General features: G+C 46.1%; 2 protein-coding genes across 2 annotated transcripts; both read left to right on the top strand.

The window, feature by feature from the left end:
- Nucleotides 1-3318: 3318 nt before the first annotated feature.
- On the top strand, nt 3319-47601 carry TMEM201 (transmembrane protein 201). Its single transcript, XM_035118993.3, has 11 exons — nt 3319-4043; nt 14433-14553; nt 18310-18504; nt 21517-21693; nt 22365-22765; nt 24517-24720; nt 37737-37960; nt 39927-39998; nt 41661-41939; nt 43663-43794; nt 44513-47601. Exons 1-11 carry the CDS (start codon nt 3928-3930, stop codon nt 44608-44610), a joined length of 2019 nt encoding a protein of 672 aa, XP_034974884.2. The 5' UTR covers nt 3319-3927; the 3' UTR covers nt 44611-47601.
- Nucleotides 47602-49723: 2122 nt separating this feature from the next.
- LOC132592368 (uncharacterized) lies at nt 49724-54913 on the top strand. The gene has a single exon (XM_088671560.1). It carries the CDS (start codon nt 51952-51954, stop codon nt 52717-52719), a length of 768 nt encoding a protein of 255 aa, XP_088527686.1. The 5' UTR covers nt 49724-51951; the 3' UTR covers nt 52720-54913.
- The last annotated feature ends 8423 nt before the right edge of the window (nt 54914-63336 follow it).

Genomic DNA, 63336 nt, shown 5'->3' with positions numbered 1-63336 from the left:
CGTCCCCTTCTCCTAGTGCCCTCAATCTTTCCCAACATCAGGGTCTTTTCCAAGGATTCTTTTCTTCTCATGAGGTGGCCAAAGTATTGGAGCCTCAGCTTCACGATCTGTCCTTCCAGGGAGCACTCAGGGCTGATTTTCTTAAGAATGGATAGGTTTGATCTTCTAGCAGTCCATGGGACTCTCAAGAGTCTCCTCCAGCACCATAATTCAAAAGCATCAATTCTTCGGCGATCAGCCTTCTTTATGGTCCAGCTCTCACTTCCATACATCACTACTGGGAAAACCATAGCTTTAACTATACGGACCTTTGTCGGCAAGGTGATGTCTCTGCTTTTTAAGATGCTGTCTAGGTTTGTCATTGCTTTTCTCCCAAGAAGCAGGCGTCTTTTAATTTCGTGACTGCTGTCACCATCTGCAGTGATCAAGGAGCCCAAGAAAGTAAAATCTCTCACTGCCTCCATTTCTTCTCCTTCTATTTGCCAGGAGGTGATGGGACCAGTGGCCATGATCTTGGTTTTTTTGATGTTGAGCTTCAGACCATATTTTGCGCTCTCCTCTTTCACCCTCATTAAAAGGTTCTTTAATTCCTCCTCGCTTTCTGCCATCAAGGTTGTGTCATCTGCATATCTGAGGTTGTTGATATTTCTTCCGGCAATCTTAATTCCTGCTTGGAATTCATCTAGTCCAGCCTTTCGCATGATGAATTCTGCATATAAGTTAAATAAGCAGGGAGACAATATACAACCTTGTCGAACCTTGGAAGAATAGTATTTTGTAATCTCAGAAGAGGCTTCACAAACATAGAAATTGGTGCCTAGTATGATTTCACACAGAGAGAGTCTTGGGTTTGCTTTTTTAAAAAACAAAAATCAAGTCTCTAGACCTGATGTTTACGGTAATAATATTAGCTTTAAGCCGATATGGGGACCCTGTGGCCCTCCAGATATTGCTGGCCTAGATTAGGAACTCCAGGTCATCTCTGGCCATTGTAGTCCAACATATTGAGCAGGGATGGGGAAGCTGTGGGTGTTGCTGGAATACAATTCCCATCGTCCCTGACCATTGGCCTTGCTGGCTGAGATGGGATCTGGAATCCTAGAACATCTGGAGGGAACGTTTTATGACACCATAGTGTTTGTAATGGCTAAATGGAACCCTCCCATGTTCAGGGTTATTTTCATCATCGCTCCCATCTAATAGCAAAGTCAGCTGGACTGGTTTATAGTCAAAACAGGGCTGGCTGGGAAACAAGGAGACATTAGTTTGCAAAAGTCCAAAAAATATTGGGGGTAGAAGACTCAAAAGCGTACAGAAATGGCTTGGCGAGGACTGAGCGAGCTCAGCAGCCCACCAATCACTTAACAGATATAATATATACCTCTCTGGCATAGCTGCCAAGTTATCCCTTTTTTAAAGGGATTTTCCCTTATGCTGAATAGGCTTCCTCGCGAGAAAAGGGAAAACTTGGCAGCTATGCTCTCTGGGTGTCGTGGAACTGAAAATCCCATCATCCTTGCTGGCCAGGGCTGATGGGAGTTGTAGCTCAGCAAGAGCCAAAAGTTCCCCACACCCAACTTTTCATTCATTTATTCCGAACTGCACGGAATATATATTCTGTTTGGGGTTGGGGAGAATGGATAAAATCCTCTTGCCTAAGAGCTTACAGCAGACTGTTGCCTCCATCCCTTTCTTGTGGGTTTTCTAGGTGCCCCACTTGGACGGCTTTGAAAGAAGATTGAATGAATTCATGGAGGATATCAATGGCTACTCACCCTGGTGGCTACGGTCCACCTCCACTGCCAGAGGCAGCAAATGCTTCTGAATACCAGTGGCTGAGAACCACAGGTGGGAAGAGTTGCTGGTTGGGGTGAGGTCCTGCTTGCGGGGCTTCTCCCAGTGGCACCCATATGTGCTAGTGGGAACAAGGTGCTAGACAAGATGGGTCTCTGGGTGAGTGAACAGGTGTACATCCACAGAATCATTCTAGTCTAACCCCCTGCAATGCAGGAATCTCAACACGAGCATACATGACAGATGACCACCCAACCTCTGCTTAAAAACGTCCAAGGAAGGAGAGTCCACCACATCTTGTGGGAGTCTGCTCCACTGTCAAACAGCTCTTACTGTCAGAAAATTCTTTCTGATGTCCAGTCAGAATCTCTTTTTCTTGTTACTTGAATCCATTAGTCAGGGTTCTAGTCACACATTCTGAATGAATTAGTCAATTGGGTGGGGGTCAGGTTGCGACAGGGGCATCTAATTTTTCTTGACCTACTCACCCTCCTCTGTGCAGTTGCTCTACCTCATGCCTGGTGTGCCGGCCCTTGAAAGCTTCCCCATGTGGAAATGCATCCCCCTTTCAGTTCATTATAAGGCAGGAAAAATAAAGTAAATATATACTGTATACAAAACGGCCCAAGTAATTTTTTCTCAGAGTAGACCCACTAAAGTTAATGTGCATGACTAACTGGGTCCATTCATTTCAATGGGTCTCATCTGAGTAGGACTTAAATGGATGCAGCCCACATCATTTCCTTCCTCCTGAGTGTGCGGGGAGCCAACAACCTCTATGAGTCATTCCCACGATCTCCTTTTTTCTCTCCTTCCCGGTTGCCTCGACTCCGCGTTACCACCGAGAGGGAGTCGTGGACTGAAAAGGTGGGCGACGGGGGGGGGGGTTCGTGCTCGCCTCTGCTGCCGCCGCGTGAAAGGCCAGCATCGTGCCAGTCTGCGCGCGTGAATCAGCTTTTGAGAGGAGGGGAGTTTGTCCAAGCACGAAAAGCCAGCTTTAAAAACGGTCTTGCTTCCTCCAAGGTCCTGCCACAAGCACGGATCACGCATTTCAAAGGTGTGAGTCGTGACGGATATTTTCGATTTGCCAGCCGGGGGCGTGGAAGTCTCTTGCTTCCTTTTAAAATTTATTAGACTGAGCTGCTCAAGGTTTTTTTTTTAAGATAAATAAAGGGCGATCCGCTTGATTTTTGACGCCACTCTGGGTGAACACACATAAAAGGTTTGCTTATTTTCGTCATTATTCCACCATGGGGTGAGCAGTGCTCCGTACCCTGAATCGTTTGGGTGTGCGCGTGTGTGCAAATCTCCCACTTCCACAGCCACGTGCTGCGTAAAAGAATCGCCACCTCGGATTCCCTTTTCTTTCCCCGCGCCGCCTCCAGCCATGCTTAGCCGCGCCTCGTGCCGGTGATTGGAGGCGAGGCAGCCAGCGGCGGGTATATGCGAGAAGGGGGCGGATCGGTGCCTCCTGGAAGAGGAGGAGCGGCGGCGGCGGCAGTGGAGGGAAGGTCATACCGCTTTATAGAAAGAGGGGAGGAGAAAAGGAGCCGCTCCAATTTCCCGCTGTTTCTACTGAACCGGGCGGGGGGTAACGCTCTTGATCAACGCGTTCCGCCTTTGGCGCTTTTTATGGATTTGCTGTGTTATACACGACGCGCGCGCGGGCGCGCTTTCTTCTAATTGTTCAAAGCGTTGGAACATTTGGAGCAGAGGGCGCCGCGCGCGGCGGGGGAGTGAGGCGTGGAGGTGAGAAGGGAGCCGGGCGCGCGATTGGACACTTCGCGTTCTAAAGCGGCTGCTCGTTACTCAGCGTTCCGAAAGGCTCGGCCGAGCATTCCAATCCGCATCCGGCGCTTCTCTCCTCCTCCTCCTCCTCGCGCTCTGAAAGCTGCAACTGAACGTTCTAAGAACGCCCCCCCTCGACGCGTTCTAAGAGGAGGCGCCGTTCTTTCTTTGCTGAGCGCGCGGTAGAAACAGCCTTTTATTTTTTTCCCCTTCTCCTTTCGCGACCGCCCCCTCGCACGAGGGATCCGAGCAGCGGTCGTTGCAATTCCGTCCCCCCCCCGCTCCCTTTTCAGTTCCCTTTCCCTCCTCCTCCCTAAGCCTTTTTTCCCGCAGAGCCCAGCGGCCATGGAAGGAGTCGGCGCGCTGCTGGCCGGCTGCCCCACCGCCGGCCTGGCCGGGGGCCTGGGGGTGACGGTGTGCGCCGCCGCCGGCGGAGTCCTCCTGTACAAAATCGCTCGGAGGTAAGCTTTGCATTATTTTAAACGTAAGCGTGTCCCACGAAATTGCGATCGAGGCAGTAATAGTAATTATAATATATATAAAAGATCCACCGCGGATTAAGCTGCCTCCAGGAGGCGAGCATGCTTTGGGAGGCCCAGCGAGGCAAGCTGGGCGGGGTTGCCGCCTTAAGCCTTCGGAAGGGGAGCGACCATGCTTGAGACTCTCCTCCCTTTGATTTGAAATGCCGGGATCTTCCTGCGGGAGGGCGAGTCTTTCCTCCCGCCTCTTTGCTTCTCTTGTTTCTTTTTGGGAGAGAGGAATATATTTTTAAATGTCCGGGGTTTTTTTCGGGAAGGGGGAGGTGAAGTCCCGCCCCCTTCCGGAGTCAGGAACCGCTTGTAGAAAAGGGTGCAATCCGAACGCGTTTCAATGAATGCTGAGTTAGCTTTATTAAAAAATGACCACAAAAGTTTTACAGTGATGAAAGACGGAAGCTGTCTTTTAATTGAGGCGGAACTGACAACCTACCTATCTCAGTGTTGTCAGCACGGCCTGACAGGTGTGTCTCCACGCTCTACCTGGAGAATCCGTTGGGGATTAAACATGGGATCTTCTGCGTGCAAAGCTGATGCTCTTACCACTGTGCTCTAGCCCCCCCCCCCAAATAGAGCCAAGATTCTAGTCTTCGTGGTGCTGCATAAAAGCTGCCTTGAGTCAGACCCTTTGTCTGTCTCGCTCAGTAATCTTCTACAGTGATTCCAAGCAGCTTTCTAGGGTTTCAGCCCTTCCTAGCCATACTGATTGTATATTGAAATTTACACGGTCCTGTGTTGCTCAGTGGATTTAAACCGGAGTTGTGAGCGGATAAGCATATAAGGGGTGGTTGTGCACAAGAAGTGCCCTTGCAGTATCCCTGTTCTCTCATCTTTGTTCCATGTCCAATACAGTGTTAGAAACTCAGATATATAAGCTTGGCTGTGCATCTTGAAAGCCTGCTTAAAAGTTGGGTCTAAACCAACCTTCTGTGGCCCTTGAGATGCATGGGACTACAAATCTCATCATCCCAGCCTGTGGGCGATGCTGGCTGCGGCTGGAGGCAGTCTTAGGAACTCAGATACATAAGGTAATCACCAAATAGCACCTTAAACCTGGGTTGCGGTCACCACAATGTAATGTCTGGGCACCTTTTTCCAGTGAATTGTTATTAAAATTTATTAATTTCATTTCTATGCCGCTTTGCATCTTAGAAAACAATCTCAAGGTGGTTTGCAACACATTAAAACATCAAACCAAACAATCCAGACTGAAACAAATTCAAGCTTTCGGGAAAATATTTCAGATCCTTCTCTAGGTGACATTTTGCTTTCCCCATACTGTATTTATTTACCTACGTAATTTATAGAGCTGTCCTGTCACATAGCAGCAGGACTCTAGGAAGCCAGTGTGGTGTAGTGGTTAGAGCAGGAGTCAGCAACCTTTTTCAGCCATGGGCCGGTCCACCGTCCCTCAGACCATGTGGTGGGCCGGACTATATTTTTTGGGCAGGCAGGAAATGAACAAATTCCTATACCCCACAAATAACCCAGAGATGGATTTTAAATAAAAGCAGACATTCTACTCATGTAAAAATACCAGGCAGGTGCCACAAATAACCCAGAGATGCATTTTATATAAAAGGACACATTCTACTCGTGTAAAAACACGCTGATTCCCAGACAGTCTGTGGGCTGGATTGAGAAGGCGATTGGACCGCATCCGTCCCACGGGCCTTAGGTTGCCTACCCCTGGGTTAGAATGTCAGACTAGGACCTGGGAGATCAGGTTCAAATCCCTCCTCGGCCGTAAAGCTCACTGGGTGACCTTGGGTCAGTCATGGCCTCTTAACCTACTTTACAGGGCCGTTGTAGGGATTAAGTGAAGAGAAGCGTGGACCATGTAATCCTTGGAGAAAAAGGTGGGATATAGTTGCAGTAAATAAGTGCTTCTGCTTACCTGCTTTAAAAAGTTGGAGAGGCCAGCTAGATGGTGTTAGTCGCCAACCTGGCATCCAGACATCTGTCTCCACATGGTCACAATTGGACCCAGCAGCAAAACACACCTGGTGCCTGGCTAATTTCTAACACTGGAGGGTGTCAGGTTGGCGAAAGCCCGGCCCAACCGTTGGATGCTTTGGGTAACATTTTGCTTCTGTGGGTCACTGTGGACATAAGAAACTGTCCAGGTGGACACAAGCTTGCTGATCCCATAAGGACTGTGATTCTCAAACTGTGCCTTGAGAAAGAAGTTGATGAGCCTGAAATGAGTAATATGCCCTTGAAAGTTTCCTAAAGAACTTCACATTATGGGGTGACATACAAATGTTGTAAATAAATACAGTGGTGCCTCGCTTAACGAATGCCCTGCTTAACGAAATTTACGCTTAACGAAAGGTTTTTTCTAGCGGAGGTTGCCTCGCTAGACGAATTCGTTTTACAAAAAATTCGTCTAGCGAATCGCTGTTTCCCATAGGAATGCATTGAAATTCAATTAATGCGTTCCTATGGGCAAAAAAAAAATTCAATGCATTCCTACGGGATTCGCTAGATGAATTTTTCGTTATAAGAAAAGACCCGTGAAACGAATTAAATTCGTCTAGCGAGGCACCACTGTAAAACAGTCTAGAGGGGCCTGCTTTGAACTCCAGTGAAAACTGACTTGGTAATTCTGCTGTTTCTGAACTAGATAGGCTTCAGTCAGTCAGTCACTCCCAGTTGCAGAGCCATGGCAAAGTGTCCTTGCTTATAGGGTTGTGCTTCTGTATGAGTTGCTGTTCTGGGCTTGCCTCCTTCCAGTCCTAGAATCCCAAGGTGAGCAGTGTATACAGAAGCATGGAGTGCTGGGAGGAAAATAGAACACTTTTTCCACACACACACCCCGATGTGTAAGATTGAAAGATTGAAATGTGCTTTCCAGTTATAATAGTTCCTTTGCTGCCAGAGGTTTAGGAAGAGTAAGACGTTCTCAATGGAACCAAGTCAGGTTTTGTTTTTTATAGATTGTAGAGTTGGAAGGTGTACCCCAAGGTTCATCCCTTACAATGCAGAAATCGCAGCTAAAGAATCTATCCGACCTCTGTTTAAAAGCCTCCATTGAGGGAGAGTCCACCACCTTCCGTGGGAGTCCGTTTCACTGGTTTGCATTCTCTCTGTGTGGAAACACGTTATTGAAAGCCACGTCCTCTGCTGTTGCATGTTTCTAATTGAATAAAGTGCCCCCTGAGAACAATTTGGGTCTGTGCATTTTTTAATTTTTATTGTTACAGACCTGCGTTGGTTCTGTGCTAATTCACCTGTCATTGCTTCCCATGGTGGAGGTGTCCGGACTCGAGGAAGCTAGTAAATATAAGATAATAATTATTTCCTCACGTTCCCAAGGGCCATATTCCCTTCTGAGGGCCGCATCCTGGTATGGGTGGAGCTAGAGGCAAAAGTGGGCAGGGCAAGTAATGTAATTTCCTCCCCTTTCATCCAGCAGGCTTGTTTCTATAAACACACCTCTCCCGATCCTCCATCCAGGCAGGCAAAATCAAGAATTCAAGGCCACATTCCAGCCAGGCAAGAACACTCGAGGGTGCAGAGCAAGGCTCATGAGGATTCTGACTTTGGGGAGGGGGTTTTCTAAGGACCAGATCATGCAACCTGGAGGGCCACCCTTTACATACATGATAGATTTCAAGCTTTACAACAGCCCTGTAAGGCGGGATGGTAGCATAGGTAGGTTGGAGGCTGAAAGGGAGAGCGGTGACTTTAGTCAAGCCAGGGAAGTGGCGAGGTTTGAATGAGGTTCTCCTTCTGTCTACTCAAAAGGAGGTCCGTTGATAGTCATGATGGCTCCACAGTCAGAGGTAGCAATGCTTCTGAATGCCAGTTGCTAGAAACTGGAGGGGAGAGGGCTCTTGTGCTAGGGTCCTGCTTTTGCTGGTTTCCCACAGGCACCTGGTTGGCCGCTGTGAGAACATGATGCTGGACTAGCCACCAACCTGGGCTCTCAGAGGCTTGAGTGGGAATTTCAAAAAATTCTAGCAAAGCAGAGCTTAATCTGTTTTCAGTCTAAGCAGATGCTGCAATTGAGCGTTAAAATTCCCTAGGGAGAATGATTAGAGGAGACAGGCAAAAAAAGAGTGAATGGTTTTTTTATTCATTACAGGCAAAGGATCAGCCTTGAGAATGTCTCTGTTGGAATGTGAGGAATGCATTTCGTTTGGGGGGGGGAGGTCTTTCTTGTAAGACCGCTTTTCTCAATCTTCCTCCAGGGGTCATGGTGACTGGACACTGCCTGAGCAGAACTTGGGAAGAACATTTTAAAATGTACACTGCCTTTTTTGTGACAAGTTAATGACTGCTTTCTTGCACTGCAACAGTGGCCTCCAAAGTTTTAATCCTTAAAATGCAACCCCCCCCCCCCCGATTTAAAAAAAAACCCAAACCACTTCTGGAATCATGTTACTCTTGCCTCTTAAATCTGGAAAAATATGTTTCCGTGTATTTCTCCATGAATTGTTATTTTGGTCACGCAGAGGTGCAGTGGATACTCTCATCTGGGTGTAGCTGATTCTGGCAAGGAAGGGTTACCCTCCCAACAGCCTTTTCAGGTAGGCTAAGTGACAGTCTGATTTGTCCAATGACCCCCCCCCCCAATTGAACTTCATGGCTCTGCAGTGTATTTGCCTTATCCAGGATATGTCTGACCTTGTACATCATCAGCGTACATCATCTACGCTGCCTGCAAGTTAGTAGGGTTTTCATTGAACTATGTTCTGGTCGTTAAATTTTGGCTCCCTGCTTCAGCTTTGTGGCTCAGGAATCAGGCCCAACCTTCGTAGTTTTGAGTAACTGGAATGTCGTTTGTAAGGCAAGCAGCTTTTTCCCAGATAAGAGTTTAATGTGTCTTTTATCAGCGCCTTTGCCTTTCTACAGTGTGTCCTTGAATTGTGATAAAACTCATTGCTTTTCTGGTTATAAAAATGGGTGTGTGTGTAGGTGTGTGTAGCTCTGGCTTTTGCATGACTGGAATATAAGCTTACTTTGCAAAGGGAAGAATCACATCCCTTAACTGCCCACCTCTGCCTCTGGCTGTGCTCATCACTGGCATGTGGCCCCCAGAAGGTTACTAACAAGGGATTGTGGCCCTCGGGCTGGAAAAAAGTTTCCCCTTCCTAGTTCTAAGATATGTGGTTCGCTGGGGGTTCATTGCATGTGGGGAGGGGGCGCTAACTTCAGCTTTAAAGAAAATAATAATGTGAGGCATCAGTCTATCAATGGCTATTGCTTATATTGATGAAATAGAACCTCCATATACAGAGGCAGCATACCTCAGAACCCCATGTGCTGATAACAGATGCAGGAGTGTAGTAAAGGAGTGTAGGAGAGTATGCAATGCTCCTGAATTTCACGCCCTCTCCTGGACACAATGCTTGAGCAGACAGATTTGCAGGGCCTGTGATTTGCCTGCTAATCTCCATCTTGTCCAGACCAGCCACCCTCTTCTGCATTCTAAAACATCATTGTTTTTGTTCTTAATGCGTCTGTGGCCCCCAGATAGAGTAGGATCATGGAAATGGTGCCACGAGATTATTGCTTCTTCGTCTGAGAAAGGCACAAGCTGAGGAAATCTCCACGCTGCTCCCAATTTGACTGAAATGAAAGGCTTGCCATACACCCTTAATTTGAGGAAGCAGAAGGCAGAAGAGAGCTGAGTACTGTAGAGGCATCTGGAGCCAGAATGGCTGATAAGGCTTGACCTCGGTGGAAACTCTTGATTGGACCTGTTTGTTGCTCTCTGCTATTTGTGAGGAAGAAAAGCCATCTCCTGGACAGCTTTCATGTAGAATCCAGTAAGATTGGCTACCGCTGTCCTGGATTTTGCTGTTGCGGTGCCTTCTGCATGTTGTCAGACTGCATGACTGCATCAGCCCTGAGCAGTGTAGAAACTCGGATATATAAGCTAGGCATCAAATGGCTACTTAAACCAGGGTTACAGTCAACCAAAATAGAACGCCTAGTTGCCCGTTTGGGGCCAGACGGCTCGAAAGTCATTTTCCCCCCATGCGCTTTGGGGTTCATGAAATTTATTCTGATTGTGCAGATAAAATATAATGGATAGAATTCCACAGGATGTGTCTGAAAATAGTCACGCTGCAAAGATCCCCAGGCATGCACCTCCAGGTGGGGGAGACGTCAGGTGCCATCCTGGCATCTGGTAGCCAGGTGCAAAGTGTGCTGGGCGAATTTAGAACACTGGCCCTGACCACTGTCCATGCTGGCTGGAGCTGATAAGCATTGGAGTCCAGCAGTGTATATATAATATTCATTAAGTGCCCTAAAGTCCCAATTTAAACACAATGTTAAAAACAACTTGCGATTGCAAAAATAAGGTGGGTCCTAAAAGTGGAAGTCACGTGTCAAAAGCTCAGGGTTAAGAGGTGTGAATATATACACACATAGGGACCCAGGTGGTGCTGTGGGTTAAACCACAGAGTCTAGGGCTTGCTGATCAGAAGGTCGGCGGTTCGAATCCCTGCAACGGGGTGAGCTCCCGTTGCTCAGTCCCAGCTCCTGCCCACCTAGCAGTTCGAAAGCACATCAAAGTGCAAGTAGATAAATAGGGACTGCTCCGGCGGGAAGGTAAATGGCGTTTCTGTGCGCTGCTCTGGTTCGCCAGAAACAGCTTTGTCATGCTGGCCACATGACCCGGAAGCTGTCTGCGGACAAACGCCGGCTCCCTCGGCCTATAGAGCGAGACGAGCACCGCAACCCCAGAGTCGGACACGACTGGACCTGATGGTCAGGGGCCCCTTTACCTTTATACACACACATACACTGTTTAGCCCTTCTTAAAATAAGTTTTAAAAATAGTTCAGGTAAATTAAGTTGATTGTTACTGATGCTAAAAGGTGCCCCCTTCTGATAGATTAGTTGCCAGATTTTAAAGAAAAGTTAAGAGTGTGTATGACAGACAGACAGACAGACAAACAGACAGACACACACACACACACACACACACACACACACACGGGTGTTCCCTCCTCTGAGTCTCAGGGAGAGGAAGAAGAATACCTCTTCTAAAACAATGCCTGCGGTGGCAAAAAGGGATTCCTTATTTGTGACTCCTGCATTGCTGGGAGTTGGACTAGATGACCCTTGGGATCCCTCCCTACTCTACAATTCTGTGCGCCCTAATGAAAATAGTTTGTTAATTCAAGACAGAAGGGTTTGTGAGGCCTAAGCCTGCTAGTTGAAGACATGAGCCCAGGCAGTAGGTATGCTTGGCTTGCATTGCAGCAGATGGATGTCCCAAACGTTCCTTTGGCTCCTGTTTGCATCAGCTGGGCCTTTGTGCTCCGTGGTGCTTCCGACAGCTGTAGTTCAAAGGAGCCCTTGTGCTGAAGTCATGTGGAAACAGATGGTGGAGAGGTGTGTTGGGTAAGGAGAGCGGAATTCCCATCTTGGGCAGCTGTGCTTGGCGGAATTTGAAGTCTTGTTTTGCCTGGAACAATACCTGGCACTATAGTATTGCTGCTACCGGTACTACTACTGTTGCTGTATTTATTTGTATCCCACTTTCCACCCAGATTGGAAGTCAAGGCGACTGACACAGAATAAAACAACATGGAGATGATGATGATGATAATAATAATTATTATTATTCTGCACCGCCCTTCATCTGAGGATCGCAGGGTGCTTTACAATGTAAAAACACAAAAATATATAACATCCCAAAAACAATACCATCCCATCCTGCACACACAGTTTAAAAAGCCATAGATTGTTTAATTAGCCAAAGGCCTAGGAGAAAAGGAATTTTTTTGCCTGGCAGCTAATGAAACGTATCAAAGATGCTTTGGGAAATACCTTGGCCGCTGACACACTTTGGGTGGAAGCAGCTAGATGGCAGCTTTTTAGAAAATGTATTATACTTTAAACACAAGATTATGAACTGACCTGGACCCTGCAATCATAATCTGAGGCTCCTCTTCATGAGAGGTCAAAACAGAAAGCTAGAAACATATAAAAGATAAAAGTAATTGATCTCTAATAAAAAATTTAAATTTTTTTTAAAGAAAACAAATCTATTAAAATACAATTAAAACAGCACAGCCCTATTAAAGGCCCTTTCCTTAAAAACCAGTCAATTCCCAAAGGCAGTCTTTATCTGCCAGTCGAAGGACAACAAGGAGGGAGCCAGTCGAGCTTCTCTAGGAAGGAGGTTCCAAAGTCTGGGAGCAGCCACCAAGAAGGCCCTTTTCCACATCAATACCAAGTGTGCACATAAGGGTGGTGGCAATGGCACTGAAGATCACACAGCCCAGGCAGGTTCATATGGGAGAATATGATCGTCCTTATAGACTGGGCCTAAACTGTGTTGGGCTTTATAAGTCATTAGCAGCACTTTGAGTTTATAGAGAGGAAAGCTGTGCTCATGCAATAACTAACTGGCATTTGGGTCACCCATAATTTTTATTTTTATTTTGCACAGCTTTGGCTCTGCATATGCACATACCCAAATACAAAACACATGCCCCCTACTTAAACTGGGGGGGGGGGAGGTAGCTTTCATCCCAGGTCAGGTCTTTGATGGTTAGTTGGTCGCCAGTGGTAGAGTATCTCCTTTGCATGCAGAAAGTCCCAGGTTCAATCCTTGGCGTCTTCAGGTAGGGGTGGTGAAATCCTTGGGAGTTGCTGCTAGTCAGTGCAGTCTGACTCAATGTAATACAATTTCTTGTGCTCCTGTCTGAGATGGCTTGTTCACATGAGGCAAGTCACCCATTTCTGTAGCTGCTGTGAAATAAAAAAACCTTTATCATTATTATATACACACACAAGCTAGGCTTCTAAGCGCACTTTTCAAGCACCAAGGCACCATGGCCCAAAGTTTAATAAAAGAAATCCCATTAAAACATGAAAATATAAATGCACCTAATTAAAATAAACACTTAAAACAGTCCCATTTAAAATATAAACTCGCAGTTAAGATATGCAATTTAAAAATTCCATTATATATGACAATCCAGGGTAAACTTATGCAGTTTAAAAGTCATTTTGAAACAACACAGCAATTAAAACAGGTTGAGGGAGCAAGGGAATGTCTGTATGAACAAGTCTGTCTTCAAAAGCCTGTTCTTAGACTGTTGCTTATCTTTTTTATTAAAAAAAAAACACAAGGCAAATGAATCTCCCTCTGTCCAGAAGGGTTAAGCCCCAACAGCTGCTCATTTTGATGGGAAGTGTTTCATTCCAGTGCATAGACAGGCAACCTTTTTCTATTGAAGTTCTGCTTTTCACTTGTGGCTCTGCACTTTTACTGTTTACAGCTGCCCCGTTAAGCTCTCTGGCTTCGGGCAACGAATTCTTCCCTTCCCAGAAAAATATGGGAGAATCCCAGCCATGGGCCCCATTGCTCCCTGGATTGGACATCTCTGGCTTGTCCATTTTCTGGGTCTCCCATCTTATTTTTCCTTTTTGGCGGGAAAGGGGAAATTTTGGTCTGTTGCCTGGTAAAGAGAGGTGGGAGGATCTTGTGGTTGCAGTACTGTCCCGAATTGCTTCCAGGTCAACCTTCAAGCGTTTCTGGGGGTATGCCAAGCAACCGCAAGGTGCTTGCTTCGGTAACCGAAGTTGAGGCCTTTGACTGCTTGCTGCAGATGCTCAAGCGGGATGCCCTGTGTTTGCCGTGTACCATGGTGGAAGTTGAAGCAAATTGAGGTTGCCTAGCAACCACAGGGCATGACCTTTGAAAGCCTGCAGGAAGTGATTGGAAGGCAGTGTCTTGCGGTTGCTAGACAACTATTATTATTATTATTATTATTTTATTTTATTTAAAAATCTTTGAATCTCACTTTCTTCCCCCACCAGGTGGGCCTAAAGCAATTCCCGCTGTTAAAAAAAGCAAAACACCAACAGTGTACCTTTGAGCAGGAATTAAGAGCTTGTATCTTAACTAGGTCCTACTCAGAGTAGGCCCATTTGAAAATAAGGAACCCAAGTTAGTCATGCCTGTTAACTTTAGATGGGTCTACTCTGAGGAGGACAAGCTTTTGGTTAATGGCCATGAGTAACTTTAGGTCCGTTTGTGGAGAATGTAGTTGTGTGTGGCCTAATTTGCATATAAACAAGCGTATAAAAGGGTATATCAAACCACAGGTATTATTGTACGATTCTCTAAGCCTGGGGTGGGGAATCTTAGGCCAAGGAGACTAATGTGGCCCTCCAGGCTGCTCTTGTCTGGCCCTCGGAAATCTCTCCGCAACCCTCCCCGGCCCTGCTTCATAACTTCCTTGCTGTGTTTTTGCCTGACTGGAATGTGTCACATTGGGCCGCCTCCTCCCATGGCCCAGTGTGATGTATGCTTTTTTAAAATGCTGTTCCCCACAGGAAGAAACCCACCCACATGACCGTGAATTGCTGGTTCTGCAACCAGGACACCGTGGTTCCGTACGGCAACCGGAACTGTTGGGATTGCCCCAACTGCGAGCAGTACAATGGCTTCCAAGAGGTATGTTTCAAGGGGGGCACCTCGTAAAGCCTCTATGGCGAGATGAAATGGCGGTCAAGGGCCAGTGCTTCTCCCAAAGCAAGCTGGGTTGCCTCCAACTAAGGCCACATTCACATGTGTTTAAAGCGCTATGATGCCACTTTAAACCGTCATGGCTTCCCCTCCCCAATTTTTTTTATATACAGTGGATGCTCGGGTTGTGGACGTGATGCGTGCGGGAGGCATGTTCGCAACCCGTGTCTGTGCACGCGCGGGTTGCGATTCGGCGCTTATGCGCAAAGCGCGATTTAGCACTTCTGCGCATGCGCCAAAACCCAGAAGTAACCCGTTCCGGTACTTGTAGGTTTGGCGCAGAGCGCAACCCAAAAAGACGCAACCTGAATTGGCTATAACCCGAGGTATGACTGTAGTTTGTTAAATGTGCTGAGAGCTGTTAGGAGGTTTCCTGTTCCCCTCATGGAGCTACAATTCCCAGCATTCTGGGAATTATAACTTTGAGGAAAATAGGGTCTCTTAAACACCCTTTACCCTTAACAAACTACAGTTCCCAGGATTTTTTGCCTGGGGGGGGGGCATCACTGTTAAAGTGCAGTAATAGTGCTTTAAATATATGGTGTGAATGTGGCCTAAGTTTTGCTCTAGAGTAGACCCATGGAAATGAATGGACCTAAGTTAGTCATGGTCATTGCTTTCCGTGGGTCTGCTCTTGAGTAGGGCTAGCCTTGGGTACAAACCTGGTGCCAACCCATGTGCATGTGTCTGTTCGATATTGGTGTGTATTAATTTATGAATTCCCTTTTACATCGATCTATCATGTATCTATCTGAATTTCATTACATTTATATCCCACCTTTTTTCTCCCGAGAGGAGCTCAAGGTGGTGCACACACACCCCGTCTCCGTTTCATCCTCACAGCATCCCTGTGAGGTAGGCAAGGCTGACGGGTAGCAACTGGCACTGAAGATACGCAATACAGTTTGAACACCTTAAGGCAAGAGACCTTTTCACCCAGCTGGAAAAGCTTGTCAAAGCAAAAATGTAATTGGGTTGTTTCTGGGAAGTGCAGATTGTGGGTGCCTGCTGTATCTCAGCAGGGCTGCTGCTCCACAGAACAGGGGCAGCCACAACAAAGGCCCTGCTTCCAAGTTGTTATGGTGTGGGCTTCTGATTTTTTGGGGTGTATGTCCCTGTTGGTAGAATTTACTGGCAGAGGTCGAGGGTGGGAGCTTTAAAGCAAAATTTGGTGTCACGAGTGAACCACCTTTGGGATTGAAGGGAGGAGATTGTTTTGGGGTGTGGAATGTTAAGGTAAGTGGGGTAGATTTGGAGTGAGCATTGAATGAGAATCGGATGGCAGTGGGCTTAGAAGGTAACTTGACAGCTTCAGATGAGTTTACCTGTGAGTTCACCTGACTCCGTCCGTATATGCTCGCTCCGCCTCTTCATTCTGCAGAATGTTACAATGCACCACATAGTACTCATTCTGCATTTATAAGGAATCCATCCTTTAGCTTGACAACACCCACACTTTGGAACTTCCTGCCTTTTGAAACCAGGGAGCCGCCTTCACTGCACTCTTTTAGGTGCCTGCTAAAATTGTTTTTGTTTAGGCCAGCCTACCCATACATGATTTTACCTTCCTGGATGTTAGGTTATCATTGATTTTAATTATTATTCTTTATTGAATTTATATACCTCCTTATACCTGGGGGTCCCAGGGCGGTTTACAGAACAAAATCAAGATATAAAACCACAAAATACATAATAAAAATAAAACCAACAACCCAAAAGCCCCTCCTGACACACACAAAAAACACATTTTAAAAGGGCATAGGATGTAAATCAGATCAACCAAAGGCCTGATTAAAAAGGAATGTTTTTGCCTGGTGCCTAAAGGTGTATAATGAAGGCGCCAGGCGAACTTCCCTGGGGAGAGCATTCCACAGACGGGGAGCCACTGCAGAGAAGGCCCATTCTCGTGTTGCCACACACCGGAGGAGGCAGAAGATAATTATTTTTGAAGATTTTAAATAGTTGCTTTTGATGGATCATTTCATTGTGTTATTCATTTTGTAAACCACTTTGAATCTCTGGGTGTGTTTTTTTACAATCAAGTGGTATAATATACATTTTATGAAATAAAATCCATCCGTACTTCACACTTTACTGTGAATTGGTTCCTCAAATAAACTCTGGTACAATTTTTATCCATCTTCCGTACAAGAGAAGCGGACTGTTGCCCTCTCACTCAGTTCTGCCTTAATTGGATATCACCAGTTTTCCCGTAGGTCCTCCGGTTGGTGAGACTCATGAAACCAAATGCCCCAGTTATTCTTATGAATTGACTTTGAAAGATCCCTACTGGATCTTCAGATCAGAAGGCCCATCTAGTCCAGCATCCTCAAAGTGGCCAACCATGTGCCTATGGAAAGCCCACAAGCAAGGCATTAGTGCAGAGGTGCTCTCCCCACTTGAGAACCACAGCAACTGGTTTTCAGAAGTATACAGCCTCTAACCCTGGAGCATAGCTGTCAACTTTCCCCCTTTTTAAAGGGGGAATTCTTCCGAATAGGATTCCTCGCGAGAAAAGGGAAACGTTGACAGCTATGCCCTGGAGGGTAGTACACAGCTGTCATGGCAAGTAACCACCAATAACCCTAGCAGTGAGAGTTGGTAGGACTTTAATTAAGGTTTGTTTTGTGGCATACCACTTGTGGGTTTTCCAAACCACAAGCCTGGGTTTGGCCGTGATGCTAAGCCCAACTGTTTCTTGGCTCACACCAGCAAGAGGAGCAAAGAAGAAGGGCGGGTTATAAACTTAAAACAATAATTTGAAATGATATTAATAACTTATATTCTATTAGGCTTATGCAGGCAGTTAAGAATGCATCTTTTCATTGTAGGTACCTGTCAGGGGGCCTGATATGGCTACTCTAGAGTAACGACTCCAGCATGGTCTTTTTAGGCTTTTATTAAGTGCTGATTATTTACAGTGTTCAGAGCGGTAAATATGCATCCTTAAGGTGAGGTGTCAGAACCTCCGAATGGCGATTGGCGCGTTTTCTTCCAGCACAGAAGCTTTGGGAGACCCAACCTCTTCCCCCTACGTTTGCGTCGCAATTCGGGAGTTGGGGGGATTGGCCTTCCCCCCGGGCCCCCCACTTCCTGTCCCACCTGGTGCATGGGCTCCGCAACCTTGCCTGAGCCTCGGACCCCACTTCCTGACTCTCCGCTAGAGGCAGAGCTCTCCCTACTCTCTCCAGCGCTTGGGGATGGGCTGGAACTTAAGATGGGAGGGACTTCCCTGTATCCCTTGTCCCTCACAGTACCGTAGCTGATTTCTGATTTTAACTCTTTAATATGTTTTTTTATTGTATGGCCGCCCACAAAAAGGGTCTTCTCTGTAGCAGCCCCTAAACTGTGGAGCTCCTACCCCACAGAGGTGCACCTGTCACCTTCATTATACAGCTTTTGACATTTGAGGTGTAAATTTTTAGGCGCCACCTTAGTTGTTTTAAAGTGTTTGTAATATTGTGCTCTAATGTTGGGTGTTAATGTAACCTGCCCTGGAACCACAGGCTGAAGGTAATAAAAATTTAAACAGTGTACAATTGTTGTGAGCAGCTCCATTTTTTAAAAAAAATAATGAATCGCAGTGTGTATATATTTTTATGAATAAATAAAATAAAAATGTTGTAGAGCAGCAGGAAGGAGACTGGAGTAACCAATGCCTTCCCTTTTGATCCCTCTTGGCAGAATGGAGATTACAACAAGCCGATCCCAGCTCAGTACATGGAGCATCTGAACCACGTTGTCTCTGGGGCCGGCGCCTTCTACGACCCCACCAAGCCCCAGCAGTGGGTGAGCAGCCAGGTCCTTCTCTGTAGGAAGTGCAACAACCATCAGACCATGAAGATTAAGCAGCTGGCGTCCTTCACTCCCAGGGAGGAGGTATGAACTGATCTCGGGACTCAAAGCAGCCCTTCATTTTAAGATTCTGGTACTTAACCTTCTTTAAGGCCATAAACCCACAAAAGGGGAAGCTCAACCCAGGAGACAAATGCAACCCTATGGATCAGGCATCCCCAAACTTCGGCCCTCCAGATGTTTTGGACTACAATTCCCATCTTCCCTGACCACTGGTCCTGTTAGCTAGGGAGTTGTAGGCCAAAACATCTGGAGGGCCGCAGTTTGGGGATGCCTGCTCTGGATCCTTTGTGGTTGTTCACATTGTTCTATTTCATGCACACACCATACTTTTAAATGTACTGTATACATTTAACATCCCCACCAAAAATTGTGGGAGCTGTAGTTTGTGTGTGATTTCTTTCATGGAAAACTTATAATTCAGCGACCGATTAAAATAAAGAGGAAACAATACAGTTGCATTAAAATTACACACAAAAGGATGCAGCTTTACATTGCTGCATTCACACTCCCTCGGAAAAATAATTATTATGGATATTGGGGTGGAGGTAGCAACATGCCCTTTCCTTGCTTTTCTTTTTTCCTAAAGATTTGCTTTGTTAATAACTATCAAGATGTTGTCCTCAATGTCTTACGGTATTCTCACTTGAAGTTGAAAAGTTATTAAGAACAAAGAGTAGCCCATTTCACAGGAGGCTTTTGAATATTGTTATTGTGAGGGGGTTACTTTAGAGTAGTCGCAGCGCACCTCTGTGACAGTTATCATTTTATCTAAAATGAATTTTAGTTTATGAATCTAAACTCTGACTGCATACATCTGCACCATACATTTCAAGCTTCCCCACCCAAAAATATTATTATTATTATTATTATTATTATTATTATTATTATTATTTACCGGTATTATTTATACCCCGCTCATCTGGCTGAGTTTCCCCCACCACTCTAGGCGACTCCCAATCGAGTGTTGAAAACAATACAGCATTAAATATTAAAAACTTTCCTAAACAGGGCTGCCTTCAGATGTCTTTTAAAAATAGGATAGCTGCTTATTTCCTTGACATCTGATGGGAGGGTGTTCCACAGGGCGGGCGCCACTACCGAGAAGGCCCTCTTGTCTGGTTCCCTGTACTAACCTCACTTTTTGCAGCGAGGGAACCGCCAGAAGGCCCTCGGCTGAACAATGGGGGTGGAGACGCACCTTCAGGTATACAGGACCGAGGCCATTAAGGGCTTTAAAGGCCAGCACCAACCCTAAAAAAAATCATATAAAAAATCTTAGGGAATGTGTTCTTCCTATCAGAGCTGCGACTCCCTGCATGCTTGAACTACAGTTCCCAAGACCAGGACTCTTGGGGAGGGAGGAAGCCATGTTCTTTAAATGCATGGTGTGTGTATACAGCCACAGTCTGAATTTGGAATGCCCTGGAAGTATCTTCTGCTGCTGCCTTCTCGTCCTACCCCCTTTGTCTCTCTTACCTTCCCCCCCCCTGCTTTCATGTGTCACTGCCTTCCCCACTCCAGCCAGTAAACTCCAGGTGGTGACATCTTTGAAAATGCCTGCCCCACTTATTTCAGGTGCCATGGCAACCAGGGTAGCAATGGCAAGACACGGGCAGGCTTTCCCCATCCACGACTTAACACAAGAAGCTTTTTGTCTGGTTGGAGGGTGCCTTGCGGGGAAAGTGGGCTTGCATGGCTAAGCGCATGGGGAACCTTTTTCCCCTTAGTTGAGTTTCTGGGGGACGTATGATTGAGAGGGAATTGAATCTAATGCTGGTAGTTCTTAGGCCACATTCACACAACACATTTTAAAGCACTATTATGCCGCTTTAAACAGCTGAATCCAAAGAATCCATTTGTTAAGGGAGTTGAGAGTTGTTAGGAGACCCCCGTTCCCCTCACAGAGCAAAAATTCCCAGAGTTCCTCAGGAAGAGGGTTTTATTGTTAAGCCATTCTGGGAATTGTCCCTCTGGGAGCGGGACAGGAGTCTCTTAACATCTCTCAGAACTCTTTAATAAGCAACAGCTCCCATAATTCTTTGGGAGAAACCTTGGCTGTTTCAAGTGGTATCATAGTGGTTTAAATGTGTGGTCTGAATGTGGTCATGCTCTGACTTGGTAGGATGTTGTTCCCTGTGTTGTATACAATAAGACCCAGCAGAAAAATATTGATCCATCAGTGAAATTTAAAATGGCCCAGGACAGTGGTTCACAAACTTTTTCTCTGGGCCACACTTTCAGAATAAAAATTTGCTCGTACCACACTGAATTTTTTTATTGATAAGAAATACATTGGAAAACGAAAAGAAACAACTCTTAGCACTGATTGATTAATAACACGGAACACCCAGAAAATATAAATTAATGCAGCTAAATAAGAATATGGATTATTCCCAAAATATAATTTTAAATGAGCCTCTTACACATGTATCATAATAATGTATACATGAAATTCATACTTATTTAGTCATGTTCTGGATCACCACTAAGGAATGTCCTCAGTTTCACTTGAATGTCCTTCAGTTTCACTTGATACTCTTGCTTTCTTTTTGAAAAGATAGCTATCCCTTTTCTGCAAGAAAATAATATTTTTATACTATACCATACTTCACTACACTGAAATGTTTAAATGTTTCCTTGAGTGTCTTTGAATCTCCCTGCCCACACCAATGTGGTGTGCCACACCTTTTGAGAACCACTGGCATAGGAGTTTTAAAAGCCTGAGATGGTGGGGATCAAGGCTTTTTCCCCCAGTTGGAACTCACCATTGCCATTATAAGAGAACAAGGGAGGCGTTCGTGGTGAGTTCCGGCACCTCTTGTTCTAGAAAAATAGTACTGGTGATGATGTTTTCTGCCTGGTACCTATGTTCCTCTCTTCTGCTTCTTCTCTAACAATGAGGTAGCAGAGATAACTCCTGAAATGGGAGCATGTGTAGGGTGCTCTTTTTCTGGTGGGGATTGAAGCCGGAAGTGTCTCCGCTTGCAGAGCATCTCCTGTCCCAGCTAAGCTTCTGCTCCTTCTTCCGGGCAGGGCAAGTACGACGAGGAGATTGAGGTGTACAAGCATCACCTGGAGCAGACCTACAAGCTCTGCCGCCCTTGCCAGGCCGCAGTGGAGTACTACATCAAGCACCAGAACCGGCAGCTCCGCGCCCTGCTGCTTCGGCACCACTTCAGCCACCGGAAGACAGACAAGACCTACATGCAGGTGAGGGAGAAGGAACATGAAGGAACGTCTGTTGATTGGGGGTGGGCGGGGCACAGCACTTGGGCAGGAAGTGACAGCTGTTCATTGGGCAGGGCATCATGTTTGAACCCAGAAGAGGATGGAAACACAGCGATGGTGGAATCTGAATCATGCATTTATTTTTAAATCGTCATATTTTCTCTTAAGTAGGGCTTTCCGATCCAGCACACTTTTCTCATTCTCTGTTTCTTTACACCAGGCCTTCTCTCTTCTCCCCATTTTTCTGCCACTGAATTTTCTCTTGCGCTTATTTTGCCACCCATGTGAAAATTGGACCAAGGGCTGCATGAAATTAGGGGTGAGGCTGCAAGTTGCCAACCATTACGCTACATCACATTTTAGGGTCATATGTGACCTGTTTCCTATGCTATGCCACAGTTCAGTGTTACATGGGACCTGGGTCATATGGTACATCACAGTTTAGCATTACATGCGACTTGGGTCACATCACCTTTCCAGTGGTTTAGAAGCCTACCTAGAATGCAAGCATTTCTTGCCTGTTAGCTCAGAAGTTGCCAAGAGAACCAGCTTGATCCCGCACAGTTGCGTTCCCTTCCATGTAGGTATAAAGACGACTCACACAGCCTGTGCTGTAATCTTGTGATTCTGAAGGTTCTTCTCTTCCCCTGCAGAGTTTTTATGCTGCGGCTTCATCCACCACCACAGCCACAACCACGCCGGCCCAAGTGATTGCTCTCCGGTTCCTGGCCTTCCTCAGCTGTGTTGTTCTCGTCATGATGGCCTTGTACGGGTCGGGCAACCCGTTCTCCCCTGAGCATGCAACAACTCCTGCTCCGGCAAGCCCCGGGCCAGTGAGGAACGACACTGGCTCATCGCCACCAGCAGTGCCGCCACCGGGCAACGGCACTCTCCTGGAAGTCCTCAGCTGGCAGGAAGTGACCCGGCTGTTGCCAGAGCAAGTCGTGGAGACTCTGAGAGTGGCTTGGTCTTACGGGAAGAACCACCAGATCGCGGTGGTCGTCCTTGGGCTTCTGACGTGCTCCTTAGCCATGCTGCTGGCAGGACGGATTAGGTATGGGGGATTTGGGGGGGTTAATTATTTTATTCGTGGCACTTATGTACTGCTTAATTATGAATTATACATTTTATGAAATAAAAATGTCCCAGACATGTAGACTGTTGATGTGTGTTTTAATCTTTTTTAAAAAGTTTATTGCCGGTTTTTATCTTTTGAATATTTTCAAATTGTTTTCTTTACTGATAATTTTATTGTTTTATTCTCTTCATAAACCGGTTTGACGGTTTTGTAAGCGGTGTGTGTAAACTTTATGAAATAAATTATTAACGTTTCTAAGCATTGTATGTAGAAGCCATACAGAGAAGAAAGCAACGATAACAAAATCACCATAAAAACCATAAAATGCTCACCTTTTAAAATCCTTGCTGGAGTAAGACAGTCACATTTCCTGAAGATCCTTAACTTTTTTAATTGGAAACAGGTTTATTTTCTTCTCTGCATTGCAGCTTGTACAGTCCTTTTTTACTAGATTTTCTACCTGGCTGTGTGTCTTTGCAGCTGCAGTCAAAACTGACTTTTGCATTTAGTTGGCATGTTAATTACGTTCAAAAGAGGAAACCCATCTGTTAATCAAACACTGGGGATTTAGAAAGCAAAAGAAAGGGGGCTGCTGGTTAAAGGAACCCTTCCCCCACCATGGGAATTGGGAGACCAGCAACATCTAGGGGGCACAGGTTCCCCACCCCACTTCTAAAAGGATGGTGGAGTCTTAGGATTGTGGCCAACACTCTACCTGCTCAGAGTGGACCCATTGAAATGCATGGACCTTAGCCACGGCCGTTGATTTTAGTGGGTCTTTGAGTAGGACCAGTGTTGGATACAATCCAGCACCTCCCTGTGAGTGTTTCTGTTCAATATATGTGTGTATTATATGATGTATTAATTTACGGGTTGCCTTTCACATATGTTTCAAGTTGACTTAAACCAAAAACAGCTAAAGGAACAACTTAAAAAAACAGCTTGAGTACGAAACTCAGATATATAATCTAGGCGCCAAATAGGTCCTTAAACCATGGTAACAGTCGCCAAAATGGAATGTCTAGTTTCCATTTTGGGGTAAGGCGGCTCTGAAGTCTTATTTTTCAAACAATGAACTGGCTCTGATTGATTCTCAGTTAAACATCTGGCTAGTTCAGATGGCAATCTTCAGCTAGATTAAGAGCTTTGAGAATGTAAAGAAAAGTCACTTGATCCAGGGACAGCCCACATATATATTGGCCTGTTCCAACCTCTTTTTCTTAATGGTGACTGCTCCTGCTCAGGCTGCCTAGAAAAAGCATTTTGGTTCCAGAAATTCATTCTGATTGTACAGATAAAACATAACTGATAGAATTCTACAGGATGGGGCATTAACGTGTGAAAACAGTCCAGATTCAATGATCCCCAGACAGTGGATTTCAGGCTCCATCCTGGCACCCAGTTATCTTCAAGTGGTCACAAGAGGTCAAAAGACAGGTGCAAAATGTGCTTGGCTCTTGCCTAATTTTGCACACTGCATGCAGCTGGAAAAGCTTGTAGAAACAGAAGTGTTATTGTTTCTGAAATGTACAGATAAAGGGGTGCCTGCTGTATCTCAACAGGTGCTGTTCCACAGATTGGGGCAGCCACCCAGAAGGTCCTGCTCCGAGTTGCTATGGAGTAGGCCTGAATGGTCTCTTCCCCCTCCTTCCAACCTTGGTTCTTACTGCATGTTGTAGCCAATGGAGGCTGGTTTTTAAACTCTTTCCCCCCCCCCAATGTTTCAGGCTTCGCCGGATCGATGCCTTTGCCTCCATCCTGTGGCTCCTGGTGATGGGCTTCCACTTGGCAGAGCGCTACCTGCAGGCAGACACCCCCAGCTGGCTCGACACAGCCAAGTTCGGCACCACCTCGCTGTGCTGCCTGGTGGGCTTTGCGGCTGCTGTGGCCACCCGGAAACCAACGGGCCAGCGGAGACCCCGGCCCCGAAGGTCAGAGCCAGAACAGTGACTGTCGGGGGTGGGACAAATACCCTGAAAAATCCAAGCCTTCAAATTCACTGCTGCTGGCGCTCCTCTTTTCTCTCCCTTCCTCTCTCTTCCTCCCCACCCCCTTTTAATTTTGTTTTAGGTTGCTTCTCTCCCCCACACACTTTCTTCCCTCCTTTCTTATTATACCTTTAAGAAACTGTGAAGCGTCTTCCTTCTCCCAGCTGGCTTTAGCACAATTGCAGACCTCTCCCAGTTGCACCAGTACTCCTTCATCCTCCTCCATCTAAATCCCAGACGCTTCCAAAACAAATCACACTCTGTGAATTGCTCCGCTCTGTGTGAATTGCCCCATAACATGTCGTCCATCTTGGTTTTTGTTTTTATTTGGAGGTGGGAAGGCTCTCTTATTTCCTTTTTTGTGGTGTGTGTACCACCAGCTATTCACAGTGAGAATCCCCGTGTGTTATCTCAACTCAACTTACTTGCCATCAGTGCTGCAGACTCTAAACCAGTTTGAAATGGGTTTTGCTGTTATGTCTTCCCTCAATACTCTGAAGAATTTTGTGTGCACATGCATTTTCTTTTTGAAATTTTTGCGAGTGTCGAGAATCAGTAGTTGGCGACCCTTTAGAACCAAATCGTATTTCCCAGGATTCCTTGTTTGGTTGGGAGCTGTGATGGTTCCAACTTGATTGAAACTAGTTTAAATGTATAGTGTAGGCATGCTTTAAGGGGTTAGGTCTGCTTGGTGTTTTGGAGTTTCTAATTTTTATACTGATGTACATTTACATAACAATGCTACATAAATAGTGGAGTGGACTTGAAGTGGCTCTAAACTGGACTCCCCCCGCCTTCCTTATTCTCAATTAACAGCATGTTGCTGCTTGTGTCTTTTTAATTTCTGAGATAATGGGGCGTGTGTGACTTAATTAGCAAACAGCAACAAAACACCCTCTTTTGATTTCAGTTCAAGTTGCGTTGTGCTAATATTTGTTTAATGCATGGCCACTTTAGCCTCTCTCCCCCCCCCCAGTCTTCTCCCCTCCCCCCCCGAAAAGCCCTGCCCTTAAGCCTTAGTTCCAGCCATCCTGGGATCCAAAGTGGATCAGGATGCTTGTCGTTCTGTCAAAGACAGTGACATCAGCCACACTGTGATGCTGATTTTTAAAGGGGGAAAGGGCGCAGTGATGTTGGCAGCTTCCTGTACGCTGAGCCAGCCGAAATGAGCCAAGAACCCTTCCTTTCTGCTTCTTATTCCCGTCTACAATGATGTCTGCCAAGAATTCAGTGCTCAAACAATAGGGTGCCTGGCTGAGTCTCTTCCATTCACTGAAAGTCCTGCGTCTCTTTATTGAACATATCTCTGCCTTATTTGCTGGTATGGAGTTGTACGTCATTCTTTTTTAAATATATATTTTTTATTTCATAACGTTTATACACTGCCTGATTGTAAAATAAAAAGGCTCAAAACAGCTTACAAAAAGGTAAAAAGAGTTAAAACTATTTAAAACCTACGAAATAATCAGTGATGAGCTAAAAACAGATTAAACACCTGGCAGCAATCTGGGTAGGCTTGTCTAAATAGAAACATGTTTAACAAGTGCTGAAAAGACTGCAGCGAAGGCGTCTGTTTGGTGTCAATAGGCAGGGAGTTCCAAAGTGGGTGCCGCGAAACTAAAAGATGAGTTTCTTGCAAATACAGAACGGGTATTATGTGGCACCTGGAGCAGTGCCAGTTCTGCACTGGCATTTTTAAATATAACCTTGCTTTTAAAAAAACTATACTTTACAGCACACATCACACACAAACTCCCAGGGATGGAGTCTCTGTGGCACCCACCCAATCCAAGGGCTTGATCAGCCCTCTGCTGTTTGCCTTTAGCAAAGCTACATCAGAGCACTCCTGTGACCCTCATGAGTTGTCTCTTGGCAGCTTTTCCTGCTAAAGTAGTGATGTTCCTAATCCTGTAAGACAACAAAGAAGGATCTCTAGGGATGTTTATTATCATTGTTATTTGATTCCTTCACCGTAAGGTGACCCCAGGTGGGGTTAAAACAATTGTTTTTTTAAAATAACAAGATTGAAATTGGTTGAAATAATTTACAGTCGGAAAGAGAGTGTGGACCCTAAATATATATTTGTTGCAGCAACTTACAGAACAAGTTTTAAATTCTTACAGTAGACTATTTCAGCTTTCTCCTTCCCATCAGTTGCTCTGATAAGTGATGCTATTTCCAAAGGTGGTGGCTACAGAGCCTTGAAGATAGAATGCTCAGAAGGCCTTCATTTGCTATTAGAATGTAAGGTTTCTGGGTTTTTCTGTCACTATAATAGATGTGTAGTTTCAGTGACTAGCTGCATCCCACCAGGACAAACTTGTCTGAAGTGCCATTTGATGCTTTAATTGCTATATTTCTTCCAAATAGTATCTGGTGTCAGAGGCCAGGGTGAGGAGGTGCATTGTCGGCCTACGCTGAAAGCGAGGAAAGTGCCCATTGCAACTCTGTATGAAGTTGCTGCAGTGCTTGTTCTGAAAACCTTCCAGGGTTTTTATTTTTAATTGTGGACCGCGCCCTCGATAGACTGATGACCTTTAATGTCGTATTTGTGGTTGTTTATTACCAGATTGGTTCACAGCTTGAGTGGGAAGGCTCTGCACGCGTTTTACAGTCTTTCTATTTATAATATTTTAGCTTTCTCCCTTGAAGGAACACTCACACAGTGTTCCCCTTTTTATCTGCCACAGAACTCAGGCGTGTTGTTTACCTTCCACAGAACACGCTTAAGGCAGAGATTTCCAGACTTGTTCCAAATCTGAAATTTGTCTTCTAAGCAATCTCGTTTGTCTGTGGCTGGCTGCAGGGGATCATAGAAAATATTCTGCGATATGCGCACACCATTCATTGAGGCGGGAGCCGGTTAGGGCTTCTTTACGCCAGCTGTGCTGTGATTGCATGAGACTTAACACCATTCTCCATGGCTTCGTGTTGCAAGGGAAGAAGGGGTAATAGATTGGAGTGGCCATCCTAGAGGGAAGCTTGTCTTCCACTATTGAAAAACAATAATCAAAATACATCAGAACACTTTTAGCACCATGCACTGAAATCTAGTTTGCCCTGACAGCAGGATCCCCTGCACTTAGCTTCCAAAGACCTGTTTGAACAGGAGGATCTTAGCCTGCCAGCAGAATGATAACAAAGAGGGAGCCAGGCTAACCTCTCTTGGGAGGGAATTCTGCATTGTAGAAGCAGCCACCGGAAAGGCTCCCTCTCTTTCTCGTACTTCTGATGTTGATGGGTCTGAGAGAAGGCACTCACCTGAGTATTTTAGCATTGGGCAGGTTTGTATAAGGAAATAGGATCTTTCAGGTAGCCTGGGCTCAAGCTATTATTCCTAGCATGATGAATTTTATTCTTTATTGCTGTTCTTTAACCTTTGCATGTTCCTCTTTTTTTCATGTGTGTGGTTGGTGTGGGGGCTGCTATTATACTTTACCCTAAACACGTTATCCTCTATCTCTACTTTCTTTCTCTCCCTTCTTTCCGGCAGTGTGTATTTGTGGCTCAATGGATGGTGCTTCCCTTTGCTTTTTAAAAACCGCTTTAACTTTGGTTGTTGTGTTTTTTTAAAAATAGCCTGCTTTTGCAAACAGGAAACATTTTTTTATTTCTTTTGCCATTGCATGAAGGCTGGCGATTGAATTTAGCCTCATTAGCCAACATGATTATTTATTCTCTAATATTATTATATTAAAAGCGTATTTAACAGAGGCAAATAGCTTCCTTTCTTTTAAAAGCTCTTCTTTTTTTAAAGTCACAAAAATAGAAGGTAGGTTATAGGGGAATGGGGTGTGTGTCATATAAACAGTTTTTCCTTCTCTGAATACTACTTACGGTAAGGAAAAGTGTAGCCGTTATTGCCTTGTTCCCCCTGGAAAAAAAAAGCTTGATAAAACCTGACTTTGAAGGAACAGTGTCTAGTTCTGAAGGGTGTATATGTGTGAATATCAATCTGTCTTCTGTGAAATTCGCTAGGTTCTATGATGGAATGGCACTATGGGTTAAACCACTGAGCCTAGGGCTTGCCAATCAGAAGGTCGGCAGTTCGAATCCCTACGACGGGGTGAGTTCCCGTTGCTCGGTCCCAGCTCCTGCCAACCTAGCAGTTCGAAAGCACATCAAAGTCCAAGTAGTTAAATAGGTACCACTGGCGGGAAGGTAAACGGCGTTTCCATGCACTGCTCTGGTTCGCCGGAAGCGGCTTAATCATGCTGGCTACATGAGCCGGAAGCTGTACGCTGGCTCCCTCGGCCAGTAAAGCGAGATGAGCGCCGCAACCCCAGAGTCATCCGCGACTGGACGTAATGGACAGGGGTCCCTTTATGATGGAATGGGGACCCCGGTGTGTGCATTTTTCTTTCAGTAATTGCAAAGGAAGCTGCCTTATACAGAGTCAGACCCTTGATCCAGGGATTGAACACGGGACCTTCTGCATGCAAAGCAGATTCTTTACCGCTGAGCTATGGCAAATCATGGTTTGCAGTTCTGGGCTGCCAGGACATTGCAAAGTGTCCATTCAGAGCCCTGCTAAACCATCATCAAGCTCCCTGGCCCATGACTGATAAAGAGCATCCTGCAATCCATTACTGAGATGAGAAGACCTAAGGCTAAAAAGGGCATGCTAGCCACATGCTTTCTGTGGTCTTAATGTGTTCTTGCTGTTGAACATGTGTTGCAGCCCTCTGAGTAACCTCAGCAGGGGAGTTCTAGTATGGTCTAAACTTCAATGGAAACGTGAAATGTGAATTATGGGCTGGCTCAAGCCTTCTAGCGTGTTTCATACTCTTGGAAAGCAGCCCTGTTTAATGTAGCTGTGGGGTTGGACTAGATGACCCTTGGGGATTCCTCCCAACTCTACAATTCTATCACTTTGCCTGAAGAGAGGAGGGCATCCTTGAATGGTTACCTCTCCCACTTGCTCCACTGGGCAGGTCCTTATGCAAATTAGATGTCATTGCTTCACGTAGGACAGGAACATCACTCCAGCCCCTTCCTTCCTGGCTCCCCAGCGCAGGTTGAGTGACAGAAGGCATATGTCACCCTTGTATTTTGAGGATATATTTACAGGAGCATATCCATTCAGGAAAATGGTTCGGCCTGTTTGGAGGACTGCTAGCCCTATCACTAGGAACGCTATCAAAGCAATACGAAATGACACCTTGTGGTGGATATGTGCGAATGCATCCCAGTCTCTTTCGAAATTCCTTTCTGGTAGGCAAGTGGGTTTCTGATATGGACCTGGGACTGTGGCATGGAGTGAGGGAGCTATTTATCTCTCCCCCAGCCTTACCCGACACAAAGGAAAAACATTCTGCAGTAGCAAAGACATAAATGTACCTTTGTTACCAGGACAAGCAGCAGGTGGGGGGGAGGGGGCAGCGGCGGGTTTCATCGGGAGAACAGCACAAGGAGGAAGAATTAATACTCTCCTCCTCCTGTGCCACATGATTCTGGATTGGAGCCCCTCACTGCTGTGATCAGATTCTCTTTTTAAAAAAGAGAATGCACCCATAAACCTCTGTTGCAATGTGGTGTCTAACCCTAAAAGAGGTTATGGGAAAGCTGTAGACCTACCAGGTGTCGTTGGACTTCAGCTCTCATCGCTTTCAACCATTGGCTGTGCTTGCTGGGGCTGATGGGAGTTGGAGTCCAACAACATCAAGAGGGCCACAGGTTCCCCATCCCTAAAACCTGTGTCTGTGTGGGTGCGTGCGCGTGTGCATTAAAAGTTGCTCTTTAATACATTGTGAATGTTGCAGGAAAACAACTGAAAAACAGGCTTCCTTGAGTTATACTCGCCAAGTGGATCTGAGCCATCACACTGGAAGGTTCTGATTTCCTGGTGGCTGCCGGGAAGGGCATGAGAACCTGCTGCATGGTGGCCCTGACCGAGAAGGTGGCAGCGTTCAAACAATCCATACCTCGGCTTCTTAAGTCTGACCAGGCTCTCTTCCTTTTCACTCCTCTCTTTTGCTGCAGCAAAACCACAGTCAGAAGCCTCTTACTAGCCACAGTTTCCTAGTTTTCTTTTTCCTTTCGAACCAGGAAACCGTGGTTACCCGCTTCAATATAAGCCAAGGATATTTAAGCCATGGCTTGAAGTTGTTTTTCACAGCTTGGCTTGCTTCAAAGGTACATAGTTATCTCGCCCAGATAACTATGGGCAAAGGTCAGGTGTGGGCCTCCAGATGTAGCTGAACTCTCAACTCCTCATCAGCTGGACCAGCAAGTATGGTCAGTGGCCTGGAAGAATGGGAGTTATACCGTAGTTCCTAACTACATCTGTAGACCCAACAATATCTGGAGGATCAAAGGTTCTGCACACCTGACTGATCAAATCGTGGGAAGGGAAGAATGAGCAGGCTTGCACATGAGAAAATGTAAAATGGATACTCTCCGGGTGAATGGTATTGGAGTGATCCTGCGTCACCTATGATCCAGAGACATTTTTTGCATGATTTGGAATGGGGATATAAACTCACATTACTTCCATTCATCCAAAGTTTCCACACCTCAGCCAGGTGCCGGGGGGTGGTCTTTCTCTTCTTCCTTCCCCTTTCTCAATTTGGTCCGGATTCCCTTTGGGCTAAAAAGGTGCAATTCTGCTGCCCCACACTGATTTGTGCCTCAAGGTGCATGTGTCCCCTTCGGTGTGAGTTTAGCTTTCCTTTTCTCCCCTTCCTCTGCAAACCCAGAAGATTTGTGAGCACATAGCATATACCTCACTCAGCACTGTACACTGTCCCATGATCAACTTGATGTGTCTTTATTATTATTATTATTATTATTATTATTATTATTATTATTAGCTTTTTTAAAAATCTCATATTTTATGTAGCATAACTGTGCCTCATTGTTCAGTAACACACTTATCATTGTTGTAAACACTACTTGAACTGCCAAGTTTTGAAAAATAAAGGGCTCCTTAGCCATAAACCTTTTCAAAAAGCGCTTTTGACTCCACATCCTTCTTTTTTGTTTGTTGCCTTCCTTTCACTGCTCCCACTCCTTGGCAGTTTTGCGTTGCTGAGTTCAGGGATGTTTTAAAGGGCTTCTTTCCCGTTTTTCTTGGCTGCCAGTACTGCAGGTGGGGCAATTTGTTCTAATCGCCAACAGAGAAATTGTAGTACAGAATCAATGAATCTTGAAACCCAGCCCCCAATGCACCATGAGGACTAGTAACAGAGAGCAAGCCAGACAATAGGAAGCCAGCGTAATCTGCGTCAAGGTAAATTATGCTGGTCTATTTTATGCCTGTTCCAAATTCTGTTCAGGAGTGGAGCTACTGGCAGCCGAGCTGGCCCAAGCCTGGCAGAAGGGTGGGGGGAAGCCTTTAAAATAAAGTTTGACTTCTTCCACCTTTTTTTTCTGGTGCAACTTCTGTGTTGCTAGGTCACATGACTGAGCTGAAGGGAGTTTGGAACGGGTACAACTCCCACTTCCACAAAACATCAGTCTTTTGGATTTGCCCCTGGTGTCCTGGCGAAGGCCAACCTCAGCCAAAGATTTGCCTCTTTCCGCCTCTGCTCATTCTAGCTGATCTCGGATTTGAATGTCTCCCCAACTTGTTCCAAAGTGAAAGCTCTTGGGATTTGAAAGGAATCTTTTTGACCAAGAAGCCTGAGGGATCCCTCAACCCCCTCAGAGGCTACCCAAGACCACCTCCTTTTTGTATATTCATAGAACCATAGAATTGTGAAGTTTTAAGGGACCCTGAGTATTATCTTGTCCAGCACCTGCAGTGCAGGAATATGCAGTTGTCCCATACGGGGATCGAAACTGCAACCTTGGCATTATCAGCACCATGCTCTAACCAACTGAGCTATCCAGCTCCATCCTTCAGACAAGAATTAGCATCTGCATTATGGATGATTTGGCTTTTTTTTAGTGGTATACTTCAATTTGCTCCTTAAAACTTACGTTTTGTTAAAAGTCTTTTCTTGGTACTAGATATTCCACCCTTCAAAAGAAGAAACTTTTGTATCCAGAAACAACCTCTCAGGCCCAAAAGCTCAAGATTCCCCTGAGAGATCCATTTGCCTAGCAGTGAATCTTGAGACCTGCTTTAACCAAATGTCTGTAGCTGTTGCTGAGCCCATGGCCTTCTGTGGGTCACTGCAACATGTGCTTTGACTAGTCCTTGCCTCTTATTCCACCCATCTTGCCATTCTTGTGATATTCTGCCTTCTTAAGAACCCCTCCCAAGCTTAGCTGCTGTTACAGATTCCTGGCTGGTGGAAGAGCTGACTCAGGGCAATGCTTGCATCTCTAAAAAATGTTTGTATACGGTCTTCTCTGCCCTTCAGAGCATCGTGCACACAGCATGTTAAACAAGGAGGTTTGTGGTTCTGCTGCAATCCTTCGTCTATCTGGTACCTTCTGGATGTTTTGGACTACAACTCCCATCAGCCATCTGTGACTGATGGGAGCTGTAGTACCCAAACATCTGGAGGGCCCCTGGATTCCAGAGTCTCATGGATGAGACACAGAAAGAGGAATTCAAATTGCAAAACCTAGGTCTGGCAAAGGATGAGTGTTTTTGTGTGCAAGAGAAGGGCCATGATCCTTCCAACCGAATCGTAGAATTGAAGAGTTGGAAGGGACCCCAAGGGTCATCTAGTCCGACCCCTGTAATGCTGGAATCCCAACTAAAGCATCCTCCCACAGCCCAATATCCATGGCTGGCATTAACAAACACTTCACTTTTGCCTTCTTTGAATATATATGGGACTCACAGAATCTGAGAATCTTAGGGGGGGGTGCAGTTCTTTCAAGGCCAAAGAGAGAGAGAAAATCTTCTGCACGCTTAATTTACTTTTTCCCAGCTTCCATGATCCAAATTATCTCCTGTGAAATCCCAACAGGCGATGGCTTCATCAACCATGGTTCTCCATCCCTCAAGATTAATAAGGTCTCTTCTACATTCTTTCTGAAAGGGGGGGGGGAGTCCACCTCTATTATTGCCATAAACGTTTCTCTTCTGCATCCAACAGCAGGAGACAGTCTGGGCTGCTTTCTGTGTTCTACAGCTTTGAATGGCGCCCCCCCCTCCCTGCCAGGATCCTCTTAGCCAATGGCCGCGAGGCATGCAGATGAGCCCTGATGACTGGCCTATCCATGATGCCGGAATTGGAATGCAAAGCAGGTCATAAGAGTCTTGCAAGTTGGCGAGTAGGGAGGGGGAGAAGTAGAGCATTTTGCAGCATTTAAAAGTGCATTTGTTAAAAATATATGAGGCAGCTCTCATCTCTCTTTTTAAAGTCCTGATAAGATTGAGCTACCATCCACACTGGAGCTGATGTGAAGTAAGCACAAATAGAGGCAACCCAGTTCTGTTTAGGTTTTCTGGTAAGCAAATCCTATTGAATTCAGCATGACTTACTTCAAAGTAAATGGGCATTTGCTTGTAGTTTCCAACAGTATGTTAACCTGATTTGTAAAAATGTTACGAGAGACATTGCACATATTTTTGTAAATCAAGAAAATCTTTAATTATAAAAAGAATTAAAAAAACAAAACAGTATGTTAACCTTACTGTCACAGTCTATTTGCAGAGGTGCACCCATCTATAAGCCACATATGTGAAGTCAAATGCTTTTCATGCATGAAAAGAACCCTTGGTTTTCGGGGGGGGGGGAATAAAATTACTTTAAGTCCTCTTTGGCACACATCCTTTTGATACGTAGCAGCAGGTAATGGCTTTGTTTTTGAAGCCATTCTGATGAAATTCCCCAACTGTTTTTCAATCCCCATGGTTCAGCCTTATAAATGGTGGCTCTTCTACTCCACCTCTCCGTTTTATCTTCCCAATGACTGTGCGAAGAATGCAACGAGCCTAAGATCACCCAGTGAGCTTCATGGCAGAGTGGAGTTTTTCCTGGTTTTAGGCTTCCAACGTTTGCAGTAGACATTCTAGCCAAGAATCTTCTCCTACAGAGAAGAGTTCCCAGAGTAGTTCTTTATATCCTAAAAAGTTTGCTCGATGCCTCTGTTCAGCTCTGGGATTTTTGACTAGGTTTTAACACATTTTTAGCTGCTGCAGATGCAACTGAGACAAAATCTGTGCCTAGGCTCCCTCTTCGCGCCTAGGTCGGTTTTTTTCCTTTTGTGCCATGTCTCTTAGGTTGTGAGCCTGAGGGACACAAGGGCTGTCCTGTCGTGGGTATTTGGGAGCCTTTTTCAGCTGAAGAGCACAACAAAAATGCCTTGTTGTCATAGCCATTTTGCCTTGTAACCACGAAGCTTTAATTAATGGGAAGGGGAAATCTTACGATGAGCGCCCATGAGCCACCGGGATTTTAGGAGGAACTGTGGCATGAGAAATGCACACACTGCAGGACGTGGGTGTAGTTCTTTGTCTGGGATTTGGACAGATGGATGGATGGATGATTGAGATCCCCAAAGACAAGGTAGGTGATGGAGGGCTTTCAGTTACCTGTATCAGCCCTTAGCAAATGATGTAACTTCTTATACTGCATGCACATGTATAAGAACATAAGAAACTGCCTTATACTAAGTCAGAGCATCCGTCCATTGCTAGCTCAGTACAGTAATGTCTTCATGGACCGCTATCTACTCTCCAGGGTTTTAGGCAGGAGTTTGTGCAGGAGACTGAACCTAGTACCTTCTGAAGGCAAAGCAAGTTTTCTACCACTGAGCTGTGGACCTTCCCTGAAAGTGTAGGGACACAGGAAATTGCCTTTGATTCCATCTAGCTCAGTATTGTCCTCACAGACCGGAAGTAGCTCTCCGGGATTTCAGGCAGAGCATCTCTCCCAGGCAACATTTGCCAGAAATTGAACCCGGAACCCGTTGCATGTGCTGCACTTGCTGAGCCTATTACAGATGACAGGGTACTTTGAGAACTTAAGAGGAGCCTGGTTGCTGGATCAGGCCAATGGCCCAAATAGGAAGCCTGAAAGCAGGTCCTGGGTGCAACAGGATCTCTTCCCCACTTGTGACTCCCAGCAACTGATATCCAGGGGCATACTGACATTGGAGGCAGGGCAATAGCCGGAGTCCGGGAGGGGGTGCACATTCTTAGATTCGTTGGCACAGGCTCAGTTCCCAAAATATTAATAGGCAAATAATCTCACCTGCAACAATGCCTCCTCAGTGTGGTTTTGCTGAATTTCAACCCTGCTATGGCAACTTTTCCCTTTCTACCCCATCTAGAACTTTGTCTCAGGTGCTGTTGGCCTCTTGAAATCAATAGGGATCATTTTGTCTTCCAGCCCTGCTGTGGAGCAACCATTATACTCCACCCCCCCACCCCCACCCCAGGATTGCAAGTAGCTGCACTCTCAGTTATTTAGCCACTTTTTGATCAAGGCAAGAGGAGGAGGAAGTGTCTTTGCATTCACTGTGGGGATGTATGTGTGTAGGGGCAAGAACTTTAAAAGCTTTGAAAAACAAAATAATGAGGACTAGAAGCATTTGCGTGTGTGTGTGTGTGTGCGCATTTTAATAATTTAGCCTTCTGGAAGTTAGGACCTCTATAATTATATTAGGAAAAACATGCAACATGTTCCTCTCTTTTAAAAGAATGGAAGATAGAGATTTTTGAGTCCTCTCAGACTAGAATCAGGCAGCTTTTCTGTTGATATTTTCAGCAGCATGGAGAGTATTGACATTTAGACCTCTTTCTCCCAATCTCTAGTTGTTTTCAAACCATTCAATGCAGCTGGGACAGGTCTTAACAGGGGCATTGATCTTAACATAAGAGTAGGGCATTCATGGTGCCACACAGGTAAATATCCCAATAGGATTTACCCTCTAAGTGTGTTGATTTGCTTTCTTTAAATGAAATTTCCTGATCACAGTATTGGGAACATTGTCTTCTACACCTTCACAAACCATTTTCATAAGTGTATGACAGCACAGCGGGATAGCTGCTGGTAAGAAAATGAGACTCTAATCTCAGGGTTGTGTGTTTTAGCCACGTTGGGTGAAAGATTCCTACGTTGCAGGGGCTTGGACTAGATGACTCTTGTGGTCCCTTCCAACTCTCATGTTTCTTTGTGGTCTGGTGTTGCTAAATGCTCGAGTTGTGAATCAGGAAATCTCTTGTTAGAATTAACAAGGTGGTCTTGGGCAAGCCGTTAATCATCTCAGCTTCTCATCAGACCTACCACCCAGCATTGTCGTAACAATTTTTTGAAACCCTTTACGATTAAAAGACATAATGGTGGTGATGAAAACCATCTAAAGGACATCAGCCCCAGCGTCACAGGCTCTCCATCCTTGGATTAAAGGGTCCTAGGAGCTGAAAGCACCACCCAGAAAGAAGGCTCCATGTTGTGTCTCTGCATGAGTGTCTGTTCTGACTTCCATTACTCTGAAGAACTACAGTGACTAGGGTTGTATCCTGAAGTTTCTATTGTCGCTGACAGGCTTGTACTCTATATTCCACCTATACCATGTTCAAGCATCATGTTACCACTTTAAACAGTCCTGGCTTCCCTCAAAGAATTCTGGGAGCTACCATTTGTTGTGTATGCTGAAAGCTGGTGAGAGACCCCCCCCCCCAAGTAGCTTCACACTCAATCCCAGGGATCTCTGGGAATTGTAACAGTGCAGGGAATTGCAGTATATCCTAACACCACAGCGCCCTTAAAACAAACTACAGCTCCCAGGATTCTTTTGGGGGAAGCCACGGCTATTTAAAGTGGTACCATACAGCTTTAAATAGTATGCTGTGAATGTGTCCCTACTCAAGAGTAGACCCAATGAAGCCAATAGGCATAGCTGACTTCAGTTCATCAGTTTCATTGAACCTGCGCCGAGGATACCTTTGTTGGATTATGACCCTAGTTCTTCAGAATACTGTCTCTGTGGGCTGATAATATACTGACATGGCAATAATTTCAACTGTGTACTAAACTGCTCTGTGAAAATGGTTTTGCAGTGGACTGAGCCTACCAAGTGAATAGCCCTTTCGGGTCTCTCGTCCACAGGTACCTCTCTGGGGATGGTTTCTCTCCATTTCCATACGGCGTTGATCTTGGCTTTCCGTCACCTCCTTCTTCTCCCTCCATCTTCATCCCGACTCCTCCCAGCATGCTTCCACTGACCAGCCAGGCACTGTTCCGCTCACCGCGCCGAACTTCCTCTTCCTCTCTCCCTGGAAGGCTGAACCGGGCCCTATCTCTGGGCACCATCCCTTCTCTGGCCCGAACCGGTAAGATCATAAAAGAGGCAAGGCAATAGCCACAAGCCAAAGCATTTCTTTATTTGATTTCGCAGTTGCACCCCACTTTTGCAGCGATGGAAGTTGAGCCCAAGGCAGCCCCCGCAGATCATTAACAACAGCTTCAAAAATGAGTAAAACATTGCCCCCCCCAAAATATCTTTCAAGGCAGTTCCAAGACAGATGCAAACCGGGAAAGATCTTCCACCTTAAAAACCTTGCTGGAAGAAGAGGAAGGCTTTTCATAGGGCCTAAGAGATGGCACTTGTCTAATATTCAAGGGGAGGAGATTCCAGATGGCAGAAGCCTCCACACTAAAGGCCTGCTTCCTACTTTGTGCAGAACGGGACTCCTCATAAGGTGGTACCGTATCTGCAGGACGCCCTCGCCTGCAGAGTTCTATCATCGGCTAGGCATATAAAGGGGTGAGAGGATCTTTCGGGTATCCTGGTCTTGAGTTGCATAAGGGGTTTGTGCACCAGAACCTTGAGATTGCCCTGCTAGCTAATAACTGACTACAGAGACCACAGGACTGATGCAGCTGCAGGTGTGTGTCAGAAGACGTCTGCTCGGTGCATGACAGTACAGATGCAGATCCACAAAGGGATGGGCACCTTCGACATGCTCTTTAGCTGCGGTTCCTGCATTGTAAGGGGTTGGGCCAGATTATCCTTGTGGTCCCTTCCAACTTTTAACGTTCTATAATCCTGTAATGTTTTCCTGGCAGCTTGGGACAAGCTTCGGGGCTGTGGGTAGGAGAAGGAAAACAGAAGGATCTTTTGAGCAAAAGGGCTTTAGGAGAAAAACAGGAGGGAGCTGGGGGTGGGCCGAGGGAGAAATGCAAGATGGATACGGAACGAGAAGCGCTCCTAACGCTTTTCGGAAACCGGCAGCTTAATGGGATTCCTTTTCGTAGTTGCTGGGTTTGATTTTCTTACTCCTGGCTTGACGCAACATCTTCTCTCAACGTGTGTGTGTGTGTGTGTGTGTGTGTGTGTGTGTGTGTATACTGCACAACCACCCTCTGCGGAAAGCTTCTCTGGATAAAATCGATACAGTCATCTCATCCCTGTCTGGAAAGACCCAACTTCATTGGGTGGGGTCTGCAGAACAGCTATGTCATCTTAAGTTGAACTTCCATTTTCAGGCGCAGTCTACCTCAGCACTAGGAACTGGGGAGACAAAGTGCCAGATGCCTTCCTATCCTGATTTGGGGCTTTCTGGCCATGCAGGAGATGGGATCCTAGACTGAGATGGGCTTTTGAGCCAGCCCAACAGGACTCTTACTTTCCTATAGTGGGAAGGGGCATAGGCCAGTGGCATCTGCACTTGGGCCTGGAGAGAACCTTCCCTGAAATCTCGGAGAGCTGCTGCCCATCGGTGTAGACAGTATTGAGCAAGGTGGACCATGGAAATAACTTTAATTATAAAGCAGCTTCCTTGTTATTTTAGCACCCGGGATGCAGGTGGCGCTGTGGGCTAAACCACAGAGCCTAGGGCTTGCTGATCAGAAGGTCGGCGGTTCGAATCCCTGCGACGGGGTGAGCTCCCGTTGCTCGGTCCCTGCTCCTGCCCACCTAGCAGTTCGAAAGCACGTCAAAGTGCAAGTAGATAAATAGGGACCGCTCCGGCGGGAAGGTAAATGGCCTTTCCGTGCGCTGCTCTGGTTCGCCAGAAGCAGCTTTGTCATGCTGGCCAGATGACCCGGAAGCTGTCTGCAGACAAATGCCGGCTCCCTCGGCCTATAGAGCGAGATGAGTGCCGCAACCCCAGAGTCAGTCACGACTGGACCTAACTGTCAGGGGTCCCTTTACCTACCTATAATTCTCACGACAGCCTTGGACCTCCAGACCCTCAGAAATGCATTATTTGGCACTTATCATTCATTTAGCATTCTCCTATGTCGTTGGGGATTGCTGTAGCTGCATGTAATTTCATTTTATTTTTATTTTTTTAGATTCTGGCTACCTCTTCAGCGGGAGCCGGCCACCATCCCAGACCTCTCACTCCAAAGAGTCTCCTACATCAGGTGAGAAGGGCCAGGACATTGTTCTGGGGTGCTTGAACTTGCGAGGAAGTTCCAGAACGAGCAGAGAAACTGATCTCTTTTTTGAACAAATCACACACACGAAAGACAGAGGGAGAAACCTTTGTGGTCCTATATTGCAACAGCGTTTCCAAATTCGGCAGGTCACAATAGCTTGCTCACACCAGTGACCTGTCTGTCACCCTTCTGAACCCTGTCTGGTGGGGAAGAGAACCGGACAGGGTTCAGAAGGGTGACAGACAGGTCACCAGTGTGAGCAAGCTATTGTGACCTGCCGAATTTGGAAACGCTTCGGTGGCAGGAGCCACCAAAGGAACAGATCTGCACTGGTTCTAAACCGGTTTTGCTATCGCCTCTTCAGATAACCCACACAGAACAACATTCTGAGCAACGTGGCTGAAGAGTGCCAAGACTTCTATTACTAGCAGCACCATATCCGCCCCATCCCGAAAAATCCTGGGAACCGCAGTTCCTCCTTGCAGGGTTAGCACACTTAACAAACTACAGTTCCCAGGATCCTTTGGGGGAAGTCATGTGCTTTCAAGGTCCAGTGTAGATGTGACCAGAATTACATTTTAATACGTTTTAAAGCAGCTTATCATGTAATATTATCATTTATGATTAAATTTATAGGATTTCACTAGCAAATCCTAGCACAGGTTGCAACAATTTTAAAATTCAGAATTAAAAAATTATAGCAGCAGGGTCCCAGGGTGGTTTGCAACAAATAAGTTCGTTTTTGATCTAGACACTGGGATCCAGCACCGAGGGCCTTCTGGCGGTTCCCTCATTGCGAGAAGTGAGGTTACAGGGAACCAGACAGAGGGCCTTCTCGGTAGTGGCACCCGCCCTGTGGAACGCCCTCCCATCACATGTGAAGGCAATAAGTAACTATTCTACTTTCAGAAGACAACTGAAGGCGGCCCTGTTTAGGGAAGTTTTTAATGTTTGATGCTGTACTGTTTTTAATATTTGGTTGGAAGCCGCCCAGAGTGGCTGGGGAAACCCAGCCAGATGGGTGGGGTATAAATATTATTATTATTATTATTTATTATCTGTCCTTTATGTCTGTTACTGATTCTAATTTATCATATATTACATTACCTTTGATACTGTTTTGTTGTAAGCCGCACAAGGAATAATTATTAAAGGGCATCTATCTAGATTTACTACTACTACTACTACTACTACTAATAATAATAATAATAATATCATAAATAAAGGCTGCATACACACCATTACATTCAAAGCACACAGCTTCACCTAATGAAACCTGGGAACAGTGGTTTACTCCTTGCAGAGCTACAATTCCCAGCGCCATTGAACAAACTGCAGTTCCCAGGGTTTCTTTCTTTTCAGGGGAAGGGAACATGCTTTGTCCTTCCACAGTGGTTTAGTGCTGCTTGCTTTTAACTTCTTTGCTCTCGAATTTGCTTTTAATTGCTTCATGCATGGTTTTCATCTTTTTGATGTAAACCTCTTCAATATATATTTGTATGACTTCACTATATATAAACAAATCTTTTAACAAACAGTTTGGCGCCTACGCACCCAAAATCCCCATTTCCTGATTTCTACATATACTGAAACGCTGTCCCTCCCTCCCTCTCTCTCTCTGTTTCCTACTCCCATTTCCCCTCTCAGAATATTTTTCCCTCCTCTCGGGGAGCTGTGTCTCCTCCCCTGTCCCTTCGCCGGCACCATCCGTGGCTGGCTCCGTGGCTTCCAGCTCTGGCTCCCTGCGTTACCGGCGGCCCCTCATCAGCCCTGCCCGACTCAACCTGAAGGGCCAGCGGCTGATGCTGTTCTCAGCTCACAGCGAGGCCCAGCAGCAGGAGGACCTGGCCCACTCAGAGAGCAACATTTTCGCCACGGAGCAGCCCGCCTTCCCAAAAAGGAACCTAAGCGAGCGGGGACTGCATGGTACGTACGCAACCAGGAGGTGGGACTTGAATCGTCTGTGCCAAGGTTGCGGTTTATCCTAGTTGAGGCACCGGTGGCTGTGCCTGGAAAACTGAGCAGTCCCTTCGGGCACGAAGTGTGCAACAGTGGCTGCCATGATGGGCTCGCATTGCGCCCGTCTAGTCCAGCATCCTGTCCACACAGTAGCCAACCAGGTGCGGGCAGGACCTGAGCATAACAGTACCCTAGTGACTTGGGTAAAGCTGGAATAGAGTAAAACTCCCTGGAGCTATTGGCAAAGTGCTGCTGGTTCCAGCCAACTCTGTTTGTTTTTCAGCAGAGGAAGAACCTGCTGGATCAGGCCAGAGGGGTCCCATCTAAGTCCAGGATCCTGTTCTCACGGCGGCCACCCAGATCCCACAAACAGGCCCTGAGTACCAGAGGTTTCCAGCCACTGGCGTTCAGGAATGCTAATGCCTCAGCTATTTACCCTAGCCAGGGTGGCTGTGCTCTGCCCAAGAACATACAAAGGGGGGTGCGGTCTGCCCCGGGTGTCACCCTGATGGGTGGTGATAAAATGGCGGGCGGCACTCATCACTGCGGGGCCTGCAGCATGCATGAGCCACACGTCTCAGCGCCCACAAGCTCCGTGCTGTCTGCCCACTGCCTCCCCCCCCCCCGCTGTAGGGTGGCTTAGGCTACGTGCCTGTCCCTATGGGTGCCACGCTCCCTGTTTTGTCCCTATGGTTGCCATGGCGTGCCCCATGCCGTCCCTATGGGCATTGCGTGCCCCGCCCCACCCCTGGGCACGTCGGCCCACTGCCCAAGAGCCTTTCTCCGCCGCTGGCTCTGCCTCCACACTTTGAGGCAGCAATGCTTCTGATCTGGTGTGATCCAGCATGCCACTCTTAAGTAGAAAAAGAGGTCCTAAACAGCCTCAGGCCTGCATCATTCAGCCCGGACACTGAGGTCCAGCTCCAAGGGCCTTCTGGCAGTTCCCTCACTGCGGGAAGTGAAGTTAAGAGAAACCAGGCAGAGGGCCTTCTCGGTAGTGGTGCCCACCCAGTGGAACACCTTCCCATCAGATGTCAAGGAAATAAACAGCTATCTTTCTTTTAGAAGACATCTGAAGGCAGCCCTGTTTAGGGAAGTTTTTAATGTTTGATGTTTTATTGTTTTTTAAATACTTTTATTGTGTTTTTAATATTCTGTTAGGAGTTGCCCAGTATAGCTGGGGCAACAAGATGTGTTGCATATAAATGTTGTTGTTGTTGTTGTTGTTGATGTTTGTTGTTTAGAGCATAGCCATCACAACTAGTAGCTCTTGAGAGCCATCTCCTCCATGAATTTTCCTAATCCAGGCATCCCCAAACTGCGGCCCTCCAGATGTTTTGGACTACAGTTCCCATCTTCCCCAACCACTGGTCCTGTTAGCTAGGGATCATGGGAGTGTAGGCCAAAACATCTGGAGGGCCGCAGTTTGGGGATGCCTGTCCTAATCCTCTTCTTAAAGCCATCTAGCTTGGTGACCATCTCTGCCTCCTGTGGGAGTGAGTTCCATTTTCTAACCATGTGCCATGTAAAGAAGTCCATTCTGTTTATCTGCCCTGAATCTTCCAGCTTCATTTGACACCTTTTGACTTCTAGTGTTCTGCGAGAGGGAGGAAAGCCAAAACCCACACAGCGACCAGAAGAAACGTTTTCTGCAAACCCTTATCTCCCTGCCTTGTCCTCCTTTTTTAAGATATGAGAGCCATAACGGAAGCCGGGAGCATCTGCAGCGACGGCACTGTCAAGAAAGGAGAGAATTCGTCGCACTCATCGAGCTGCGTGGTGGACACCACAACGAAAGGCGAGGAACTAACAGGATGGAGGGGTGAGTGTTGTGCAGGGTTTGGGTTGTGGTTTTTTTTGCTTAAAACATGGTTTGCCATGGCAAGAATGTGTCTAATAAATATAATTAATAATAATTAAAATATGAAAGCAATTGAAAAACATTACCTAGATAATAGATAAAAACAAAAACAGACATGCAAAGAAAAACAGCATAAAAAAGAAACAAATATTTTATTTTATTTTAAAAAATAACTACCAGAACATTAAAATATCCCTTCCCCACCCCACAAAATTAAAAGCCATCATTTAAAGCAGGCCCGGCTCTAGGTAGACCCCCGGTGGCGCAGGGCACCATGGCGCCGGCCCGCCAGAAAGGCGCCGCGAGCTGCGCCCGCCCGCTGGCCGGCCGATCCGCCGGTCCACCACGCAGCTGCGCCCACCCGCCCACCGCGCTGGGAAACGGGGCGGGAGGGCGCCAGAGAGATCCGGCGCACCACAGCGGCAGGGGCGTTTAAGACGGCCCTGATTTAAAGTCAAAGACCTGGTTAGAAAGTTACCTTTTTGCCTGGCACCTGATTAATGTAACAATGGCACCAGGCGAGCTTCCCTGGGGAAAACATTCCACAAGCAGGGTGCCACCACCGAAAAGCCCCTGCTCTTTTGTTGCCACCCTCCTGTGGCAGATAATTATGAGCCGACTGGTTGGTTCATGCTGCTAATCCTCTTCCTTCTCCGGACTCCTTTCTTTTTCCAATCAGGCCGCCTTGGCAGCTCGGTGCTCCGAGGTCTCCTTGCCGTGAGCCTGACCGTCAACGCCATCTTCACATCAGCCTACCTCTACCAAAACCTGCGCTGAGCCACGTTGCTGGGGAGTGATGGCCAAACCACCACCGCCACTTCCTCTTTGTCGCCGCACTCCTTCCAAAGAGAGAGAGAAGGGGGGGTGGCGATTCTAGGATGAGGAGGACCCAACCATTGTGCAGCCCTTCTGTCGTCATATCTGCCTCTTGGCCAGCCGCAAACTGCTGACCGCAAGAGAACACACACACACACCAATCAATCGCTGCTGACCTCGCCTATAAGCAGAACACTTTCTCTTTTTAGGGAACTTTTGTGACCCATGCTGGGCGATGGCGGGGCTGTTTCAGCCAGTGTTGGGCTTCTCCAGTTACTTTGCACCTTTCTCTGTACAGAACCGGTTTATCAGGATGAGCTTGAAGATGCTGGGTTGTTCTTGTTTTACGGGGGTGGCACGTTGATGGAGTGGCCATGGCCAAGGGACTTTCTTCCTCCCCTTGTTTAACGATGAAACGTTAGCGTTGCTGACTTCTCGTTTGCCAAAGGACCGGGAAACATGCCGTTTTGCTCTCCAGTAGTTCCATGACGTTTCGCTGCTTCGTTGGCCTCGTTATCCCTAACAAGACTTTCTCTCAGTTTCCCTCTCTAGTGAGAAGGAGGGGGAGAGGACCAGCACATTAACTCATTCTGTGGCGTTCTTTTTCACCTTAGTTCCTTAACCACTTGCCACTCAGCTGCAGTTCATTTATTGGTGCTGCCATCGTATCTGTTTGTACTTGTTTGCAATGTTTTGCAGATTGATGGATTGTGGGGGTTTTGTTTAGCTTTTGTTTTTTTTAAAGTCAGTATCCAGTATCGTAACTCCATTTTTGCCTCACGTACAGGCACCACTTCTACTGTAACAAGACGTTCTGATGTCACTGATATACACTCTGGCTCTCGATGGCCAGGGTGTTTGCTGGGTGTTTCTGAGTTGGATTTTTGAGAAATTTGCTCTCAATGTGATGTACTAGAAATGCCAGAACTGGGAGGCAGGGAGTTGTAGAAACTGGCCACTGTTTGCAGCTTCAGAGGTCTGTCTCCCACTGCATCTGTGACGTGTGGATTTCTTTGTTCAAAACTTATATATATCTTCTTAACTAGCCAAAAGCTGAAGTAGGTCAGGTTAAGAAATTCTGCCCTGTGCTGCAAAACTCAAAAATGAAATTGGTGCTTGCTATATCAGTCAGACTCTGTGCTTGGATTGTATGCATAAAAACTGTTAGGTGGAACGACTTGTGTGACTGTACCTCTGAGCAACAAACAAGTAAATCCCTGCACTTAAAAAGCTAGCAAATCAGGGAAGTTTGAACTGACACACTAGTTATCTGTGTGCAGGGATTTTATTTTATTTTTATTTTTTATATAAATCAATCAGGTATTATGTTGCCACCTGCTGTCTGGTGGTAGAGTCTAGTCACACGTCAACCACTTCCTGCTCGTCATCTGTTTTAGAGAACCAGATCACAGGTGCTAGGTCCAAAAAATTATCCCTCTCCTAAGAGTAATTCCAAAACGTCTCGCTTCACAGGTATCCAGTCCTACATTCTACATGCTGTATTTTTGGGTGGGCATCCAAGCACTGCCAGTTAACATGGGCAGAAACTCGAAATTTAATTCCTCTCAGTAAATTGCTTCTCTTTCCTCGGGGTATTCCCAAAAGTTAAGTGCTTCTGCCGCAGCCCAGGAAAATGTGCCCATTGCCAAATAGCTCAGCTTTTTTTTGTTGCAGAAAATATTTCAGGCTTGAGGTGTGTAATTCTGTGCCGCGACTGACTGCTCACTAGCAGTGAAATTAAGCCTGTGATCTTAGACCTTACCTGGTGGGGGGGGGGCGTTGTTTGTAAGCAGGCTGTATTTCTTCATAGTCCTCTATTCCAGCAACATCTGAAGAGAAGGCCACTGGTTACACACCACACTGTAAATATCTTTCCATCTTTCAAACCACCTTTGGCTCCCTGTGGGGCAGGTGGGGAGCGATCATTCTGCTCTCTCTGCCTAAGAAGGGAGGAGGGAGGCAGAATCCTTTGCATATGGTGCTAAAACACACTCAATCGCAATCACTCTGGTGCAAATTCTTCAAATCGCAGCGCGCCCAACTAAAATGGGGTAAAGGTGTCTTGAAAGCACCACGTCTGTGTCTTAATTCCTTTCCGCCTTAATGCAATTGATGTGTTTCTTTGTCTTGCTATTGTCCTTTCCCCTTGCACAAAGTATTGGTGTGTGGGGAAATCGCTTGATGATGCCAATGTTTATATATAGAGCCCTGTCTGTTGGCAGCAAAAACAAAAAAACCCACCATTTCACTCTTTTATTGAACTTGAATGCAGCACAGTCACCTGCGTTTAAATAACTATCAATTCTCAACTAAGAACCTGGGTTTAAGTGGCCAATTTCTTTATGGGAGCAAAGGGTGGGGGATAGCTATTGTTTGCCCACCAGCCTTCCGTGTCCAGTAAAACATTTAAAAACACACATGTACATTGTTTGCAACAGACGGAGAGGGGATTGGCCACTGACACTGTTTTTCTGATGGGGTTATAGGCACGTGGTGATAGTTCTGTACATATAGAATGCATCCTTTGAGCAGCTTGTCCAGAAGCCTCATGAGGACTAGTTCCCTGGTGAATGTAAAAGCAACTGCCTTCAGGAGTTAACTCTTACTATCGAAATACACTGTGTTCCTGAGAGGCTTGAATTTTTGGGGTTGGGTGGGGATTTGGTGGGTGGGAGTCATAAGAGAAGAAAAATGGCAGAGTCCTGGTTTTTATTTTCCTTCACTGAGAAAAGTTGTACATTTTGTACTTAATATGACTGTGGGGTGGGGTTAACTTTGTACAGTTCGGTGAGAAATTTGTGTCTTTAGTTTGGGGGTTTGGATGCGAGGGGTTTGTTCTTTTCCCTCTTCTTGCCCCCCACCCCTGCCATTCCTCCAGGGAGTTTATGTTCTGTGTTTGAGAGATTATTTTTCATTATAAAAGTGGAGAATAAAAGTGAAATTGAATCTTGAGCATCTTGTCCCATCACTTTCTTAAATGGGAAGGAAAAACTGCAAAAGCGGTGTAGCTTTTACGTTCAATTTCAAACCGACTCACCCCTTTGATCATTTTGCAAACAACTTTCTATTCCTTTCGTAACTTAGACAGGTAGGCAAGGGAGGAAATCTATCCCGTCCAAGTAGCTCATGGTTGACATATCATCCTCACAAAACAACCCTGCAAATTAGATTAAAGTTAAACGGAGCAGTCCAAATGGGGATTTGAACCCAGATCTCTTGTCCCAGGCTAATGTTTGATGCAGGTTCGAGATACAATTTTATTTATTGTTTATTGAATTTATATCCCACCCTTTATCCCCCAAGGCAAACAGGGCGACAAACACCTATACAGTGGTACCTCAGGTTAAGTATTTAATTGGTTCTGGAAGTCCGTACTTAACCTGAAGCGTACTTAACCTGAAGCGAACTTTCCCATTGAAAGTAATGGAAAGTGGATTAATCCGTTCCAGATGATGAAAAACACCCCCTAAAACAGCAATTTAACACAAATTTTACTGTCTAACGAGACCATTGATAAAATGAAGGCAATAATCAATGTACTGTACTATAAGTAAGACAGTATTGTAGATGAAAACCAACTACAAACTCTGGTTAACAAGTTTGTAACCATAGTTAATATGTCCATAGTTAAGCTTCTGTAATGCTGAACTATGTTTTTTTAAAAAAATTTAAACCTACGGTAGCTTAATAACCATGGGTTGATGTTATGTTCAAACTAACATCTGTGCAAGAATATTTCTCGACATACTGTGTTGAAGGGTATTGCTTTAACAGGTCATGGGACCCTGCCTGCAGCTTGTCACAGGTTTACCACCTTTGTGAACTAAACCAGCTCTGGTTTTGGCGCTGAGAGAGAATCCTTTGGCCTGGCACGTTAGTCTCATTTTGTATCAGCCAGGGTGACGCAAGCAAGCTTTGCGGGATCCACCTTCCAACTTGCACACAAACATACGGGTTCTGCTTCTTGGGTTGTGTGGTTGTGTCAGACCTCCTTTCTGTTGATAGATGTCACAGATACAATTTGCTTTATTGTTCCATAAGGTGTGTTGAGGATTCAGTTGCCCAAGCTCTTTTGATCATCCTTGCCAGGTAAGCTCATGGTGATGTTTGTTGATGTTTATTGCTGTTCTAACCTCTCCTATTGGGTATTTTTAAAAAAATAAATGTGGTTCAAGGGGTGAAAATGGAGTCTGTATGGAGCTGGAACACAGTAGCTACCTTAGGCCAGATTGTTTTTATAGGCCAATATTGTCTACTCTGACCGGCAGCAATTCTCCAGGGTCTGAAGCAAGAACGCCTTTACTCTCCTCTGCGACCTGGAGATCCTTTTAATTGGAAGGGCCACATAACAAGTGCTTGAACAGAGTATAGAAACAAAAGAAGGTGCCCTCGGTCAGGGCCATGCAGAGCATGATGCGTGTTTCCCAACCCTGGGAACCAGAAGTCCCATCCAGGAAGGAGGCTCCCTGCTGCAACTCTGCATGAGTGGCTGCTCTAGCTTTTGTTAAGACAGATTGGAAACGGGTGGGAGAACCTTTGACCCTCCCATCAGCCTCGGTCATGGCTAATGGGGCTTGTAGTTCCAGCAGCATTTGGAGGCGGGGGCACAAGTTAGCTGTTAGCTGTAATATCGGCTAACAGACAGCACTCTTGGCTTCTTAGAATGCCTCCAGAAATGTACCAAGCAGAAAACGTAAGTTCTCCTTGCCACTATGCTTAGGAGAGGCAAACCTGTTGGACAGCCTCCTCCCACCGTTCTACGTGCTCTTAATTACCCATTTGACTAATACACTTTTTGGTAGTGGCCTAATCCTGCCAGTGCATGAAAGAGATATTTTGGATGGTAGGCAAAGCTTGTACGTACTCTGTGCTCCTAACAAATAAAAGCTCCCCATAATCTATGCCAAAAAAATAAAGCTGAATTGTCATCTGCATGCAGCTTGCACTTGTAAAGTGATCCTGCTTGTTTACGTACTTCATAACTTGTTTAATTCTGCTAGGTGCAGGTATAGCCATCTGGTCACATGCAAACTTCTCTGCATTAGGCTGAGAGATGGTGACTGGCCCAAAGTCACCCAAGGGGCTTCATGGCTGAGTGGGGATGCGAACATGGGTCTCCCAGGTCCAGCACTCTAACCACTGCTCTACACTGGTTCTTTGATGTTAAAGTGGGAATTTACTCATATTGTGGAAATCATAAGGGCTAAAAAACCTGGGGTTGTTTTTTTATCTCCACATTTAAAAGGTTCACAAAGCATCACATTCCTTAGGGATATAGGGGCAGGGGGAGCAATTTCTCCGCTCACCCCACTACATCCAACACAAAAAAACATCTCTGGCCCTTTATGCAGACATGAAGGCATTTTTCACATACAAAATATAGTAATGAAAATGGCAATGAAAACAAGCCTGCTATTCTGAAGAGCCTGTCCAAGCTTAGGGCAGGGGAATTAATGTGAATCTTTAATATTTGGACCAAAGTTTGCACTCCCCCTAATCTGAACTTTGCCCCTTTCGTTGTCTTCTGTCTCCCCCACCCAGATATAGGGACATAGGATGCTGTCTTATACAGAGTCAGACCACTGGTCCATTTAGCTTAGTATTTTCTGCACTGACTGGCAGCAGCTCTCCAGGACAACAGGTAGGAAGTCTCTCCCAGCCCTACCTGGAGATACTAGGGGCTGAACCTAGGACCTTCTGCATGCCAAGCAGGTGCTCTTCCACCGAACTATGGCCCTTCCCCATAGCATTTTCTGATCCCACCTTTGCCTGACTGCTAGGCTGCAAGCACAACTGCAAATGAATGCACCTGCCTATTTTGAGTTACTTGGATCAAATTGTATGCTGTGTGTTGGTCCTCTTTGTACAAATGGAGATGCATTTATTTATTTTAAAACGACGGTGATTATAATAGAGAAAAGGATGAAGCTGCATTTTTTTATGTTCCATGTTTTTATTAATGGCAGTTCTGTTCACTGAAAGGGCTCTCACACAGAAGACAGAGCAAGCTTGTTTTCTCCCGCTCCAGAGGGTGGGATCCGAACCAGTGCCTTCAAGTTACAAGAAAGGAGATTCTGGTTAACATCAGGAATAACTTTTCTGACAGTAAGAGCTATTGACTGTGGAATGGTCTACTTATGAAATGTGGTGGGCTCTCCTTCATCAAAGGTTGATGAGCAGAGGTTGGATGGCCATCTGACATGTATGATCTAGTTGGGATTCCTGCATTGCAGGGGACTGGACTAGATGAAAGGGAAAGCACTCTCTGCACATGTTCTCTTGGTTATTGCTTTGCATGCTGGAACCGCTGCTCAGGGGACAGAGAGCCTGAAGCAAAGTGTTGCAGCCCAACATTCATCCTACTCAGAGCAGCAGCAGACCCATTGAAATGAATGGGCATGGCTAACCTAGCTCCACTCACTTCAAGGGCTCTACTCTGAGTAGAACTTGGATGGAAACAACCCTAGGCTCAGCTCCGGGTTCTAATCAAGTTCTGCCGTTTTGCCTTTGTTTCGCGTGCGCTGGAACCAAAGTTTAAAGCTTTTCCACAAAGTGGAATTGCCAGCGGAGCAGGGAAACAAATTAGCATCCAAGCCATAGGAGTTCTGTAATGGGTAAAAACTTATTTTGGACGGAGAGTCAGGATCCTTGGCACTTTTAGGCAAAGCAACGTCATAAAAAGAAGAAATCCATTAAAAATAGCAAGAGTTTAATTGAAATGATCCTAATTGGAGAGCGACTCTTGCTTCTCCGCAGTCTCTCATCAGCAAATCACAAATCATGGGAGTATTGGAATTATTTCCTCCCCCTCGCTCCTCTTGATTCTTGGATTTTTGGCTCCGCGCAAGAAAATGGGTCTGTTGGCCAAATCTGGCACAGCGCCCAAATGCACCCAAGTCCCGGGCAGCCGTTACCGCCCTCTTCGGGGTTCACACGCAGGTCACAAAAAATTGTAGCAAACTTCAAATATCCAACTCCCGTCTCCAGTCAAAACAAAAAGAGAATGAACTAACACATTTGGTCTTACAAAAGTGTTTGCGAAACTCCCATTTGTTTTTTGCCCGCTAAACTTGGGCGCAATTTTGGTTTTCGGAGGGAGAGGCAGAAGATTACGCACGGAGCTCCAGGCGCGCTTTTGGAGAGGTAAGGCAAGCGCACCGGCAACCTGGAGAAAGGTAGGAGCGGGGCGCACTCAGCGCTTGGCAGATTGGGGGTGGCAACCAGGGGTGGGGGAATGGGATTTTCGAAATTGCAAAAGGCTCGATCCACTGCCACCACCTCTGTCCTTCAGGCAGAAGCTCCATGGAGGAAGCTGCGAGCGCCGGAGCCGTCGAGGCGATCTCTGGGACAAAGAAGGAGCAGCTCGCAGACGAAGAGTGCAACGCTGCCGCGCCGCCTGCTCCTCTCCAAAAGCCCCCGTATTCCTACATCGCTCTGATCACCATGGCCATCCGAGACAGCCCCGAACAGCGCTTGCCCCTGCGCGACATTTACCGGTACATCTCCCAGCGGTTCCCTTACTACAATTTGAGCCAAAAGAGCTGGCAGAACAGCATCCGGCACAACCTCAGCCTCAACGAGTGTTTCCTGAAGGTGTCCCGGGAGGGAGCCGGGCTCACGGGCAACGACTGGATGCTGGATCCAGCCTTCGAAGGCATGTTTGAGCCGGGGAATTACCTGCGCCGGAGGTGCGCCCGGAAGCGCTCGCGGGATCTCGCCCCCGCGCCTCCGCCGACGGCGCCTTATTTCACCTGCCCGGAGACACCTGCGCCCGCTTACCGACCTTATCACCCATATCCTCAGAGTCCGCTTCCGCCTCCTGCCTATCTTTTGGGCGGATCAGGTGTGGCGCAGCCCTTCCAGACTTACCCGGTGAGCGGCTGCCTCCCAGGTATGGGTCCCGTCGGCGGCTACGGACCCTACCCCAGATTCCTGCTTCCCGGCGGGGCGGCCCAGCAGCCGCCGAGCCCGGTTGCAGGGGGGCCCGTCGCTCCTTTCCAGTCGTCCCCCGACCTGTCCCTTTGGAGCGGTTGGCAAGAGAGGATCCCCTGCGCCCGCACGGACTTCTAAAGAGAGGACGACTTGATTCGGAGCAGCACCTATGGACAACCTCGGTTGTGTCTCAAGGTTCTAGTCCTGCTTAAGGAAACTACCCGCTACCTCTTAAGGTCTCAGCGCTTGTGGGGGACGGGCAGGATTGGGGGGGGGGGAAGCAGCTTGGTATTTGAAAAGCAACGGGGCACGATTATTTCGAATCTGAAAAGAGAGCTGCCGACATATTTACACCAGGTCTGCTCCAGTGGTTTTCAACCACACCTGGTTGAAAATGCGGGGCGGGGGACGTAGTTGCTGATTTCTGCAGCTGAATGTTTTGTGGAAAGAGCAGGAGTAGGTAAACTGGTTAGCTGGCAATTGTGCTTGGACTCCTTTAGAATAAAGCCTTGGTGAGAGATATCAGGTCCCTTCCTCTCCACGCCACCCCCACCCCCTTGAAGAACCCAGCCATTTTTATTTTTATTTTATTGGCTGGGTTTTGAGGGAGGTCGGGAGGCGTTACCAAGGCAGTCGCCAACTTTTAAACCAGTCCCTGCTGCTTGTGCCTCAAAAAATAGTCTGATCTGCAGGGATTAGAAGATGCCGATGCTTTTTATCTACTCTATGAACTCTAAATTTGTCAGTACCTGACAGTCAGGCTACTTTTCAAGGCACAGCACTGGAGACAGGCTTAAAAGTTGGCAACCGTTGCCTAGATGAAGTTAAAATCTCCCCTGCCCAATTGAAAGTAACAAAATTGGCAGGCAGCAATGGCCATTATAGTCCTATTACACTTAAATGGAAGTAAGTTCAATTTAGCGCATTGGGACTTGCTTCCTAAGTAAGTGGCCCATGTAGACATGGTGATTTGTAATCAACTGGAAGTTGTTACAGGTGAAAGGTTGTTACAGGTGAAATGTTGCATTTAAAATTGGTGTCAAGCACTGCTCAATGCTCAGGGCCAAAGTACCACCTAGTTTGACTAAAGTGTGGAGATTTTCAGCTTGTGAAACAGAAGAAGGATCTTGTTTTTTGTTTCTAGTTGGGAGTTGTGTAATGATTTCAAATGTGGGAATTAGCTGTTTCCAAAGGCAGCATAAATAGCCCGCAGAAGAAATTGACAAGATATTGCATGTGTTTAAAATGCTTGGGAGGAGAAATCTTGAAACTCCTCCCTAGGTTACTTTTCAAGTAGGACACTCCAGATTTAGTTCGTTACACACACTCCAGGGAAGTTCTGTTAACTTGAATAAAATTACTTTAAAGTAAATGATTTTTGGATTTAAAAGTGTCTGTGGTTCCTATATCCTAACAATGACTCTATTTCCACAAAGCATGGTAACCACTTTCCCCCCTAAAATAGAGTTCTAGCAAATGTTTAATCTACGCAGAGTACAGCCATTGAAATTAATTTTAATGTGTTTATTCTGAGTAGCAGCTAAATGCTGCCAAGAGTATTTACTTCTTTTAGGTGGGGCAGGGACCAGCATTTGGAAGTTTAGATTCTTAGTTTGAAAGGGTTTGGTAAAAGTTTTTCCAATTGTTTATTATTATTACTATTATTATTATCAGGCATATGACATTTGTGGCTTTGAGGGATTATTGAAGTGTCTTCTCTCCCCCCTCCCCTTTTGTGCTGGGGTTATTGGGTCATTGGTGAGTAGAAAGCATTTCACCTGGTTACATTTAGGACTTACTGATCCTTGCTGCAATGTTGGAAAGTGAAGGACAGAGCCTAAAGAACTGATTTTTCCAGCCTGGACATGTCTGAACATTGCAAGGCAAGGGCGGCTAATTTGCTTTTGAAAAAGAGGTTGCCAACATCTTGTGCTGGCTCATGCTCCTCTACCTTTAACAAAAGGTTGATCCTGCAAACATTGTCTTGGTGGGATCATACTAATCTCCATCCATCCTGTTAAAAGGGGCCCCCTTTGCTTATTTCTGCAGCTCAGATTGTTGGATTAATTCTGCTTGTAAAGCTAAATTGTGCAAAAGTTTAAAAAGTTGTTTTTATGTCACTTACTGTGTTCAAAACAGTATTTGAAATGCAAGAAGTGTTGGAAATGTGTCACCCACCCTAAAAGAAATCAGAGACCATTTTTCCCTGGGAAGAATTAAGTGTTTGTTGGAGCAGGGATGTGAATGGACCTCCCTTTTGCGTTTAAGTTTTCTGGTTTGGTTACACTGGAACTATTGGTTTTTTAATGGTTACTGGACAATAAAAAAATTTAATAGCAAGTGATGTCCTTTTAATGCAGGGCTGGGCTGCTATTTTTCTGTCTGAGGGCCACATTCCATCAGAGGAAATCACTTGAGGGGCCACTTGCCAATAGTGGGTGGAGCCAGAGACCCATGCACTGGATTAACCAACCAGGAATAAACATTAAGCTGCTTCAATTTTCACCATTGTCACCTCAGATCAGAGCTCCCAGTCTCCTATGCAGGTCTTACCCACTGGGTTTTGATGGGCTTACTCTTAATTAAGACAGCTTTGAAACTGGTTCCCATTTCTGGTATCAAAGAGCCCATGTACTGAGCAACTGGGAATAGCAAGTAGAACCAATTTACTGGATTCTCCATTCCATTCCTCAGTTCCCCCTTGTTCCGCCCCTCTGTTAGCATTCTCTGCCCATTTATCATGGAATCATGGAATTGTAAGGGGACCCCCAAGGTTCATCTAGCCCAACCCCCTGCAATGCAGGATTCACAGCTGAAGAATCACTAGCAGTTAAACATCCAGCCTGTGTTTCAAAACCTCTAGTGTTGTGTTCTTATTGTGGTGGGGTGGGTGGGAGTCACTCCTCAGATTTATTTTCCTAAATACCATATTTTGCATTTCTGTTTTCCCCAAGCTGGCTGAAGCTTATTTATACATGTTGCTATTTGGTTCCGTAAGAATGAATACACAGATAATAATTATTACTATTACCAGTGCTTCCCCCCCCCCCGGGGGGGACACAGGGGGACGCATACCCCGAAACATTTTTGTGAATCTAATTTTGGCCTCATGGGGGCAGTATTTTAATATGAGTAGGAAAATGATAGTACCCCTAAACTTTTTTTTAGGAAAAGAAAGCACTGACTATCTATATATATAAATGTAAACTGGCCATGTCCGTTAGTATCCATGTTTCACCAAAACCTCTTGACCGATTGCGTTCAAATTTTGACACAATGCCGCATGTGAATATGAGAGCAAGCCCATACTGTTTTCAAAGACAGATGTCACACCTGTCCCTGGTAAAAACCCTGTGTTTCAAAACACACTACTCAGATGAAAATGCATTCTGGGAAAAGAACCAGGTTGCAAACCAGTGCCCTCTACCGGCGGCTACACTGGTACTACACCTATAGAACCTTCCCTCTCAACAGCATCTCAGCTCCCGTTTACATACTAGGCCGAATGGAGGTACTGACTTGCCTGGGTGGGGGTTGGGGGGAGGAGGGGAGGGGATAAGTCAGGACACGGTGGAACCAGTCACAGGCATGAGCCGAGGGGGGGGGGAAGAGGGGGTGCGATACAATGGGTCGGGACAGGGTGGGGGGAATCGCAGGGATAAGCTGGGGGTGGGGGAGGAGGGGGCGGGATATGTCATGGATCGGGACAGGGTGGGGGCAGTCACAGGGATTAGCCACAGCAACGCGTGGCAGGGCCAGCTAGTTACGGTACTATTATAAATCAATTAATTACCTGCCCTTCACTGTTGACTGATTTCTGCAAGCTGTTCAAGGTAGCATACTTGGTTCTTCTCATGTAATCCTCACAACAACCCTGTGAGGTAGGTTTGGCTGAGAGGCAGTGTCTCCCCCAAGGTCATTTAGTGAGTTTTCTGGATTTGGGGTGGGGGGTGGGGTTTGAGCCATGGTATCCCAGGTCCTAGTCCGAGACTACAACAAATTAAAATTCAATATTTAAAGCAAATCACTGTCACACGGTTTACGGTGGGTTCTGAAGAAGATACCAGTTCACTGTTAGGAACACCCTCTTTGAGAACCCTACATGAATGCCTTTTCTTATTTTGCCTTCTGTCACCACCAGGTGGCGCCAACGAATCACCCAGGGCTTGATTCCTAAATCAAAGCCATTTATTCCTCCTCTTGGTCAGTCTCCCGTGAAACACTGGCCACTTGCAAATTGTCACATCCGTGCCACACCCCCAATAGCTCCTGGAAGCTATACCCTGCAAGGCAGCGGAAGTTTAGGATCAAGAGTTTTCCCTCCTGGCTGCCTTCCTAGGTTGACAAGCCCCACCTACCCCTCCAATTGCAGAAACCTTTGGAGAGAGAAAAAAATTCAGTGTTTTTTAGATCTGAGATCAAGCTTCGTCACTACACTCAGCTTGTAGTTCTTGGGCGATGAATGTGTGCATGTGTGGATCAGCCCATAGGAACACTTTTGCAAATGCCTTTAAATCACAATAGTTGCACCACATATTCCTTCATTGCACAGATGACCCTTTGGGTCACTTCCAACTCTAAAATTCTACTATTCTCTCCTCTCCCCACCCTCTCCAAGTGCAATTTGCTTCCAGTGCCAGAGAACTCTTGCATTAAAGCACATTTTCCCCCCTCCAGTGAGTCATTGTACTGTATTTTTAAAAGCTGAGATTCTCACACCATTGTGATTGCCAGCTGATAAGTAGCATAACACCTCACTGCATTTCAAGCTACTACTAATGTACATAGGGAGCCAGTGTGGAGTATTGGTTTGAGTCATAGCCAAGACCTTGGGAGTCCAGGGCTCAAATCCTCACTCAGCCATGAAGCTCACTGGGTGACTTTGTGTCAGTCACTGTTTCTCAGCCTAGCCTACCTCACAAGGTTGTTGTCAGGAGGAATCGGAGAGGGAGAGAAGTATGTATGCCACCTTGAATTCTTTGGGGAAAAGTTGGGATACAAGTGTAATAATATAAAATAAAATAGCCCCTGAAGCAAACGTTTATTAGGTTAGTTGCTGGATAGCTCACTTAGCAAAGTAGGAGACTCTTAATCTCATTACAGGTAGGTAGCCGTGTTGGTCTGAGTCGTAGCAAAATAAAAAAATTCCTTCAGTAGCACCTTAAAGACCAACTAAGTTTTTATTTTGGTATGAGCTTTCGTGTGCATGCACACTTCTTCAGATAGAATAAGTGTATCTGAAGAAGTGTGCATGCACACGAAAGCTCATACCAAAATAAAAACTTAGTTGGTCTTTAAGGTGCTACTGAAGGATTTTTTTTATCTTAATCTCATGGTTGTGAGTTTGAGCTGCATGTTCGGCAAAGGATTCCTGCATTGCAGGGAGTTGCCCTGGGTGGTCCCTGCCTACTCTACAATTCTGTGATTCTGGTTATGTCCTCAGCATCCCCCTGCCCACAAAAAAATGGTTGAGGACTGCTTTATATAAGTAGTGTGTTTTCAGCCCTGAGGACTTGCCATTTATTTTTTTATTTTTTTAACGCCTTGAGGACTAGCAACCTTTTTTCTTTGTAAGAAACGGCTGAGATTCTCAGAGCATTGCGATTGCTGGGTGATAAGTAGCATAGCATGATATGGGGGGGGGGTACATGTACACACCATGTAGCCCTGACCTCAAAGGCCCTGTGGCACCCGCTTTGACTTGTTTATCATGCTGAAAACTCAGAACAAAACCCTGAAACCTCATTTTGTGCTGGTGGTGAGCAGCCGTTTCCTCTCAAGCTGCTGGTTTCCCTCTCTTTGGGGTTTCTTTGGCTGACTGTTTCCCAGCAGGGCTGGTTAATTTCTCTCCACCCCCCCACCCCCTGAGGCTTGTGGTAATATGTGGGGGGGGGGGGAAGATGCTATTTTCTCTCTCTCTTCCTCACTTGTCTAACTTCCTTTTATACTTCTAAAAAGGATGGGGCGGGGGGACTCATCAGCTCTGCCTTTCCAAATCGACAAGAGGGCAGAGCAAAGCAGAGATAAGGCAGCTCTCTCCGCCATACCCAGGCTGATCAGTTGCAAAGGAAGTGGGTGGGCGAAGATGTCTTCTTCTCACCAGACCTGCAGGAGCATTTGCGCCTCTGAACATTTCCCCTTGCGCATCAGGATTGAAGTGCCCTCCCTCCCACGGCTCAACTGGTTATTTTGCATCCACTTAGTCAGGGTTCCTTATTTGCCTCTTCACTTCTTAACTTCAATTTCCTCCTTGGCAGAAAAGTGTGCCACTGACTTGTGGCAGGCGGAGGTTCACCTGGTAAAGCATCTGCTCCATAGGGACACACCTGCTCAGGCCACACTCATCACTAACTTTTCTTTGCCTGGCTGGAATATGTCCAATAATGTCTTTTGCTGGCCTGGATGGAGGGTATGAAGGGGTAGATTATTCTCAGGTCAGCTGTGCACCAGTTGAGAAACTTCTCGGTGGGTGGGCAGGGGTCCCAGCGACCTTTGGTGAGGACGCTCAGGCAGGGGCCTAATTCCAAACCTTCCAACTTTTCTCCAATGAAAATAGGGATGTCCTACTCCATAATAATAAAATTATTATTACTATTATTTATACCGCACCCATCCGACTGGGTTGCCCCAGCCACTCTGAGTGGCTTCCAATGCATATGAAAACATAATAAAACTATACAGGGCTGCCTTCAGATGTCTTCTAAAGGTTATACTGTATAGTTACCGGTACTTATTTGTTTGGCTTCGGCGTCGCATATAACTCCATACTGTCTAATATTTCTCCGATGAAAATAAGGATGTCCGAAGGAAAAGTGGGACATTTTGGGGTCAAATCAGAAACTGGGATGGCTTCTATAATTACAGGACTGTCCCTGGAAAATAGGGACACTTGGAGAGTATGCTACTGAGACCTCCCCACTCTTCCTTGGTACAGCATGGAAGATCCCCTCACTGAAAATGACCTCGCTGTAAGAATGCAGAACTGAAAAAAGGTGTAAGGCAGTGTTTAAGAAATGAAAGATTCTATTCCTTGTCAGGAGGAAACACCATTTCTGCTAGCAGGTTTCTCTTTCAGTCGGGCTGGCATTACATACGCCTGAATGAAAATAGCCTCCATTTTTATTTTTATTTCAAATGAAACTCTGTGCAATTAGCTGTCTGCCAACCAGTCCAACTTTTGCTGCCCCTCCAGGTGTTTTGGACTTGGTGAGGCTGATGAAAGTTTCATGCACCTGGTGGGCACTACATTGGCAGATGCCATGCTAATCTACAGCTATAGCTGATGCACCCACTTAGTAGACCAATATAAGCTTTCGGCTCTAATCTATCCATTGTGACCCCCTAGTCCTCTGGTAAGCCTTCCTGTGGTTCTCTCACCCCTCCTCTCAGGACCCTTCCTTGCATGCTTTTGAGTGGCTGGCAGGTGCCCTTTTGAATGGTGGTAACGCCTCTTGCTTTCCTGGGTGGATGTGTGTAAAACCAAACAAACACAACCTTATGATAGCTGCATGTCTGACCCCTACTGCACATAAAGGTCACATCATTTGCACCACCCACTTTTGAATGTGAGGGAATGCGGCTCCTGGGTGGAAGAAAAAGCCCCCCCCCCAGGCCCACTTTTAGGCCGTGCACACACTGTAGCTTTAGATTATATTTGGAGCACATACTTTCCCTCAAAGAATTCTGGGAACTGTAGTTTAAGGGTAACGTGAAATTGGAACTGTTTCTCGGCCATAACTTGCCGGAACTCTGTTCTGGCACCTCGCTGGGGGGTGCCATTGCCATTCTAAGAGAACGAGGAAGGTGTTCCTAGTGATTTCCCCCCGGAACTTCTTTTTCTAGAAAGAAACAAAAACAACACTGGGTAAAACGACATTGGCCAAAATTCTTTGAGGGACAGAAGGATATGGTTTAAAAGTTGCCTTAGAAGAAACCCAGCATGCAGGATGTGAAGAGCTCAACAATTGGTAGGTCAATACAATCTGTTGCCTGAGGCGGACCAGTAAATAACACCTGACAAGTCAGAGTGCATAGAAAACCCCACAATAACCTCTCCCCAACTATAAAAGTACAATAATAATGGACTAAATATTTTGCTGCCCTCTCACGACATCTCAAATCGGCTGCCTGAGGTGGCTGCCTCGCTCTGGCTAAGGAGAGGGCCGGCCCTGTTGACCGTAGTCTATACTCACTTTGGATTAGCCTCTTTCCTTGGTCATCCCTTACAACCATTGGAAATATAACTGGAAAAAGTGAGTTTGGTTAAAATTCCGGATCATTGGAAATCTCACTTAACGGTGCATTCCTGATTGTGTCTACTCAGAAGCAAGTGCTGCTGAATTCAGTGAGGCTTACTCCAGTCCCAGGTAAGTAGGGATATTGCTGCACCCTAAACTTGTAACCGAGAGCTTTATTCTCCTCACACCAGGCATTGATTATTATAAAAAAAACGAAGCAAACAAAAATCAAAAGGCAGATTTGAAATAATGGTTAAAATCGGTGCAATTTTGCATCAACATGTTGGTCAACTGTATCCAAATATAGGCGAAAAGCTTATCCTTGATCTCAGGAACCATTCCGCTAAATTTGATTAAAATTTTGGTAAAAAAATGTTACCCAAAATTTGGTGAAAATCAGTGCGTTTCAAGGGGGTAGTCCGCCATCTTTGTTCAAAATGGTGTCCAACTGTATCCAAACATAGACAAAAAAACTTCTCCTTCATCTCAGCAACCATCGTGCAAAATTTGGAGGTGATAAGAGGTGACAAAATGCATAGGAAACAGACAAACCACTGTTATAAGAATTTTGAGGTCATATATATATATATAATAATTGTTCATAAAACATGTACATGAATGTACAGAAACATGTCTGAAGCAGCACAGGAGAACAGGCCTGACTGACACCATTTTGACTCTCTCTGACCAGGTGTTCCTCTGCAAGGAAGAAGTGGGGTGGGGGGAACCTTCTCATTGTCTCAGGAATTAAAGTGATAATCCCTGGCATCCTGATACCTGACTGCCAGACAAAAGGGTGTGATTAACTTGGCTGGGAAACAGGGAAATGTAAATATCTCTCAATTTTGTTGATTAGGTTTTGGGGGCAGGGGGCAGGGTCCAGGGTGCTCAGATTACTGCCACCAGACCTCCCCTTTCATGATGTACCTATGATGAATCTAGGGAGGGGGGGTCTTGGGCTACACCCCTTCTGTGACATATGGATGATGCTTCTGGGGGGTGGGCTGAAACCAATTTCAAATCTCTTTTTAAGGGCAAGACATCTTTGTTTGGGGTTCCTTCCTTGTTCTCCTGTGTGAGAGGAAGGACCCTGTTGCAACAGCGAAAATAAAGGCTTTGCTTCTCAAACTTCTCTGGTTGGCCTCTGTTATATTCTCCAACCGATGGAGAACCCAATAAGGGAATAAAGGCAGATTTTTGCCTAAATCAGATGGCGACCACTTGAGGGACTTTTCGGTTACCCGGATTCTGGGGGCGAGGAGGGAATGATGCTCCAGCGCGCACCAGGCATTTTGCCAGGAGGAGCAGCACTCCTGCAGCGATCCCAGGGTCTGGAAATAACTGGAGTTCTGGCGGGGCTAACCAGAGGAAGCAAAGTTTTATCAGGCCGGCCTTAAAACAACCAATCAAGAAGGAATCAAGAATCAAGAAGGAATCATCAGAAACAGAGTGTGATGGCGGAAGTGAGTATAGTATTAATAGGTTAATAGGGACACTCAGGTGGGCTATTACTGCAGCAACTAAAAATCTAAAACTTCACTCTTCACTGTTCTCTCCTTTTCTGTTTCTTATCTTGGGCTCCAGTTGCAGCTAAGCTGTAAAGGCATAAGGGATAAAGAAGAATTGGAGCCTTTTGGGATCCGTCCTTTCGTTAAAACGAAATCCCTAGAAGGACGGACCCAGCTCGCTCCTGCCAATCTGCGCAGGAGTTCTGAGCAATCTACCCAACCTTATTCCGTATTCCTCTGCTCTTAATCTTCAGGTGAAGACGCCCCCCTGCCACGGCGACCCTTGTTGGGTAGGACCCGTGACCAGGGAATGCAAGTGCGCCTGTTCCTTTCCTACTCTGTATTCCTCAGTTCCGACCTGACATTGCGTAGGCAAGCGTTCAGTAGGATCTGAGCCTAGTGTGTAAGAGGCAGGAAAGTTGCTGCAGGACCCTAGGCAATTAATGACCAGGAGGGGGTCCTTAGGTATCTAGCCACACCAGCCACCTAGTTAGCAAGTGCACGCAACAGGTAGGCAGGAGACGGTATCGTCTGTTGAGTGAGTCTTAGACTCAGGAGTTTAAGGTATAGAGTGTCCCGGATTGGAGGGTCTTCTACCCGCACTGCAGTATAAATAGGCCAGAGAGTTAAACATGGGCGCCCAATCTTCTAAGGAATTCCTACCCCAAACTCCCAACCGGAGCAAAGCACAGTGGAAGCTTGGCTCTGGTAGGGACTTTGAGGGAGAAACCCCTTTACAATTTGTCCTCCAAAGTTGGAGTGATATCCCTGGAGCGGACAAGCTAGACAGAAATCGCTTGCAAAAACTTTGCAAAAAAACACTGGGTCTGCTTTACCATGGACCACCCAGATGAGGGGAAATGGCTACCAGGAGGTTCCTTTAACATACAGAGAATCTCCACTTTAAAATTGACCCTGGAAGACCAGTACCCCCCTCAGAATGTTTGCATGTTACATGTTGTCTGTGTTGTCTGTTACGTGTATGTGCGTCTGTTCCTTGTGTCTGCTAT

This window comes from Zootoca vivipara, chromosome 6, assembly GCF_965207765.1.
Source record: "Zootoca vivipara chromosome 6, rZooViv2.hap1.1, whole genome shotgun sequence".
Taxonomy (NCBI): Eukaryota; Metazoa; Chordata; class Lepidosauria; order Squamata; family Lacertidae; genus Zootoca; species Zootoca vivipara.
This window is presented reverse-complemented; position numbering and strand designations above follow the sequence as displayed.

Excerpts from the sequence above, each read along its gene's own strand:
- LOC132592368 (XM_088671560.1), top strand. The coding sequence starts at position 51,952 with ATGGAGGAAGCTGCGAGCGCCGGAGCCGTCGAGGCGATCTCTGGGACA.
- TMEM201 (XM_035118993.3), top strand. The coding sequence starts at position 3,928 with ATGGAAGGAGTCGGCGCGCTGCTGGCCGGCTGCCCCACCGCCGGCCTG. Across the intron at positions 4,044-14,432 it reads CTGTACAAAATCGCTCGGAG|GAAGAAACCCACCCACATGA; the intron begins GTAAGCTTTGCA and ends TGTTCCCCACAG. Across the intron at positions 43,795-44,512 it reads GGAACTAACAGGATGGAGGG|GCCGCCTTGGCAGCTCGGTG; the intron begins GTGAGTGTTGTG and ends TTTTCCAATCAG.